We start from the raw sequence: 72089 nt of genomic DNA on the forward strand, positions 1-72089 counted from the left end.
AGCCCCCGCTCACAGCAACCAGAGAAAGCCCATGCACAGCAACGAGGACCCAACGCAGCCAAAAATAAAATAAATAAATTTATAAGAAAAAAGTTCACAATGAATAAAAATTTAAAAAAAAATTTTAATATATATGTAATTAGAGCTACTAGAAATAATAAGGGAAATTTTTCAGTATGCAAGGAAAGTAGGATGTGTGTTTTCAGTAAAAGAAGGTATGAGGAATAGAAATACATTTTGCTAAGGGAAAAAAGTGGTAATTTTGTCCTAGAGCTAATTGTTTCTGGATGGGAAAGAAAATAAGGGACAAATTAATACGGATACAAAAAGTTGTGGAAGGTTTGTAAAAAAGGAACCCTGAGAAAAGTGTTTTGTGCATGGTCAGGGTTGGCTAAGATTAGATTGAATTTAATTAAGTAAATTGATTTTGTTATTAAAAGTAAGCTGGTACAAGACTGGAATTTGGTTTTCCCTCTGTTAAGAAAACAAAGTTTTTTCGACTATTGAGCTGCTTTTGATATCAGATTGTAAATTTTCTTTACCTTTTAAGTAATTTGTTGTTATATTCTGTATTTGCTTTTGAAATCTTTTATTGTCGCTTTGGTTAAGTGAACAAGTATTGTTTCCCAGTGACCTATGTGTTTGACCAAGTGTTTTGAAACTTTTCGATATTTTTGACAAACTTCCCAAAGATCAAATTCTAATTGAAGTCCGTTGACCTCTAGCTAACTTTGAGTTTTCCAAAGAGCCCCTAAGGCATATCAAAGAGAAATATTAAACTAATTAGGCTTGCTTGGTATGTTAAATTACATAGGAAGCATTGTCAAATGAGGGATAAACCTTAAGTTATATCGTATGGGTAAATGTTATTAATATAGATATACTAGAAATTATATGGAATTCCTAAAATTTGAATACATCCTAGTAAAATGGTATCAGTCATAATTCTAGTTATCATCTTAAAATGTTGTATGTCACAGCAGTAATCAAGTTTCTTTGTCAATGGCATTGTAATCATGTGTTTAACCATGCCTTTTAAGTATTTTTTGTCATTCATAGACAGTTATTGTTTTACTCTGATCCTTCTGCAAAAATGTTTCATCTTCAAGATTCATAGAAAGGACTTTTTGACAAGTACAGGTTTCTAATAACTTTCAGACCATACTGCTGAACAAGGTAAGAAATTTAAAGAATCCTAACAGAAAACCTGATGGCTTCCTAAAACTGTTAACAAAAAGGATTCGTTACATTGGACTGAGTGAACTGGTGAATATGATTATAATTTGCATGGTTTTTGTCTGAAATATTACTGGCTTTTAATCTGTGTTTTCCAGATATAAGGAAACCTTTCCCCTCAGGGTAATTATGGCATACAGCAACTTGGTAAATTATACCTTTGTAAGTGGAATCGAAACATTTATATTTTCTCTCTACCAAATCCCTCCAGAAATTGGAAACTCTTAGGTTCCCAGATGCCTTATCAGGTGAATAAGGAAGGTCACCTCCTGACATGTTCAAGAATCTCAAGATGTTTGGTGGACCTCAAGAAGAGAGGAATTCACCCAAATCTATACATATCACAGGCGGAATCTGGCTAGCCCTTGCCATGGATTTCCCAGCCTGGAGAGGCCTTTTAAAAGTTCGACCCGAGATTCCTTAGGAAAAGTTCCAGCACAGCCAATTTAAAAGAGCCTATTTGGTCAATTAGCCAGACTTATTCTGCAAACAAATCAGTCTTAATTTGGCTATATTTGGTAGAAATGAGGGTAATTTTAGAGACAAAAAAGTTGTTTCAGTGAGTATTAAATTCTAGGTTTGTTAATTGAGGTCTGTATTTACTGCTTAAGACTCACTTCCCAGATAGCTCCTTGTTGTTAAGTTATATTATTGGAAAGTTTAATTGAATTATTAAAAGAACACTCAAAGTTTGTTTCTGAAGCTTATCACAGCAATCTACCTTTGGATGAAGATCAGATGCCCCGTGACTTGCAACCAGGAGATTATGCACACTGGAAAAGGCATCATTTAAAGGACTGTCTCCAACCAAGATAAAAGGACCCTTATCAGGTGCTATTAACTAGCTCATACGCAGAGAAACTGAAGGGAATTGACTCTTGAATTCATATTTCCCACTTAAGAAGGGCCTTTGCATTGGACTGATATATAGAAAGGCCTGCTGACCCCCAAATGATACCCATACCAGGACAAGAAGAAGACAACAGCAGTGGTAGGCAGATGACCCAAGAATCTGGATCAGGCTTGTAAGATCCATCCTACTAATTCAACTGAACTGTTTACCAAATGTTGGTCTCCTTATCAACATTGAAAGTTATTGTTTTACTTCTAACCATAACATTACATGTTTATAAAGATCAGGAATTGTGTATGCTCCTTGTTCCTATGAGCACTGTGGTTGAGAACACAGGCTCTAGGTCCATCCACATTGCTGCAAATGGCAGAGTTTTATTTTTCATGGCTGAGTAATATTCCTGTGTGTGTGTGTGTGTGTGCGCGCGCACGCACACCACTTCTTTATCTATTCATCTGTTGATGGACAGTGAAATAAGTCAGACAGAGAAAGACAAATACGGTATGATATCACTTATATGTGGAATCTAAAAAATAATACAAATGAATGTATATAGCAAAACAGAAAAGATTCACAGATATAGAAAACAAACTAGTGGTTACAACTGGGGAGAGGGAAGAGGGAGGGGCAAGTTAGGGGTATGGGATTAAAAGATACAAACTACTACGTATAAAATAGATAAGCAACAAGGATGTAGTGTATAGCACAGGGAATTATAGCCATTACCTTGTAATAACTTTTAATGGAGCATAATCTGTAAAAATACTGAATCGCTATGTTATATACCTGAAACTAATATGATACTGTAAATCAGCTATACTTCAATAAAAAAACAAAAACACAGGCTCTGAAATCAGATGGTCTGTGTTCAAACCCTGGATCTACTGCTTACCATTTGTATGACCTTGGACAAAGTATTTAACCTCTCCGTGCTTCAGTTTCCTCCTCTGTAAAATGATAATAATAGTACCTGCCCCAAGAGGATGGGAGGGTTAAATGAGTTAATATACGTAAATTGAGCACTGCCTGCCCAATAAATATTAGCTGTTAGTTATCATTATTATTATCAGAGTCAGAAATGTAGTGGATACCAGATGTCTGTTGATTAATGACTTACATTAAAATATACTCTAAAAATAAATAAATTAAAAATACAAATAAAATATACTCTATGCTTAACCTAAAGAAATTTCCACACCAAACTGAATTTGAATTTCTCTTAGGATTAGTGCCTGATTTCTTCTAGATTCTAGGTGCACTCATTCATCCATTCAACAAATATTTATTGAGCACCTACTATGTCCCACTGTTCTAGGTCCTGAAAATACAACTGTGAGCAAGATACACAAAGTCCCTGCCCTCCTGTATTCTAGCAGGGAAAAAAAGGACACGGAATCAGTGAACGAATAACTAAATAATATAATTGCAGATAATAGTGTTACAAGAAAACAAAAGTGGGATGAGGGGTGGACATTTACAGTGGTAGGTGAGGAATGCTGATTTAGAATGAGGGTTAGAGAAGACCCAAATGAAACAGAGGGACAAGTTATGTGATTATCTGGTGAAATGGTGCTCCAGGCAGGTAGCACTGCAAATACTAAAGCTGGGAAGCAGGAAAATGCTTGGCTTGGGTGATGAATAGCAAGAAGGCTGGTATATCTGGAGAAGTGTGGGAAGAATGAGATAAAAGTCATATAGGGCCTCAGAGGCTACAGGGAGCAGCAGCTGGGGGTTTAGCGTAAATGTGGTAGAGGCTGTTAGAGGTTTTGAGCAGTGGATTTACAAGACTGCCTTTACTGGCAATTCTCTGGAGTCAAGACTGGGTGCTGGGAGACTGGGTTAGAGGCTATATCCTAATTCAAGAGAAAAATCTGGGTAGCTACCACTCTCTCAGGGTATTAAAAATGAACTCACTTTGTATCATAACAGGATGTGATATAAAATGAATCTGTCCTGGACACAGTTCAGCATTTTGGGGGCTTAGAACCTAAATGAACAGTTTTATAAAACAGGGTTATATGAAAGAGTGTCAAATCAATGCAGAGGGTCATGATCATCATTTTTAAATGAAGTAGAACAGATGGAAGAGAACTGAAATTTTCAGAATACACTGCACAGAGGAAAAATGCATAATACTTCGTGAGATTCTGTTTCAATTATATACAGGTATGTTCATACTGGGTTGAGATCTATACTTTTCACTGTGAATGGTGGGCAGGAAAGTTTGAAAAACACTACAAAAAGCTATCTTATCTTATTTATACTTAAGATATTTATTTATATATAAACTGTTCCTTTATTCTCTCCCTTCCTCGCTGTACCTGGCATTCCCCCCCCCAAATGAGAACATTATAAAAAAAGCTCCAAAGGTAGTTTCTTCCTAGTCTAAATAAAATGAATTGACTTCTGCTACACTATCTTCTTCTCCAGGGAAGAAGGTCAAAATATGACCTCCCAAAGCTGGGAAGACTGACTCACCTCTAAACTGTTAGGCTTTCAATGAAAAAAAAAAAAAATACCAAGCATAACAAGAAATTTTAAAATTAAATTTTAGAACATTTCAAAGCTAAAAGTGGAAAGAAAACCCCCTGAAGGTACTAATAAGGGTAACTGTCAGAACTCCACAGCAAGCAGAATACCTAGTGGTAAGCTATGAGAAGCGTTCCCACCTGAGTCAGATATTACTCCTCAACACTACTCTAACAGGGCAGCCTAGCCACTAAGGAGACCAGACAAACTGAGGAAAAAATATTGGGGGCGGGGAGGGACCCCTATACCATTGCCATTTGCAGCCCGTTTCATTGTTGACCTTGAAAATTCAAGAAAACTGACTGAAAAACTATGAGAACTAATGAAAGTTCAGTAACATGGCTTGAATATGCTAGACCTACAAAAAAATTAGAAAGCCTGTCTATACAATAGTATAGTCACAACAAAATAAAATAGGGGGAGGGGGGCGCTTCCCTGATGGCGCAGTGGTTAAGAATCCGCCTGCCAATGCAGGGGACACGGATTCGAGTCCTGGGCCGGGAAGATTCCACAAGCCGTGGAGCAACCAAGCCCGTGCGCCACAACTACTGAGCCTGTGCTCTAGAGCCTGCGAGCCACAACTACTGAAGCCCGTGCACCTAGAGCCCATGCTCCACAATAAGAGAAGCCACCGCACCGCAATGAGAAGCCCACGCACCACAACAAAGGTAGCCCCTGCTCAACGCAACTAAAGAGAGCCCGCGCAGCAAGGAAGACCCAAAGCAGCCAATAAATAAATAAATAATAAAAATAAAATGAAATGGGCAAAAAAGGATACAATTTCTAAAAGCAATACAAATTACAAACAAAACAGTCTAGGAATGCACCTAACAAGTATGTGTGGGACTTCCCTGACAGTCCAGTGGTTAAGACTCCGAGCTTCCAATGCAGGGGGCGCAGGATCCATCCCTGGTTGGGGAACTAAGATCCCACATGCCACGCAGCGCGGCCAAAAAATAAAAAAAGAAACAAAAAAAATTTTAAAGAAAACAACAACAAAATACCCTCTTATTAAAAAAAAAAAAGAATGTGTAACACCTACACAGTGTGGTATAGGCATAAGGACAGATGTACAGATCGATGGAACAGAAGAGAGTTCAAAATTAAACCCACACATACTCAGTAAATTCATTTTTGACAAAGGGGCCAAGGGGATGCAATGAGGGAAAAGTATAGTCTTTTCAACAAATAGTGTTGCAACAACTGGCAACTATCTATATGGAAAAGAATGAACCTTGACGCATACGAAAATTAACTCAAAATGAAGTCGTGGGACTTCCCTGGTGGCGCAGTGGTTAAGAATCCACCTGCCAATGCAGGGGACAAAGGTTCGAGCCCTGGTCCAGGAAGATCCCACATGCCACAGAGCCACTCAGCCCGTGCACCGCAACTACTGAGCCTGCGCTCTAGAGCCCACGAGACCCAACTACTGAGCCCACATGCCACAACTACTGAAGCCTGTGCACCTGGAGCCTGTGCTCCACAAGAGAGGCCACCGCAATGAAGAGTAGCCCCCGCTCACCACAACTAGAGAAAGCCCGCGTGCAGCAATGAAGACCCAACGCAGCCAAAAATAAATTAATTTTAGAAAAATGAAGTCATAAACCTACATACAAAAGATAAAACTATAAAATGTCTAGATGGTGGCACAAGAGAAAATCTTGGTAAATGTGAGGTAGACACAGATTTATCAGACAGGTTACCAAAAGTGCTATTCATAGAAGAAAAAAAACCTGATAAATTAGACCTTCTCAAAATTTAAAACTTGTGCTCTTCAAAAAAAAAATCATTAATTCCACTTATATGAGGTATGAGTCAAACTCACAGAAACAGAGAGTAGAATGGTGGTTGCCAGGGGCTGGAGGGAGGGGGAAATGGGGAATCGGTGTTCAAAGGGTACAAAGTTTCAGTCATGCAAGATGAAAAAGTTCTAGCTATCTGCTGTACTACACCATGCCTATAGTTCACAATACTGTATTGGACACTTCAAAATTCGTTAAGAGGGTAAACCTCATGTTAGGTATTCCTACCACAATTTTTTTAAAAAATAAAGAAAATGAAAAGGCAAGCCACAGACTAAAAGCAAATGTTTGCAATACATATATCTGACAGAGGACTTGTGTGCAGATGTATGCAGAACTTTTACAATTCAATAATGACACACAATACAATAAAAAAAAAAAAAAGACATTTCATAGAAGATATACAAATGACCAAAAAGCATACAAAAAGATGCTCAACATCATTAGTTATCAGGGAAGCACAAACTAAAATGACAGAGATGCCACCACAAATCTACTGGAATGGCTGGAATAAAATAAGCTGACAATACCAAGGGCTGGCAAGGATGCCAAGCAACAGGACCTCTCATACATCACTGGTGGGAGTGCACGCTGGTGTAGCCACTTCGGAAAAGTTCAGCAGTTTCTTATCGAGTTAAATTTACCACACAATACAGCAATCCTGCTTCTAGGTATTTACTGGAGTGAAATGAAAACTTATGTTCACACAGAAAGCTGTATGTGAACGTTTACACTGGCCCTATTCATAATCACCAAAAGTTGGTAAATGGACAAACTGTGGAATATTACTCAGCAATAAAAAGGAACAAATTACTGATTCACACAACACGGGTGAATCTCAAGTGCATTATGCCAGGTGAAAGAAGCCAGACTCAGAAGGCTACATCGTGTATGAATCCATTCACAGGACATTCTGGAAAAGACCAATTTTATAGGGACAGAAAACAAATCAGTGGTTGCCAGGGGCTGAGAGTGGTGGGAGAGGTTGACTACAAAGCGTCAATAAGGAACTTTTTGGAGTGATGGACTTCTTCTACATCTTGACCATGGGGGTGGTTACATGAGTACATGTATTTGTCAAAGCTTACAGAACTGTACACTAAAAAGGGTGAATGTTATCGTAAATAAACTGTACTTCAATTTTTTTTTAACATCTTTAATGGAGTATAATTGCTTTACAATTGTACTTCAACTTTTAAAACATGGAATCGGCTCAAGAGTTAAGCAGATTTATAAAATGAAACACAGGGGCTTCCCTGGTGGCGCAGTGGTTGAGAGTCCGCCTGACGATGCAGGGGACACGGGTTCGTGCCCCGGTCCGGGAAGATCCCACATGCCGCGGAGCGGCTGGGCCCGTGAGCCATGGCCGCTGAGCCTGCGCGGCCGCAGCCTGTGCTCTGCGACAGGAGAGGCCACAACAGTGAGAGGCCCGCGTACCGCAAAAGAAATAAATAAATAAATAAATAAAATGGAACACAGTGTTCACAGACTTTGATTGAGGGGATTTATTTTATGACAATTTTTCCCAAATGTTTACCCCATTTCTTAACGTCCAACATCTCCCACCTCATACCACAACCCCCAGATAATTTCCATGTGGATTAAAGACCCATGTATTTTTAACACCATGAACATTTTAGCAGAAAAATTGTTTTCTTCTATCTTGAGGTAGCGAAGGCCTTTCTCAGTGAGGCATAAAAGGCAGCTCCCAGGTTTTTACTAAAGGCAGAATCTCTCCTTTCTATCTTCAGAATTATTACCACCACAGAAATGCATTCTTCCCCTCCCCCCGACCCCCAGCTCTCTCTTTCTTTTCAATGTAATGGTGCTCTTCCCAGTTTGTAGTGTGTATTTGAGCTATCTTGGCACTCTCAGGCAACAAAATGGAAAAATGTGTTTGTCAGTTTCATGTACGCTGTGAAAGCACTAGGGACCTCACGGTGATGTCCCCCTCGCTGAGTCCCCAACCAGCCTCAGGCACACCGCAGCCACACTGGAGCACCCAGAATGACCACATTAGCCGTGAAAGTGCAGCTTCCTCAGTGGCTCTCCCTAACACCTGAGCAAACTCACTTTGCCATTTCTGGAAGGCTGTTCATGGTACCAGAAACACAGCAGCTCTCCTTTGCCTGCCAAACCCGCCAATGAAGTGCCATTTCCCAGGCTTTTTCCTCCCTCTGCTGAACAAAATCATATCCATAATTAAAGTTCCATTTTTTTTCTTTTCTGTGTCTCCAACATTTTTTATTTTTTCTCTAGAAAAGTACACACACCTGCAGTCTGTGGGTTTGGGGCAAGAATTATTCACAGAAAACACTAATGCTGGCCCTGCATTTCTTCAGTGTTTTTCAATAGCAAAGTCTGCTCTATCCCCCTTTTAATGAAAGTCACCTTGCAGGGATGTGGGAATGATAAAAGCAGAGGGAATCCGATAGGGGCTGGCGTCGCACTGAGGCCCTGTAAAGCAATACCCCTGAACAGCTTCAAAATTTGGCCACTTTTTATTTTCCAGCTTTGCATTTGAGCTGAAAAAAGCAGCCAATTTAGCAATGTCCAGCTCATTTTAGATCTTAAGTAAGCAAAACTTTGGGACACTAAATAAAAACTCTCCAAATCCTTTGAAAATAGCACACGCCTTTGTCACTCAATTCACAAACTATTACAACATCGAACTTAATTGTATTAATTAAGCTCTTAATAGATTATTGATATTATTTTTAAAATAAATATTGCCATACCATGTAGAACTGAAATTATACTCATAGGCTTATCTCTTAAAATAGCTGAAAAGAAGTTGAGAAAGATGAAAGGAACTGCAACATCTAGCTAGTCTTTGCTTAATAAACCTTCACTCTCCATCACCCACCAGCTCTGAACACTGATCAAAGAAATGGGTCCTTGGGCTTCCCTGGTGGCGCAGTGGTTAAGAATCCACCTGCCAATGCAGGGGACACGGGTTTAATCCCTGGTCCGGGAAGATCCCACATGCCGCAGGGCAACTGGGCCCGTGAGCCACAACTACTGAGCCTGTGCGTCTGGAGCCTGTGCTCCACAACAAGAGAGGCCGCGACAGTGAGAGGCCGGCGCACCGCTATGAAGAGTGGCCCCCGCTCTCCACAACTAGAGAAAGCCCTTGCACAGAAACGAAGACCCAACACAGCCAAAAAAAAAGGAAAGAAATGGGTCCTTTTTCTGCCTACGGATCAGCTACATAATTTGTGGGGCTTAGTGCAAAATAAAAATGCGAAGCCCCTTCAAAAATTATTCAGAATTTCGACAGCAACAGCAGAACATTAAACCAAATACAGGTTGCATGCCCATGAAGCCAGCTCTACTATCAGATAATGTATTTGGCTGGTAACCCGGTAAGAAGAGTAAAGCATTTTGCTACTAAATGAGTAGCAATCGTTTAAATGTGTGTATTTGGGGTGGAGATGGGATTGTAAAGTCTTAGGACCTCCTCTCCCAATGTCCCAGTTTTCCTAAGGTTTTCAGCCTGTTGGACAAAAAGTACTTCTGCAGGGCCTGCCGTGTAAAGTGTGATCCATGGAGCAGCAGCATCTGAGAGCCTGTCAGAAATGCAGACTGTCGGGCCCCACCCCGGCCGGACCTACTGAATCAGAATCTGTATTTTTACAAGATCCCCAGGGAATTCGTGTGGACGGTACATACAAATAAGTGTCACTGTCGAAGCAGCCACGGAAAACCTCTGCTGCCTGCGTCATCTGGCTCTCAGGAGACCGTCAGCGCTCCCTCTCCTCACCTGAAACGTATATACCTCCGGAGCCTTGAAATGGCAAGTCCCTGTCGAAAAGCTTTCACCCGAGACCTCCAGTCTCCTGTCCCCATCCTCAGGCTCCTGGCTGCCGCTCCATCCCGCCGCGCCCTTAGCCACCTGCTCTGCGTCCAGCCTGACGCTGCCGCGCCAAGCCGTCTGGGGCCCGGGTCGCGTCCGCGCTCCGCAGGCTCCGCCGCACCCACCGCGCGGCGCGGCAAACTGAGTCCCCATCAGTCGGGTCTCGAAGACCGCCCGCGCGAACAAAGCTCGTGGCTCTTTTTCGCGGAGGGTTGGGGAGAGCTGGAGCCCGTTTTAAGCTTTTGGATACACACGCCCCTCTCCCTCGGAGAACGCGTCGCCAGAGCCCCCTTTCCCACGGCGCGCCCTCTCCCACTGTCGGGGTGCCAGCTCCCGGAGCTCGGCCCTCAGCCTCCGCCTTTTAGGGCGGCCCAGGGCCCCGGCTCAGAGCCGCAGTCGGGCGGAGGGAGCGTTCGCCCCGCCGCCCCGTCGCACTCCAGGTCCAGGCGCTGCGCCCGAGCCGCCCACGCTGGTCGCCAGCTCCGCGGCTCCCCGGCCGGGTCTCAGGAACCCGAGGAAGACAGACCCATCCCGGCGCCGCGCGCTTACCTGCCGGTCCCCGCCGACGGGCTGGCTGCTGGCGCCCTCCAGCCCTCCTTTTTCCCTTTCGCTCGGGCCACGGCCCTCCTCCTCCCTCCCGCGGGCTGGGCACCGCCCCCGCCGCTCCCGGACGGTTTGCCGGCCTGCTCTTCAGCGGCCCAGCGCGGCATGGCGCGTCCGGCGCGTCCGGCGCTCGGCAGCTGCGAGGCTGGACGCGGAGGTGGGGAGCTGGCGGGGAGCGGGCGGGGCGCGGAGGGGGGAGGGTGTGAGCGAGTAGCTCGGCCGCCCGAAGCCGGGGGGAGTTCCAGGCTGCGGGGCGGGGAGAGAAGTAGGGGCCGCGGGCCGAGCGGCCCACCCCACCCTGCAGAGGCCCGCGTGGCGCTTCTGGACTCCCTGGACCGCGAGCACCTCCGCTGCCCCGCGTCCGGTTCGGCGTGCTCCTTGGGGCCTCTAGTCTCCAGACCCAGCCGCTCACCTTTAGGGGTCGCCCTGTTACCCAAATGCGTGTCCCACCACTTTCAGCACCGTGCACTGTGATGGGTGGGAACCGCGAGGTCGCCCCTCTGCCACAATATTCCTGATGCAGAAGTCAGACCGCTTGGAGGGGGATTTACAGAGGTCGGTAAAAGGAAAGGGTCCTGAGAACGAATTCGGTTCCATGGTTACCTGGCACACCGGAAACCTAGAAACTGGGATCCCCAGCGCTCTGACTGCTGGGGGGTGGGGGGTAGTATATGAAGTGAGTTGTCCCTGGTCCCCTCTACCTTTTCTGTCAGCATCTCCTTCCTCTGCACATTCTAGAATAAAAACTAGATCCGGATAAGATTTACAGATCACCTAACCAGCTTGTCAAAGTACCCAATGTTACAGATGGGAAAACCGAGGCCCAGGGGAACTTAGCTCGGTTCTACAATAAGAATTGATTGTAGAGGCCAGGGGGGAAAGGGCTCTGAATTCCCTCTCTGGCCCCTTTTACACCATCCCCACACTACCCTCTCCAGCCCTCCCTTTGTAGTCAACCAACTCCAATATTTGCAAGATGCTTTATCACTTTCAAAGCACCATTCTCTTTCTTTCGTTAAAATCTACAGAATATTCCATTTTTCTTTAACAGTAAAACAAAATTCTAGATTCGGAATTGCATTCAGAGCTTTGGAGAGGATGGTTATAAAGTGCAGATCTACAGAGCACACCCCTGTCTGGCTCTGCCATATTAAACACAACACCCGTGAGATATATACTACTCCGCTTTGCAGGACGGGGTTGATTTTGTTTTGCCAACACCAGTTTATTAACACTCACAACATTCTAGCTAGATAAATGAATGGAAAGGGTTGGATTAAGGGGGAGTGGACGGCAGGAAGCTCACCCAGGTTACATAACAAGTTGGAGGCAGAATTGTGATGAAGAGTAAAATAGTATATTTTAATAAATAGATTGAATGCTATTCCAAAGGGTTAAATTGTTTCCATTGGCATTAACTTAACACTTGCATATGTTAGAAAAGACTTCATGTTGTGTAGAGCTACCAGAAATCTCATACACTGCTATTTGGCAGAATCGATTAAAACTGAGCACACAACTACCTGATGTCCCAATTCCCCTCCTAGGTATATACTCAACAGAAATGAGTGCCTATGTCTACCAGAGGAAAGGAACGAGAATGTTCATAGCCATATATTTGTAATAGCCCCAGATTGGAAGCTCCCCAAATGTGCATCAGCAGAATGGATTGAAAACATTGCAGTGGTATAGTCTCAAAATGGAATACCAGACAGTGAATGCACAAGCCACCACCACGCTGAGTGTAGATGAACCTCATAAGCAACACTGAGCGAAGGAAGTCAGGCACAAAAGCATACATACCATGTGGTTCCATTTATACAAAGTATAAAACAGGCACAACCAATCTGTGAAGTTAGAAGTCAGAATGGTGGTCATTGGGGAGTTGATGACTGGAAGCAGTTATAAGGATGATAAGGATTTATGGGGTACAGGTAATGTTTCTTGATCTGGGTACTACTTACACGGATCTGTTAAGTTTGTGAAAATTCATTGAGCTGCTCACCTATGATATGTGTACTAAGCTCTATGTATGTTTTACTTCAATAAAAAGTTAGTATATGTAGAGCTCATATTAAAAGTTGCTTGACCTAGAGGGGTGGGATAGGGAGGGTGGGAGGGAGACGCAAGAGGGAGGAGATATGGGGATATATGTATATGTAGAGCTGACTCACTTTGTTATACAGCAGAAACTAACACACCATTGTAAAGCAATTATACTCCAATGAAGATGTTAAAAAAAAAAAGTTGCTTGAAATTCTAAAGAGCAATACCAGAATAAGTATGCTTTTCCTTTAAACAACCTGGCCGTTAAAAAAAACAAAAGAAAAGGCACTTTGGGGAACTATATCTAAAATACACAAATGAGATACTGCCTAAAACTTAAAATTCCTATTTTGATGGACTTCCAGGCAAACTTTCATTCTCCTTGACAAACGCTCAGATCAAGAAAACTCTGCCATCAGGATCAACAGTAGAGGAAAGAGGCTGGGGCTGAAGAGGGGCCCCTCCAGCCATGGGGCTCTCTGCCTTTTCCGAGAGAGGGGGCCCTGGTCACACGCTTCCTACACGGGCACTGTCTGGTGACATGAAGGAAGGCCGTGGGTGCTTAGGATTTGCGGTAAATCATCCACAGCCCGTGGGCTGACGTCCCAGCAATTGGAGAGTGGGCAATTATGGCTCTTGCCCCGCAGGGTCTTTGAACCAGTGATAGAGTTTGATCCCCAGACATCGGTTGGTCAGGAAACATGGCAGAGACTGAGTGGGGAGGGCGTAAGTCCTTGTCTCATTGCCCTCTTCCACTGGTTGGACCCCTTCATGTGGGCAGCAACGGGAGGTGGCAGAGGAGGACAGCTCGCCCGTGCTCAGGGCCCAGCTCTCTCCTTAGAACTGGAAATGCAACTTTACCTGTGGCTAGTCTAAAAATATACTACACAATGGCCTCAGACAGATTCATTATTTCCCAAGGGAAATGAGCACAAAGAGAACATGGGACTTGGGTGCAAGGCAAAAGAGTGGGATGGGGAACTAGAATGATGATGAACATACTCGGTTTTTACATCTTTTTTTTTTTTTTTTTTTGCAGTACGCGGGCCTCTCACTGTCGTGGCCTCTCCCATTGTGGAGCACAGGCTCCGGATGCTCAGGCTCAGCGGCCATGGCTCATGGGCCCAGCCGCTCCGCGGCATGTGGGATCCTCCCAGCAGCCATGGCCGCTGAGCCTGCGCGTCCGGAGCCTGTGCTCTGCAATGGGAGAGGCCACAACAGTGAGAGGCCACGTACCGCCAAAAAAAAAAAAAAAAAATACATAGCGGGTAACAATGTCAATCTAAACTCCAGTGGTGGTGCCAAGAGTTGGCATGGGGTCTTTTAGGCCTCCATAATCTCCATCAACACTCCAAGAGCCCAAATAAAAGGCATCTAACAAAAACAGTGTACTACATACACAAAACAAGAAAACTCCCCTAAGCCAACATGGCCCCCACTTCCCACAAAATTGTAATCAGCTTACCAAGTTTGAATTTCCCTTTTATAGAAATTCTGGAGCTACCACTGCTCAGAAATCCTTCCTGGTTTAAGTCATTCATTCATTCAACAAACATTTGTTTTTAATGCCTACAGTATCAGTGAGGATATCCTAGGTTATGCTGCAGTAACAAACAACTCTCAAAATCTCTATGGCTAATGCAACAAAGGTTTATGTCTTACATTGTGTTGTCATTATAGGTTGGAACAGGGAGCTCTACTTCCTCCAGTCACTCAGGGACCCAGGCTGACTGAGGAGCCACCTTCTCAAACACGGCTGGTTGCTTAGCTAGAAGGAAAAGAGAGTTCTGGACCACAAGCATTTCAGTGCTGCAGCCCAGAAGTGATGTGCAACACTTCTGCTCCCAACTCATCAGCTGGAACTGTTCACATAGTTGCACCCAGGCACAGAGGGCCAAGAAATGCAGCCCTACAAGGACCTAGGAAGTGGAGAGGTAGTTCATCATACTTGATGAACTGCACTGATGACTATCCCATCTACTATGTGCCGGACTCGAAGATGGGCAAGAGGTGATCCCAGCCCTCCAAGGCACTCACACTCAGACCAGAGAAGTGTCCGCTGATGTGATCTTATCCTCTGTGGTGTAGGCTTTGGTGGATTTAGGTGAGAAACCAGTCACTGCCGATGTGAGTGAAGTCACCATGTGATACAACAAAATTTTGCTCCAGAACACTGCGCTAGTTGTGATGGTGGTGAACCTACTGCACAATGGAAGAGATAAGTAAATCACACACTCTCGTGGGAGGCAAAAAGACTCTCTCTTGTTGAAATACTGAATGAAGACGGTTGGACAGATTGTCATTCTGTTCGATGAAAATTACAAACGGCAGTTTAATGAACAATGAAACTTTGGCCTCGACCAAGATGAGAATGGTGGGACCAGCCCTTCCAGAGAATGTGTTCCAGTTTGGGAGGAACTGAGTATGGCCCCCTGCCAACACAAATAACCAACCAGAAAATCCAGAGGAAACTAGATGCATTCCAGTAGATCTGCACACTGGCATTGGCTTGTGCAACTGACCACCACTCTGCCTCCAGAGAGCAGCCTTGACATTGGGGTAGAGATGTGGGGGGGGGGAGGGGCGGTGAGGAAGACGAACCCATTGGGTTCTTCAGTAGAACACAGGGGACAACACTTTGGGCCAGGCCTCATCCAGCTCAGTCCTAACTGAAGGTCTCTGATCCCCTTCTTGTTTCTTGGAGGAACCCATGAAGTTCTGGCCATGTAATTTTAAAACAAATCTCTCAGTTTACCTGTGTCTGAAACCACAGGGCATATTTCAGGGGAAAACCCTGGACATACACAGCCCTGTGACACCCTAGTTTGTCTTCTATGTTCATTTTCTCCCTTGAGGAAGATACTTTGAGACTATACAAATATCCTGTTTCTCTTCAAACCTTCTTGCATTAATTTTAGCATCCATCATTGGATCACACTTGCAACAATGATTACTGTGGTGTTCTGCTTTTCCATTTCTTTCATTCATTCCTTCTACATTAATTCATTGGAACCCTTCTATAGGGAAGAGCTATATCTTCTCTCCCATTTCTTTACTTATTCAATTATTTATTTATATCATTACGGACTCATGGGTAATTACTTTAGTCTGGTTTATTATCCAATGCTATCATTATTTATTTTGTTGTCAAATTGTCTTGGCTTCAGTCATTGGGAGTTCTTTCAGGCTGGTTCCTGCATTCCATTCTTTTTTGAGCACTTTCTTACTTTCTGGAACTAAAATATATTCTGGGCTCATCTTGTGTATTACTCCATTTTTTTCATTTCACTTAAGAAGATTACTTAAGTCCTCCTCTTTTTAAAAAAATATTAGTTGTGTATTTTTAGTCAGTTCACCACCTGGGGACCCAGTGCATGAAGTAATGCTCCATTTTATTTGTCCTAAATTGCTTTTCCCAAGTTATAACAGTTATTCTAGCTGGGTCTAGTGTTTGAGAACTTGGTGAAAAAAAAAAAATCCCTGTTAACTAAATAAGTCCTTCATCATCCTAGAATATTTTTGGTATGCCCATTGGCCCCATACTTCCTTGGTCTCATAACTTCTTTGTAGTTATGACATTTTTGGCTATAAGTACAAGAAACCACAAGTCCAACTGGCTTAAATCATAAGGAAATGTGTTATTTCAGGGAACAGGCACAGTGTAAGCATTCTGGCTCCTTTTCACTGTGATCCTTTCAGCTCTGCCCTCAGCCTAGTTTCCCTCATGGTCGGCAAAGAAGGCAACCTCACTCGTGTCCATCAAAAGGGGTAAGGGAAGGAGCAGGGTCCTGGAAAGCTTAGGAAGGGAAAAAAACCCTCCTTCAACTGTGGCTTCAATAGCCTTCTCTTCAGTCTGACTTGGGCCAACTTAAGTCACATGACTCCCTTTGGACCAGTTCAGCTGCCAGGGGAATGCCAGACACTGACTGGCTTAAACCTGGATTCAGGAACCAATCACTATCAAGGGGAATGTGATTAACATGATTGGTGAGGACAAGTGGTTCTCAAATATAAGCCTGCATCAGAATCAGCAGGAGGGCTTAGTAAAATACAAATTGCACGGCCCCAGCCCCAGAGTTTCTGATTCAGTAGTCTTGAGGGGGTGGGGGCTGAGAATTTACTTTTCTGATTGTACATTTCTAACAAGATCCCAAATAATGCTGATGTCGTTAGCCTAAGAACCACACTTAAAGAGAACCACTGGGTTAGACCCAGCAGACTGGCTTTGCAGCTAAGGATGGGCTCAGTGTACCTTGAGTCACATGGGCTGCATGAGGGAAAGATGAATGCCTGAAAAAAAATGAGGAGACGAGAGGAGTGGGTTGAGGGTAGACAATCAGCCGGGAGCATGTGCCTCCAAGATGGCCAAGGTAGGCAAGGGAAGGGGAAGGAAGCACTTGGGCTTTTAAATGCCTCAGCCCAGAAATGATACTTATCACTTCTTTTTTTTTTTAACAGGATTTTTTTTTTTTAATTTTTATTTATTTTTGGCTGCGTTGAGTCTTCGTTGCTGTGTGCAGGCTTTCTCTAGTTGTGGTGAGCGGGGGCTACTCTTCGTTGTGGTGTGCGGGCTTCTCATTGCGGTGCCTTCTCTTGTTGCCAAACACGGGCTCCAGGCACACGGGCTTCAGTAGTTGTGGCTCGCGGGCTCTAGAGTGCAGGCTCACTAGTTGTGGCGCAAGGGCTTAGTTGCTCTGCGGCATGTGGGATCTTCTCGGGCCAGGGCTCAAACCCATGTCCCCTGCATTGGCGGGCAGATTCTTAACCACTGTGCTACCAGCGAAGCCCCATATCACTTCTGCTCACAAACGATCAGCGACTACTAGTCCTATGGCTCCAACCTAATGCAGGGAAGGCTGGGAAATGTAGGAAAGTACGTGGAATATTTGATGAGCACTCATCTATACCATAGTAGATATCAGTAGTTACCTGATGAAATTATTTCTTGATCGATTGTTTGAGTCTCTTTCTCAGGGTCTTTTCCAGCTTCAAGAGATCTTTCTTGAGGGTTTATGACCAAGGCCACACTGAATTCCATTGAGGCCTTCCCTGGTTGCCCTATTTATTTATTCTTTCAAACTCCCTTCTTCATCACCCCCAGCTCTGTCTCTACTCTTTCCCTGTTTTATTTTTCCTCCATAGCACTAATTGCCTATGTACTTGCTTGTTTTGTTTATTGTCTTTCTCCCCAAAAAGACAGAAAGTTCCATACGTTCCATAAGGGCAAGGTTGTTTTTGTTGTTGTAGTTTTTACTTTTTTTTTTTTTTTTTTTTTTTTTTTGCGGTACGCGGGCCTCTCACTGTTGTGGCCTCTCCCGCTGTGGAGCACAGGCTCCGGACGCGCAGGCTCAGCGGCCATGGCTCACGGGCCCAGCCGCTCCGTGGCATGTGGGATCTTCCCGGACCGGGGCACGAACCCGCGTCCCCTGCATCGGCAGGCAGACTCTCAACCACTGCGCCACCAGGGAAGCCCTAGTATTTACTATTTTTGTTGCTGCTGTTTCCCTAGTGCCTAGACCTGTGCCTGACACGTAGTTGATATTTAATAAGTAATTGATGAATGAATGAATGTGTGAATAATGGATTTTTATGAGAGGAGGTGATGCTTTCGTTTTCCTATCAGGTAACTTCCTGGAGGGCATTGGCCTTGCCTGAGTAGATATACCAAAGCAAAAGTGTATATTGGCTATTAAAAGCTTGTACTCTCCGAAACTGGTAGTGCCAGAAACTTCCCTTGATTCTTTGCTCTGCTCCCTCCTATGCTTATCTGTATACTCAAGAGGAGGAGAAGGACAGAAGAAGAAGGCTTCATACATATGGTGCCAGGGCTTCTCTTTTCTTAGGTTTGCCTCTGGATAGACCACGTCCCCAGGGCAGGGTGGGCAAATCTTCGGAAAGCAGGCTACTAAATAGAGTTTCCAGGGACACTCAGGAACACTGCTGCTCTCTCCCTCCACCTGAAAAAAAAAGTTCAAAAAAGCAAGTTATTCTCCAAGTCACCAGGTGACGTGCCCAGTTTCCCTCCGGGGAACTTCTGCCCTGGCAAGAACAACAATAAAATCCCTTTCTCCCAGCTGCAGAGGTGGGACTCTTAGGAATAACTGAAGTTCCCTGCTTTTTGTTTCATCCTCTTTATTCTTTCACTCCACAAAGTGAAATGTGATAGTAGCGTAATTTCTGTAGCTTTTCTAAGAAATTCCTCTTTGCTGGCACATAGAAAGGACTCTCCTGGATTCCTGCCATTGGCCATGGAGCTTTAACACATTGTTGTTGGCTCAGCTGGGGAGCCAAGATGAGTAAGACATTCTCCAAACTCCTGTGGAAACACACAGCAAGTGTTTCCAACAGTACTGTATTATTTGACCCAAAATATTTTTCCCCCTTCTATTTGCCTATCCATGTGTTTACTTCCCTCAAAGCTCCAAGTGGCCCTCCTTTCTTAAACCCTACAGCCCTTGGATTACGAAGAGGGTCTAAAGCATCCTCTAACTAGTTTTGTGAACTTTAGCAAATTACCTCCCTTTTCTGGGCTTCTAGTTTCACATCTATGAAAAGGGCTGTATTAGAACAGTTTCTCAAACTTTAGTGTGGATTGAAATCATCTGGAGGGCTTGTTAAAAATGATGTCTGGGCCCTTCCTCCACACTAACTGATTCAGTAAGTTTGGGATACGATTCCAGGATTTGCATCGCCCAAGTTCCCAGGTGAGGCCGAGGTTCTGGTTCAGGGGCCACAGTCTGAGAGCCACTGTATTAGAAAAACTCAGAGGTTCATGTTGCTTGTTCATTCAGTGAGCCTGTAAGTCTGAGTCAGAGCTCTTTTGGGTGCAAATGACAGAAATTTGACTCAAACCAGCTTAAGTAAGAAAGGGAATTTATCAGCTCACATATCTGGGAAGGACAGAGGTGGAATAGATTCTGGATACAGGAATTCAAATTATGTCATCGGATTTCTGTCTCTCTCTCTCTCAGCAGCTGGTCCCAATCCCCTCCCTTCTCACAGGGCTTCTTCCATGCTAAGTTGCATGAGACATGGCTGAAGACACCCTTGGCTTCTATTAGCCCAGATGGCAATCCCAGAGAAGAAACAGAACTCCTGCTTCAGGGTTCGGTGTATTGAATATAATAATCTCAGGGACACACTCTCACTGGCCCAGCTTTAACCATCACATGGTGAGGAGGATGGAGTATAATGATTGGCTAAGCCTAAGTCACATGCCTCCTCCCCTTTAAGTCAAGGGCAAGAGCATTAGGATGGGCAGCATCCTTCTCAGACTGTAACCTCTATATCTGTCTTGTCTACTGCCATATTTTCAGGATCTAGTGTCTAGCACATAGCAGGTGCTTCACAAATATTCGTTGAATGAGTGGATGAATCATTTCATAAATAGTGTAAACTTTTCTTAGTGAATCTAGAAATCTTCAAAATTGGTGATCTTATGCACACTGGGGATAGGTGTGAAATTTCTTGAGATAGTCACACAATCTTACTGTGCCCAATCAAAGTACAGTTTGTTGTTCTTTTTTTTTTTTAATTTTCTCCCAGTATAGACTAGAAGAATTGTGGTGGGTTTCCCTGGTGGTGCAGTGGTTAAGAATCCGCCTGCCAATGCAGGGGACACGGGTTTGAGCCCTGGTCCGGGAAGATCCCACATGCCGAGGAGCAACTAAGCCCGTGAGCCACAACTACTGAGCCTGTGCTCTAGAGCCCGTGAGCCACAACTACTGAGCCTGCGCTCTAGAGCCCGCGAGCCACAACTACTGAGCCCACGTGCCACAACTACTGAAGCCCGGGTGCCTAGAGCCTATGCTCCGCAACAAGAGAAGCCACCGCAATGAGAAGCCCACGCACTGCGGCGAAGAGTAGCCCCTTCTCGCCGCTACTAGAGAAGGCCTGCATGCAGCAACAAAGACCCAACACAGCCAAAAATAAAAAATTAAATAAATTAATTAATTAAAAAAAAAAGAATTGTTCTAAGACCCAGCATATCCACCACTCCTTACATTCTTTTGGGTTTCTGAGGCTCATTCTGATCCTGCTTTTTTAACAATCAAGTACCCTTTTTCCTCAAAATAATGTAAATTACTTTAGATCCTCTTTAGTGTCTTTTATTAAAAAATATTTACTTATTTATTTGGCTGTGCCGGGTCTTTAGTTGCAGCATGTGGGATCTAGTTCCCTGAGCACGGATTGAACCTGTGTCCCCTGCAATGGGAGCACAGAGTCTTAACCACTGGACTGCCAGGGAAGTCCTTTTAGTGTCTTATGGTAAGTGCCCTGTAGGCTTTTCTTAGCTGATAGTTTAATAAGGTTTAAATTAAGGGTTTTTTTCAACAGAGATAAACATCTCCCCCTCTCCAACCCCAGCCTGTATTACAGTGGCTTCTTATTCAGATACTGGCTAAATCAGGGGACCTGGGTTCCTGGTCACAAACACTGACTCTTTGTGGTGGGGGCCTCAATTGCCTTATTTGTAAAAGAATGGGGTTGACGCAGACCAGTGGTACTCAGACTTGACTGCCCATTACAATCACTAGGGGAGCTTGAAATAAATACTGATGCTTAGGCCCCATCCTTAGAGAACCTGATTTAAATGGTGGGGCCATCAGTATTTTTGAAAGCTCTTTAGGTGGGTCTAGTGTGCAGCCAGAATTGAGAACCACTGGCTAGATGATTCTAATTTTAAAATGTAGATTTAGAGTCAGAATGCCAGCCCCACTACCTGGGCAAATCACTTAATCTCCCTAGGACTCAGTTTCTCTATTTGCAAAATGGAGACATTAATAGTACATCGAGTTACTGTGAGAATTCAATGAGATGATCCAACTAAAACTTTGCTCTCCAAAGTTTGGTTCACAAACCCACACAGTGGTATCTGCATCGCTTGGGTGCTTCTTAGAAATGCAAAATCTCAGGTTTCTCCCCAGACCCACTAAAACAGAATCTGCAAATCTGCATTTTAAAGATCCCCAAAGGATTGGTTTTTTTTGGCTGTGCCTCCAGCTTGTGGGATCTTAGTTCCCTGACCAAGGATTGAACCTGAGCCCCTGGCAGTGAAAGCACTGAGTCCTAATCATTGGACCACCAGGGAATTCCCCCAAATGATTCTTATATGTTACAATTTGAGAAGCACTGGTGTTGAGGATTTAGTAGACTATCCAGCACACAGTAAACGTTCAATCAATGTTAGTGGTTACTAATATTTGTACTGATAATTCTCAAGATAAATCATTCTATTTCCATCCCTGCCTCTCAGATTTTTTCTAGACGCCCTCATTAATATTTTAGTCTTTGTACCGTTTTCAACTAAAATAAACATTTATTCCCAAAGTTACTCATTAGTAAAGATGTAAAATACAAATATGTTTTAATTATAGGGGGAAAAAAACCCATAACCAAGTTTGGGATTTTTTTTCTTTTTTTTTTTTGGTAAATTAAATCAAACCTGTTTCTCCATTGCCTATCTTCAGTGCACTTGACAGACATACAGTTCTTTTCCAGTTTAGAAAAATAAAAATGTATTTCACAAAATTAGGATTGGTCTTTAAAACTACCATGCTTGGTATATTCTATTTAAAAACAGAGTTTATTCAGAGACCAAGAACATCATTATCAGTTTAATTTTTTTTTCATTTTGTTTCAAATGCTGTACCTACACTTTGAGGCAATTATATGCACGTGAAATTTGACAACCAAAGAACCCACTGACATCGTGATTTTTAAAAAAAGGTTTAGTGTTTTCTGGACGTACGGTTCACCATATTACCAAACAAATTCAGAAATCAACACAACCCTAAACCCCAAGCTCATTGAATGTAGCATCTGCTACCTGAGACTTCACCAAATCAGTCTCATTTTATGATAAGATTATTTTCTGATTCTTCTGACACTTTATTTTTAACTCACTGGTTTTTGCCTAGAAGATTGACAGCTTATCCTCCCTAGCTGAGTGGCCACCGCTCCGAGCCTCAGTTTCTCCATCTGTCACTGGGGGAAAGACAGCAGCCAGCTCTGCAGGGACTCACTGATAATAAGGGCAAAGTGTTGAGTGTGCAGCCCGGCACCGGCGGCCCCTGGCGGGAGAGAGCTGCAACATGGCCGCATCCCCAGAGCCAGCAGCGCACCTGTGCCCCTGAGGCCCGCCTTCCAGCAGCTGGTTCCAGGACAGAGACTGGAGGCGAGAGCCACCAGCAGAGCATGTGCAGGGCCTAGTTTATTCAGACAGCTCTCAGCTCACGTGTTTGCCTGCTCTGTGTTTTCAGAGAGCTGTCCCCAAACTGTCCTTGAGGCGTGTGCCAGGTGGAGCGTGTAGCTGGCCGGGGCCACCTTCTACGCCCCTGTGCTTCCAACACCAGGCCCTTCCCGGGAGCTGGGCTGGGAAATCGGGGCCTGTAAGTTAGATGTGCTGGTTCTTACTCCATGTTTAAGAGAGTATTGACAACTTATCCTGAATATTTTTCCTCTCAAATTCAATTTTAAAAACCCCAAGGAGCTTGCCTGGTGGTACAGTGGTTAAGAATCCACCTGCCAATGCAGGGGACACCGGTTCAATCCCTGGTCTGGGAAGGTCCCACATGCTGCGGAGCAACTAGGCCCGTGCGCCACAACTACTGAGCCTGCGCTCTAGAGCCCGCTAGACACAACTACTTAGCCCGTGAGCCACAACTTCTGAAGCCCACGTGCCTAGAGCCTGTGCTCCGCAACAAGAGAAGCCACCGCAGTGAGAAGCCCACATACCACAACAAAGAACAGCCCCCGTTCTCCACAACTAGAGAAAGCCCGCGTGCAGCAACGAAGACCCAACGCAGCCAAAAATTTTTAAATTAATTAATTAATTAAAAAATAAAATAAAATGGTCGTTTAAATAAATACCCCAAAACATTTTCCCTCATTTTGAGGGAATACTTTTCCCCATATTATCCCCTCGATTTTCTCATTTTTAGTCATACATTTTATTCATCATTCCAGAAAGTGATTCCGTGAAATAAGAGGATGAAAGACTGTTCCTCACAGCCCCCCAGGGACTATGTGTAAAACCATCGGTCACACCCCTCATGAGGCAACTAACTTCTTACTGTCAACGTGAAGTTCTTTTTTGTCCTCAAGGATGGCTTTCGCACACAGAAAATATTATTCAGAGGTTAATTTGGTTCTTGGAAATAATATTTGATTTAAATTAGCAAATTTTAAAACTTAAAAACCTAGATCTTTCTTAAGCTTTTAAGATCAACTTACAAATCTTGTTGTTTTCCTTATAAACATAATTGCATTTTATCAATAACTTTACAGGGACTTTGACAGTTAAGCTCTTTTAAATAATTTTAAGCCAAATTTTTTTTTTAAATAAATTTATTTATTTTTGGCTGCGTTGGGTCTTCGTTGCTGCGCCCGGGCTTTCTCTAGCTGTGGCAAGAGGGGGCTACTCTTTGTTGCGGTGCACGGGCTTCTTACTGTGGTAGCTTGTCTTGCTGTGGAGCACGGGCTCTAGGCGTGCAGGCTTCAGTAGCTGTGGCTCAAGGGCTCAGTAGTTGTGGCTCGCAGGCTCTAGAGCAGAGGCTCAGTAATTGTGGCACACCGGCTTAGTTGCTCTGCGGCATGTGGGATCTTCCCGGACCAGGGCTCGAACCTGTGTCCCCAGCATTGGCAGGCAGGTTCTTAACCACCGCACCACCAGGGAAGTCCTTAAGCCAAATTTACACATTTAATATATTTTATTTTCTGTTTAAATATATCAGTTGTTTCCTAACAAAGAACTTCCTCAAGAATGTCACTGATTCTAATATATTTAATAAATTAAACTTCTAAATAAGTTCTCTCAAATGTTCTAATATTGTTTACAAACTTGGTAAACTAGTTGTCACAAGCCTAAATCAATTAGTCATGTACACATTTTAAATTAGAAACATAAGGCCAATTTGTTAGACAGTCAAATACTCAAAATTATGTTAAACATTGCAAATAGATATACACAGAGAATTTCCACATCTAAGACAAAAATATTAATACTGTGGGTTTGATTTATTTATCTAGCTCTACACTGAACTGTAAATCTTCATAGGGTTAAAGCAGTGGTTCTCAATAGAGGGTGATTTTGCCTCTCAGGGCATATTTGCCTATGTCCAGAGACGTTTTTGCTGTCACAATCTGAGTGGGGGAGAAATTCCGCTGGCATCTAGCAGGTAGAGATCAGGGATGCTGCTACATATGGTACAATGCAAAAGGACAGTCCCCTACAACAGAGTTATCCAGTGCAAAATACGAATGGTGCCAAGGTGGAGAAACCTTAGGTTAAAGGTGCCATTTAAGGAGACAATGATGTCATTGCAAGCAATTTGGGGTCACACCCCATTTGAATTTTGGGGTTATCTTCTCAGTTGGCTGAGATTTGGTCAGAATGTGCAATCTGGAACTACAGACATTCATAGTGATCTTTCTTACGACCAAACGGCCTTATGGTCCCACCCTCCACCCCAACATTTTGTCATAGTGGCCATCCCAACAGAAAACTCCAAGTTCAGATCCCATAAATGAGGTTAGTTTTGCTCTCAGAATCCCCGGAGTAAGTTCGAGTCAAGGCTTATTTACTTTTGTAACTTCTTTCCCCTTTTTCATCTGATAAGAGTCAATAAAAATCTCTTCAATCCAGAGTGCTTCACTGTCTGCTTGGATTTACCTAATCTATCTACGGCTTCACTCTATTATGAAATTTTATCCTATCTCAGAGGGCTGAAATACTTGAATGCCTCTTATTGGATTCTGCCTATTCATCAAGTTTACTCTGGCTAGATGGTCAAGTTCTCAAGTCATTCTAATGCCAATTATATATATTTAAATAAATTAATTAGTAAAATTATGCTTTATTAAAGTATATAATAATAGTATACATGATATCTAATACATGATGTATATACTATATATACATTATAGGTATATAAATAATATATATTATTGCATGCCTACTATGTGTCAGGCACTGATACTGTACATTAATATTGCTCTAGACATAAGAACCACAGTTTAAACTGCTTCTAGGTTCTTGTAAGTCTCTCTCTCCATGCCCTCAAACTAATCAAGCTTTCCTATCCGTTCATTTAGCAAGTATTTATTGAGTGCCTATTATGTGCCAGATACTTCGGGAGGTGCTGGGAATGAGGAAGGGGCCAAGATATGCATATTCTCCACTCTCATTGACATTACATTCATTTAGGATTAAATGAGATAATATATGACAGCCCTTTATACCTCCTAAATCACCATGCAAATTCTAAAGATTCAGGCACACAGAGGCTACAGCAGATTCAAGTGGGAAAACTTTGTATCTACAGGGTTTAGAGTCATCTCAGGGTTGAATTCTGGAAAGTCTCAATTCTTTCTTCTTTATAACAAAAATCACAATGGAACTTGGTTACACTACTCTTGAGTGTGGATGAACAGGGTAGACACAGCCAGTAAGAGAGGCTCTACCATCTGCAGTCTATGGCTTTCAAGATTGCCCTGAGGGCCAACATCCAGCCAGCAGGTTGGGGGGAAGGGAGGGAGGACTGTGAATGGGTAGTGTTACGAGCCAGGTCTGGATGGTGCACTTCACTTTTGCTTGCATTTTATTGGTCAGGCTAGAGCTCAGCCATATGGCTATACCTAACTGCAGGGAGGCTGGGAAATGCGGTTCACCTAGGTGCCCAGGAGGAAGAGGATCTAGTTTTAGTAATCAGCTAGCCACTCTCTAACACATTCATTCACGCAAGATTGATTAATTATGGTGGACAGGGTTATATGAAAACCCTGTACTGTGCATCTTGAATCTTGATACTTGATTCATTTTATACTTCCAAAGCTTAAGACTTACATTTGAAAGAAAGGATAAAAGGTATGTGTGTTAATTTCTTAGGGCAACTCTCTCTGCCTCTTAAAGCCATAGTTCTTTTCATTTATGAAAGAAAACATTGGGACTTCTCTGGTGGTCCAGTGGTAAAGAAGCCGCCTTCCTATGCAGGGGACACAGGTTTGATCCCTGGTCGGGGAACTAAGATCCCACGTGCCGTGGGGAAACTAAGCCCATGCACCACAATTGCTGAGCTTGTGTGCCACAACTACTGAGCTTGCGCGCCACAACTAGAGAGCTTGCGTGCTGCAACTACAGAGCCCATGTGCTCTGGAGCCCATGCGCCACAACTAGGGAAGAGAAAACCCGCAGGCCACAACAAAAGATCCCACATGCTGCAGCTAAGACCCAATGCAGCCATAAAGATAAATTAAATTAAATTAAATTAAATATTAAAAAAACATTGAAATAATAAAGATTAGACCATAAATTAATAAGATAGAAGAACAATAGAATCAATGAAACAAAAGTTGGTTCTTTGATAAGATCAACAAAATTAACAAATCTTTAGCTACACTGACCAGGAAAAAAAGAGAGAAGACTCAAATTACTAAAATCAGAAATGAAAGAGGGGCCATTACTACCAACCTTACAGAAATAAAGAGGATTATAAGGAATACTATCAACAACTGTATGACAACAAATTAGATACCCTGGATGACAAACGTCTAGAAAGACACAAACTACTTAAACTGACTCAAGAAAAAACAGAAAAGGTGAGTAGACCTATAACAAGTAAAGAGACTGGATAAGTAACCATACAAACTCCCACAAAGAAAGGCCCTGGCCCAGATGGCTTCACAGGCGAATTCTACCAAATATTTATAGAACTAATACCGGGTTTCACAAACTGTTGCAAAAAATAAAAGAGGAAGATATGCTTCCCAACTCATTCTATGAGGTCAGTATTACCCTGATAACAAAACCAGACTATGACATCATAAGGAAAGAAAACTACAGACCAATATCTGTCATAAATACAGATGTAAAAATCCACAGCATCTTATAAAAAGGATTATACACTGTGACCAAGTGTAATTTATCCCAGGAATGCAGGTTGGTTTAACATGCAAAAATCAATTATTGTTATATACTATATTAATAAAATAAAGGAAAAAAACCACATGATCCTCTCTATAGATGCAGAAAAAGCATTTGAAGATATTTAATACCTCTTCATGATAAAAACATTCAACAAACTAGAAATATAAGGGAATATTCTCAACCTGATAAAGAGCATCTGCCAAAAACCAAACAACAACAACAACAAAAACCACAGCTAGCATCATACTTAATGGCTTTCCCCAAAATCAGGAAGAAGAGAAGGATGTCTGCTCTCAATATTTCAACTTAACATTGTACTACAGGTTCTAGGCAGGGAAATTAAGCAAGAAAAAGAAATAAAAGGCAGCCATAGCAGGAAGGAAGAAGTAAAACTATCTTCTTTCACAGATAACATGACCCAAATAATTAGTAGAAAATCCCAAATAATTCTCTAAAATCTACTAGAACTAATAAACAAGTTCAGAAAGGTTGCAGGATATAAAATCAATATACAAAAATCAATTGTATTTCTCTATACTTACAATGAACAATCAGAAAATGAAATTTTTAAAAATTTCATTTACGGTAGCATCAAAAAGAATAAAACACTCAGGAATAAAATTAAAGAAAGAAATTCAAAACCTATATTCTGAAAACTATAAAACATTGTTAAAAGAAATTAAAGACCTAAGAAAATGGACAGATATCCATGTTCATGGATCAGGAGAATTAAATTAAGATAGCAGTAGTCTTCAAGTTGACCTACAGATTAAATGCAAAATCTAGGCTAGGTGTTTTACAGAAATTGACAAGCTGTTCCTAAAATTCGTATGGACATGGAAAAGACCCAAAATAGCCAAAACAATTTTTGAAAAGAATAACAAATTTGGACTTAAACTTACTGATTTCGGGCTTCCCTCGTGGCGCAGTGGTTGAGAGTCCACCTGCCGATGCAGGGGACATGGGTTCGTGCCCCGGTCTGGGAAGATCCCACATGCCGCAGAGCGGCTGGGCCCATGAGCCATGGCTGCTGACCCTGCGCATCCAGAGCCTGTGCTCCGCAAAGGGAGAGGCCACAGCAGTGAGAGGCCCGCGTGCCACACACAAAAAAAAAAACTTACTGATTTCAAAACCTAATACAAAACCACATTAATTATGGATGTTTTTCTATTTATTTAGATCTTTAATTTCTTTCAGCAACAATTTATAGTTTTCAGTGTATGTCTGTGTCTCCTTGGTAAAAAAAAAAAAAAAAGAAATTAATAGGGTCTACACAAGACTTACTGAATTATTCAATTACTTCCATGATCAACATCTTGAGGGATATGGGTTGATAATTATGTTTTAACACTCAAGCCGTTTTTCTCTTAACATTTGTTTCTAAACTTCTGTCATTATTTTTGAGATAGAAAGTTTTCCCAATTTTTGCTCATCTTTGGCATCTTATAGCAGTTTTGTAGAAAGTAAAACAAAAAAGGCAAAAACATTTTGAACTAAAAGCTTAGAAATGTTTGATAAAGCCAACCTGAGAATGCCTGAAAAAAATAAATAAATAAAAAATTCAAATACATATAAAAAAAAAGCCCACATTAGTTAAGACACTATGGTACTGGCATCAGGACGGACATATATATAGATCAGTGGAATAGAATTAAGAGTCCAGAAATAAACTTCCACATTTACAGCCAATTGATTTTCAACAAGGGTGCCAAAACAATTCAATAAGGCAAGAATAGTCTTTTCAACAAATGGTTCTGGGATAACTGGATACCCACACACAAAAGAATTAAGTTGGAGACCTACACTGTGTAAAGCATAAAAACATACTTTACACAATGTACAAAAGTTAACTCAAAAAATGGATCAAAGACCGAAATGAGAGTAAAAACTGTAAGACTCCTAGAAAGAAACATAGACCTATATCTTCCTGGCCTTGGATTAAGCAATGATTTCTTAGAATGATACCAAAAGCACAAACAACAAAAAATAAATTGTACTTTATCAAAATTAAGAACTGTTGTGCTTCAAAGAACAGCATCAAGAAAATAAAAAGAAGACTCACAGATTGGAAGAAAATATTTGTGTAGGGGAGGAAAAATAATTTTTCTTCTACCCTTCTAGGTTCTTGGCTGAGACCCCTGCCCATAATAAAAAGACAGATTAACAGGAGAAAAACAAATAGAAGTTTAAGAACATGCACACCTGCTGTATACAAGGGAGAGACCCAGGGGAACTGAGTAACTCCCTGAAATGGCCCAAGCCACCACCTTCAGTAACAGCTCCAGCTAAAGAAAAAAGATGTTGGGGGTAGAAGTGGGAAAGGCCAGTTAATAGGAGGTTACCAGGAAACAACAAACAAGGGTAAGGTTGTTATGCAGATATAAGTTCACGCCTTCTCCATTGGTAAGAGTTACTAGAGATTTAGTCATTTTCTCTTCCTGTTACAGGGATGGAGACACCCTTACAAATGGAGATTTTCCTTATAAAAATGTAAAACATCTCTAACAAAAGGGCGACTTCCACTCAGATTTCAGAGATTTTTCCTGTGTCTGCAGCCTCTCGAAAAGAATCAGCTCAAAATAAAATGCCAAAGAGGCATATCTGGGGGTAGCAAATTCTGCTCCCTCTCATTTGCAAATCATATAACTGCTAAGGGACTTGTTCCTAGAAAATATAAATAATTCTTACAACTCAATAATAAAAAGACAACCCAATTTAAAAACAGGCAAAGGATCTGAACAGACATCTCTCTAAAGAAGATATAGAAATGGCCGATAAGCACATGAAAATTTACTCACCATTAGTCACCAAGGAAATGCAAATCAAAACCCCAATGAGATACAATTTCATACCCATGAGGATCGCTATAATTAAAAGAAGAGAAAATAACAAGTATTGGTAAGAATATGGAGAATCGGAACCCTCATACACTACTGGTGGGAATGTAAAATGGTGCAGTGGTTTTGGAAAACAGTCTGACAGTTCCTCAAAAGCTTTCACATAGAGTTACCATATGATCCAGCAATTCTACTCTTTGGTATATACTCAAGAAAAATGAAAACATATGTCTACACAAAAATTTGCACATGAATGTTCATAGCAGCATCATTCATAACAGCCCCAAATTAGAAACAGCCAAATGTCCATCAACTGGATAAACAAAACATGGCATATCCATACCATAAAGTATTATTTGGCCATGAAAAGGAATGAGCTACTTTTGTGTATTAGTTTGATATGATTTCACAACCACTTGTTTTGATCTAAGAATGAAGTTGTTTAGTTCTAAGAGTAAAGTTGTTTACATGGAGGAGGCCACGTCAGGATGTTGTCATCAACATCTGTGGTTGTTTATAAGCCCTCAGTAGCTCAGCTACTGAGCTACTGAACACGTGGAAGAGCCACTGTGGCTGGGGGATATTTAAGCTTTAGATACCGAGAGGTTTGACCGGCAACTAGAGAGTGTCCAGTCTGGACGAGTCTACTCTGCTGAACTGAAGAGCTCTCCAAAGACCTTGGGGCATTAGCTCCTGCCCAGGCAAAGTAACTCTCTCCTGGCAGTGGTGAAAACTGTGAAGCTCCCCGTGAAGGAGATCATCTTGCCCACCAACACCAGTGCTTGTATTCCTTGGCAATATGCTCTAAAAATAAGGGACTTGAACTTTTGCAGCCCGCAGCTGGATGTCAGCGCTTGGTTGGCGAAGCCGACCCTCCCGAGAACCAAGTCGTACACGTCATCTAAATGTGGACTTTCCTTTCATCTCCTCCTTGTCTGGAATAGTAGTGTGATTAACCTCTCACTGGTTTTGTGTATCTCTTTATTGGCTTATTAAGAGACATTATCCTGTATGCTACTGGCTTGTGAAATTATTATAATTCCTGCACTGAACTTGTGTTAAATAAATTATTGGCAAAGACAATCTCAGTCTCTAAGCATAATTTGCTGCCAAACAAAACAAGTACTGATACACGTTACAACATGGATGACCATCGAAGACATGACGCCGGGTAAAAGAGGTCAGTCATAAAAGGCCACAAACTGTATATTGCATAATTCCATTTATAGGAAATGTCCAGGATAGGCAAATATATAGAAACAGAAAGTACATTAGTGGTTGCCTAGGGCTGGAGCGGGGCAAGGGGGAGGTTTGAGGGAAAATGGGAAGTGATTGCTAATGAGTATGAGGGTTTCTTTTTAGGGTGATGAAATGGTCTAAAATTTATTGTGGTGACAGTTACACAACTGTAAATATAAAAAAATTGAATTGTACACTTTAAATGGGTGAGCTGTATGTTATGTGAATAAGACTGTTATTTAAAAAAAAAAATTTAGAAAGCATTGGTGCTTAAGTCCCTGTCAGCTGGAATGATCTAGAACTGACCTACCAAAATGAATACATCAGGGATCCTCAGGGTGATCAAAATTGTAAAGCCCCACACAAAGAGTTTCCTTTTAGGTTATTTCTATAGGGTAACAAAACATGTGTCATGTATGTGTGTGTGTGTGTGTGTGTGTGTGTGTGTGTGTGCGCACACATGTGTGTGTGTGTATGTGTGCATGTGCACATGTGCAGGCATTTATACAATCTGCATCTAGTCCATATGTTCAAACAACTACACATCGAAACTCCAAAATGCTTGGGAGCCATTGCTTTAAATAATATTGTATTCATTGTGAGAAACACTTTCAGATCTCCTCCAGTGTTCCAAAAGATGAATTATTTTTGAAGTTTCAATGCCTTCCTGCTGGTTTACTCAGAACTAACTTTTAAAAACTTTTGTAAAAGGAGAAAATATTAAAATAGGAGGGAGAGAGAAATGAAGGGATAGATGGGAACAGAAAACTGTCCACATTCCCCACTCTGGCCTTTTCTTTCCTATTCTTCTGGTACTTTTAGAAACAATACTTTTTTTTTTCTTTTTTTAACTCTTTTTCTCCTACTTAAATTCTGCCTTCATCTTTATTCTCTCTTTCATCAACTATGTTTGCATCGACCTTTGCATCGAGGTTCATACATCCTGGGGTGGGCAGATAGAGTTTATTTGTTGTCTGGCATAGTTGGTAGGGCAGGGGTTAGAGGTGGTCCCAAACTGTGATATTAATAAAATATTTCTTTGTATCTTTGGACTCTCCTCTATCAAGCTGTCCCTCTGGACATTTATTTATTGATTCAACAGACATTCATTTACCTTCTGATACCAGGTACCATGCTAGGTTCTGGGAACACAGAATAAACGAGATTTCTTTCCAATCTCAAGGAACTCAGAGTTTAGCACAGTGTTTCTCAACCTTCTTTTCATTATCTCCCCACTTAAAGAGCCTTTGTAGGCCTCTTTTTCCCCCTAAGAGACCGTCCTTCACGAAATTTTAAATGCACAGGTACACTGTTTATCTCTTTATGTATTTGTGGCCCTTTGAAGAGCCATAAATCATTGTCATATCTAAGATTTTTGGTCCCTTGGGACCATGTTTCTCCCATTGAGAATGCATGGTTTAGTGGGAGAGAGTGATATATAACGAGATGACAAAATGATATGACATTTTCAAGGGAGAACAAAATATATCATATCTTAAAGAAAGGAGTGACTTTACATCCAAACTGCTTAAATGGCAAGAGACTGTGCTGGGGGCTTTTAGGGGTAGAAAAACCAACAAAACAGGTCTATATCTCCAAAGCATTTACAAAAAAGCAATCTTTTCTCCCTTGCTTCCTTCCTTCCTTCCTTCCTTCTTTTTTCCTTCCTTCCTCCATTTCTTCCCCCTTCCTTCCACAAATCCTTCTTGATTAACTAGTTAAGTGCCAAGCACTGAATATTTTCTTTAGCTTTCTTTCCCTGATTCAGTTTTGCTCTCTCCCTTCTTCTCATCTCAGATCTCAGTGATTTTCTATACTCTGTTTAAATAATTTATTCAGGTCCCTTATCTCCACTAATGATTTTTTTAAAAATAAATAAATATTTATTTATTTATTTGGGCTGTGCCGGGTCTTAGTTGGAGCACACGGGATGTTCGTTGAGGCATGCTGATTTCTTAGTTGTGGCATGTATCAGGATCCAGTCATCCGAACAGGGATCAAACCCGGGTCCCCTGCATTGGGAGTGCAGAGTCTTACCAACTGGACCACCAGGGAAGTCCCCCCACTAATGCTTAAATGACTGATAAAAGATTGAAAACATTATCCTTCTGTGGTCAAGACCATTCATTATCTTTCTTCCTCAGGTACAGCATCTTAGGTTTTTTATTTTTTTGCGGTACGCGGGCTTCTCACTATCGTTGTCTCTCCCGTTGCGGAGCACAGACTCCGGACGCGCAGGCTCAGCGGCCATGGCTCACGGGCCCAGCCGCTCCGCGGCATGTGGTACCTTCCCGGACCGGGGCACGAACCCGCGTGCCCTGAATCGGCAGGCGGACTCTCAACCACTGCGCCACCAGGGAAGCCCAGCATCTTAGTTTTACACTAGATCTTAATGAGACAAGTGACAAAACTACATTACCCAACCTATCTTTCAGGTAGGATTGAACAATGCGATATAAAAAGAAGTTGTTGGATGGCATGTTTAGGAAGCCTCTTTAGAAATGGATAGAAACTGGTACCAATGGGTCTTTTGCCTTTCTTTCTTTTTTCCTGCTGACTGGAATACATATATGATGGTTTTGGCTTCAGCAACAATCTTGGACTCTGAGTGCAATTTGGAGATGGAATGCATGCACTTAGGATGATAAAGTAAAAGACCAAAAGGAGCTGTTTTCTTGATGATCATGGAACTTCCTTCCCAACATTGGACTGCCTACTTTAGGATTTACTATACATGAGGGGAAAATAAACTCCTACGTGTTTAACCACTGCTATGTGGGGTTTTTGGTTACATGAAGCTAAATCTAATACAAACTCCTACCTTCCAGTGGTGGTATTTGCATTTTAACAGGCATTAAGAATTTAACCTAGGGCCTTCCCTGGTGGCGCAGTGGTTGGGAGTCTGCCTGCCAATGCAGGGGACACGGGTTCGAGCCCTGTTCCAGGAGGATCCCACGTGCCTCAGAGCAACCGGGCCCGTGCACCACAACTACTGAGCCTGCACTCTAGAGCTCGCGAGCCACAACTGCTGAAGCCCTCGCGCCTGGAGCTTGTGCTCTGCAACAAGAGAAGCCACCGCAATAAGAAGCCCGCGCACTGCAGTGAAGAGTGGCCCCCTCTCACCGCAGCTAGAGAAAGCCTGTGCACAGCAACGAAGACCCAACGCAGCCATAAATAAATAAATAAATAAATAAATAAGAATTTAAACTAAAAGAATGAAACTCTACCCTAAAGTTTCAGGCGGAAGTCAGCAGATAGGATATTGAGGTCTTAGATCTTCTTTGGGATTTTGAGATCTCTTCTGGAACACAGCCTTAATATCTATAAAATTAGGAGCTGTGTTTTGTGATAATTTTCTACCTTAGCAACTCTTTAATGTTATTCAATCTATAAGGCAACATTTAAAGTGTTATTTTCTTATGCAATAATTCATCTAAATGGTTAAGTGCAAAAAGGAACACTTTATAATAGGTAAATAAATGTTTAATTACCAAGTTTGATTGGCTTGGATAAAAATCCCGTTCTTTTCTAAAACTGGAATTCAGACTTGTGCACTATTATAATGTGTTTTCTGTTTGTTTCCTGGGCTTGTGCTGAGGAAATTAAAATCCAGAATTGGACTTTGATAAGTCACAATTATCTTAGCACATGCATGCCCATGGCAGAACATACCCAGGTGGTGAACTGGTGCCTGGAGCACCGTAGCTCGAACAGGAAGCTATCCCTGCTTAGTCACACCACCATTAAAAAATAAAGTCAATCCTATCAACTTGGAAACTATATGTAAGAATGCCAGTGGCTAAGAAAATATGAATCATGAGGGTTGTGAAAAGGAAAATTGGATTACGCTTATGTGTTATTTAAAATCTATTATATGTGTGGTTGTCTTACACATTATTTAATACTGAGTTACATCTAGGCATATAGATCCCAGGACAAGGTTTTAAATATATTTTCTTACTTCACTGCTAAGAAATTGGGAGCCAGTGTGAAGCTGCTACTCAAGCCTCTATTTCCAATCTCTGCTCTGATTTTAAAAGCATATTAATTTGCCCAGACACAAGAACATTTATCCATTTATAAAATTATATTGTAAATATTCAAGTTTTCCAAAGAGTGCAATTGAGCTGCTGAACTCCTTGAGCTGCCAATAAAGAAAATCCTTCTCCACAAAACCTGGCTAAAGCCATGAACAGCATCTTACTGAAATTTGCCTAATCACATTTTCCAGAAATGCCCCCAAATGTTTATTTTGGTTTAAAGGGATAAAAACTGCTTGCCAGTTACTAAAATGTGTGCTTGTGTCAAGCTGAATGCCAGCCCTTGAGACTTTCTAACCACACACTGGCGAATAAGAAGTAGTAATACCACGGAGAGGACTGATACCCATGAATATGTAAATATAGCTACAGAAGATGGTTCCTACAGTGAAGGGTCGAAATAATCGATGCCCACCTGAAAAATGGGTAACTTTATAGGTAAGATCAGCTCCCTTCAAATAAAGCCAAACAGACATTTCCAAACAAACAAACAAACAAAAATATAGCATTTAGAAGAAGGCAGTAAGTGAAGAAGTTAAGTGGACAGGATCTTTGGCAGGGAGTTCAGAGATCAAATATTAACTTGTCAGAGTTCCAGCAGGAAATAGAAGGCACACTCAGCTGGGATCTATGAAGACAATTTAATGAAGAGACTATTTCTGGAAGTGTGTGCAGGGCTCAGGGAACCAACAGATGTCAGGGTGCTCAGAGACCAGCAACAGCGGGAAGCTTATTACCCTTGGGTTGGAAAGGAGAAAGGGAAAAACTGGTGTTTCCAGCTCCCACCCTCCAGTCTCCGGTGGTGACTCCCAATGGCCGAACCCAAACAGAATTCAGAGGATAAGGGAGGCCTGGGGCACAGAGTAGGACCCGGATGGGCCAAAAATGGATTAGGAAGAGGGATTCAAGCAGAGAATAGTCAGCATGTTGTAAAATGTGTAAATGGGGATAAAAATAGTACCTATCTCCTAAATTTGTTTTGAGGATTAAATGAGATTGCATATATAATTCTTAACACAATACCTGGCATAGAGGAGCAGCCAGTTAACACTAGCGATTATTTTTATTGTATGGACTATTGAAGGTAAAGACATACTTATTTGTTTGAAGTTATGGCCAGTTTATCAATCAATGTCAAGATTTAAGACCTCCTGAACATGATTCTAAAAGCCGGCTTACACAGATGTCTTTTCAAGCTGTCTTTTTCCATTAAACCTCATGACTTTATACTCCATGACATAACAAGTGATGTATCAGTCAGCAACTTCACCTCATTTAGGCCTGTACACTCATAAGATCCATCCAAATGATAAATCAGAAACCAGAGGATGTAGAGGAGCTTCTTCTTTCCCGCTCTGGAAAAATAATATGTTAAAAGTCCAAGTTTTTTCTCGTTTGACTTACAGGTGGACTCATAAAACATTAGGATTCTAGATTCTTCAGCTCCCAAAATTCTTCCCCACTTGCCTTTGATGCCTGAAATTCTTCTATAGAGGAATAGAGTTTTTCCTTCTGCGAGATATGAAATAAAAATGGCCCCTGGGAAAAGAGCATTTTGACCAAGAGTTCAGATGCTTCCCAGACTGTAAGCTTTGATATAGGCAGAAAGGGAGTAAGCGGGCTTCCTTCAACTACTCAGGCCCTGTTGAGACTGACCGAGGCCTGCACTGAATTAAAACGGGTGTGACTCAAGGCAGTCTGAGGCTGTGCAGCCAGTTGCAGGGGAGAACCAGAATAGTTCTTGACTGGAGCCACGGTCAGAGCTGCCAAGTCAATTTCATGTGTGCCATTCGAAAGGTGAGGCCAGGACAGAAAACTAGTATGGAATGTGTGTGGTGCCTAGGGGCCATGGTCAAAATATTTCCCAACAGGTAAAGTAACACAGAGCTGCAGATATAGAAATGTAATACATGTAGGTAAAGACATTATTTGGTATATTGATATATAGTATATAACATTAATAAGAATGAAATGCTTATAAATCCTTTTATTCTCTAAAATCTATATGTTTATATAGTATAAAGCTGCTTATTAAATCATTCATCAAAAAATTTAATTTCTAAATTATTTGGTGATTTTCAGAAAATCTTAGTGTGGTCTTTTGTTCGACATGGGCTGTTACTGCTAAAGGTCTTCATTTAAACACTTTTTGTTCTACTTCGAAGAGATTCATAAACATCATTTGGTCAAATTTCAGGTTTTAATATTAGGAAGTTTTCCCTCATATTTGTCATTAAACAACACAACCATTTTAAAATAACTTTTAAGGCAAGTGAATGGTAGCTCTTCTTGGAATTGATATTTACTTAGTTTCAAAGGGACGTCCTAATTCTCTATCTCTAATAATATCATCCACCTCTCTTTACACTTTGAGTTATTTTATTTTATATACTCAATAACTTTTCCCTTTCATCAAATTAATCTGCCAGCTTTAATATCAAAACTTTTCTTGCTTGGAGAGCTGAAGAAAGTTATTGACATCTCAGAATATTTAATTAATTCCATTTAATAATTTCAATTAACGTGACGGTACAAGGCTAGCTTTTGCAGCTCCAAACTGCTTTTGCAGCTTCTAGCCCTACAGACTGCCCCAGGAGATCAGAATATTCTCATTTTCATTACTTTCAATTTCCAGATTTTCACACATTTTATTTAATTATTTCCAATTATTATTTTTGTTTGGCAGCATATTATAAAATTTATGGAGAAAGGATTTTCAGTGTTTTACTTTGGCAGTTGTTAAACTTTTCCTGTCACTATTTTAGGCTTTGCAGGACACAGGGTGCCTGTAGTAACTATTCAACTCTGCTGTTGTATCATGAAAGCAGTCACAAATTTGTAAATGAATGGGCGGGGCTGGGTTCCAATTAAACTGTATTTATGGACAGTGGGATTTGAAAATTTTTTTAATTAATTAACTTATTTGTTTATTTCTTTTTGGCTGAGTTAGGTATTTGTTGCTGCACACGGGCTTTCTTTAGTTGCGGCGAGCGGGGTCTACTCTTCGTTGCGGTGCACGGGCTTCTCATTGCGGTGGCTTTTCTTGTTGTGGAGCACTGGCTCTAGGTGCGTGGGCTTCAGTAGTTGTGGCACGTGGGCTCAGTAGTTGTGGCGCACGGGCTTAGCTGCTCTGAGGCATGTGGGATCTTCCCGGGACAGGGCTCGAACCCGTGTCCCCTGCATTGGCAGGCGGATTCTTAACCACTGCACCACCAGGGAAGGCCCTGGGATTTGAATTTTATATAATTTTCACATGTCACAAAATATTTTTCTTCTTTTGTTCACAGGCCATACAAAATCAGGCAGCAGGCCAGATTTGGCACATGGGCCCAGAGAACAATCTCTATTCTATCTAATTTACCTTTTCATTGCATCATCCAAAATAATCGAATGCAGTGGCTTATTTCCAAACTAAAATATACAGAAAGTTTCCTAAAATTTTGACCGAAGTTCCATTCTTTTTATCAAGCAATAAGATTTTCCTGTAAATATTTGTCATTTAAATATTTTTTCCCAAGCACCAACAGTAGAGTTTAATATATTACTCCTTTTGGTTTTTGGATATCAACAAAACTCATTAAACTATATTTAGTCTTGAATTTCATAATTTAAGTATGTCATTAAAATTCTTTTATGTGACTAGCTAGAGCGCCTTTGATAATTATTAAAATTTGTATCTTCTTGTTTCATGTTTTCCTGAAAATTATTTTCTCATTTTACTAAATAAGTTTTATAATAAGAAGGACTTTAAGTCTAGATTGCATTATACGCTTATATCAGTATTATTCTTTCTTTGAAGTTCTCATAAAATTTTCCTTTCTGAAGAAGCTTGATTATTTTTAACTACACAGTAGACAACGTTTAAAATTCTGTTTTCTAAACGTTTTTTACTTGCTTTTTTGACTTTTTGATTAAATATTTTTGGAATGTTTTTACTATTTCAAAAGCTTTATGGAATTGATTCTTGATGTTATTTCAAATTTTTTGTGATTGATGACTGTGCATTTTTTTTTTGGAACCATGAGTTTTAACAGAACATAATTGCCGTTTTGATAAAAATGCATGTTTGGCACTTCCATATTTTAGTGATACAACTTTTGAGTCCGTTTGCCCCTAACATTATGTAAGTAGGAATAATAAGCTACTTGTATTTTTTGTTGAAATAATCAAGCGGTTTTTAACTGTGGAATTACAAATTATTTTACTTTGAACTGATTCTTACCCGAAATCAAAGGATGTTTCAAGCTGTTTGTGATTTTTGCCACTACCAGAACATGTAACAGGCTGCAGTTCATTATTGAAATTATTTCTTTGTTGTTTTCTTTCAGATTCAAAAGATTCATGTTGAAGATATTTTAAAGGAATGTTAGGAAGCTTATTCAATTTTATTGTCTCTCCTTTCTCTAAAAACCTTTGAATTTATGAATATCAACATACTGCACACTTACCACACGCACATTGCAATGAACTAGTAACAAACCATTGCATGAATGGAATTATTTAAAAGTCATTGCAACTAAGTGATTTGAGATTAATAATAAAATGATGGTTTTCCTAAAGTACAGAATGCTTCATAAAGAAAGTGCAGTGTAGCCTTACCAAAATAAAATCAGTATCATTCATGCTTCCTTAAAAAACTAAAAATGGAGTTACCATATGATCCAGTTATCCCACTCTTGGGCATATATCCGGAGAAAACTATAATTTGAAAAGATGCATGCACCCCAATGTTCATTGCAGCACTATTTACAATAGCTGAGACATGGAATCAACCTAAGTGTCCATTGACAAATGAATGGATAAAGATGTGGTACATATACACAATGGAATATTACTCAGCCATATAAAAAAAGAATGAAATAATGCCATTTGCAGCAACATGGATGGACCTAGAGATTATGATACTAAGTGAAGTAAGTGAGACAGAGAAAGACAAATATCAAGTGGTATTGCTTATATGTGGAATCTGAAAAAAATGATACAAATGAACCTATTTACAAAACAGAAATAGACTCACAGAGATAGAAAACAAACTTATGGTTACCAAAGGGGAAAGGGGGAGAGGGATAAATTAGGAGTTTGGGATTAAAATATGCACACTACTATATATAAAATAGATAACCAACAAGGACCTACTGTAAAGCACAGGGAGCTATACTCAATATCTTGTAATAACCTATAATGGGAAAGAATATATATATTCTAAAAAGAATATCTGTAGCTGAATCACTTTGCTGCACCTGAAACGAACACAACTTTGTAAAACTATATTTCAATAAAAATTTAAAAAAAAGAAAGTTTAGTGCAGCCTTACCAAAATAAAATCAGTGTCATTCACGCTTCACACATTTTTCATCTATCTATGCATACACAAAAACACAAAATTAAGACTAATGAATTGTTCAATATTGTGAACTGTTTGCCAGCCACCATGTGCAACCACAGTGAACACCATGCTAACTCACAAATATTTTTGAATCGAGAAGGGAAGGAAACAACTGGATGCCTGGGACTGCCGGAAGCAATATTTCATTATGCAAGGATCCATTACATCCATTATATTTGGCAAGGAACGTTAATTAATTAACTTGGGTTTTCTCTTATCTAGGCATTTCCACAACTGAAATCTTCCGTGTACTCCAAAGCTATAGATGTTTTTTTAGGCCAATTGCTGTGTAACCATGAACTCTTACAGCAGTTGGACACAGCTGCCTGTTGTTTTAAGGCCACAGGATGAGAAACGTGCAGAAGCATTTCCCTTGAGCCTGAACAGTGTTAGTCATGAGAGTATAAATGTTTTAAGTTACAGGTTGCGCTGTGCCAGGCTGAGCAATGAATTCCTCATGACAGAGGAGCCCCAGTATTCAATACTTCTTTTCTGGGGTGGGGGGGCGGTGTTTGGGATATCTGTGGCCCTCTCAAGCATGGTGTCCAGGATTTTTCTTGCACGGATCTAACAACATTACTGAGTGTGTGTCAAGTGTTGTGCTCGATGCTAGAGTACACAGGTTAACAAGGTCGGGTTACACATAGACCAATAACGGAAAACAAAGACACTCAGCAGTGTGTGAGGATTACACTAGAAACGGGCAGGGGGCGGTGGGCAGAAGGGGGGCAGCTAGTCCAGCCTGGAGGTGGGGAGGGAGAGAAAGGCTGGAGAAGACTTTCCAGAGGAGAGGAGATCAACTTCGAAGAAGGGGAAGTAAGGAAAAAGAAGGAGAGGGTTTCAGGTAGAAACAATGGCCCGGGAGCAAGGAGGGAGCCAGGTGAGGAGGGAGCCAGGCAAGTATGGCATGTTGGGCTGGGCAGAGACCAGAGCCCTCAGAGGTCTGGATCATTTGGAACCACATGAGGATAGAAAGCAAGGAAATGATCTAACAGATGTTCATTTCCAAAGGTGTACTTGACAGAGGATGGGTTGGACCAGTGCTGGGATCCAGGTGAGAAAAAAGAGCTATGGAAAGTGGGGGATTGAAATGACAGAGGGGACAGGAAGACCCTCTAAATATTGGCAGCTCCATGTATGAAGGGGGAAAGAAGAGGAAGTAGTGAAGAGAGACCTCCAGGTCTCTGGGCTTTCTGACTTGGGTAACAGACTGGACACTAGCACTGCTCCTCAAGATCGGAGATCACGGAGGAGAGAGAATTTTGTGGAAGGTGAGTTCAGTTTCAGACATGCTGAGTGTGGGTGTATCCAAGTGGAACTGTCCAGATGGGTTGACCCCATGGGTCTGGAGTTCAGGAGAGTATTCCTGGCAGGAGAATATAAATGGCAGAGGCGAGGGCCATCTACACATGGGTGCAGTTGAAATCTTGGGAATGGACTTATCTATGGAGAAAGAACCGGGTGGAGAGAGGAATAAAGAGAGAAAAGTGGGAATGAGAAGTGAGGCAGTGAAAGAAGAGGTGTGAAGAGGGAGGAGAAGTGAGGGGAGGAGAGGTGACCGAGAGACCGAGGACAGGAGCTTGGAAAACAGCAATATTTAAGGAGAGAGGTGGCAACCATGGGAAGCCCATGAAGAAGACGAAGGAAGAGCAATCAAAGGGCAGGAGGGACAGGAGGAGAACATGGCATCACGTAAGCCAAGAGAGGCGAGTTCTGAAAAGGAGGCAATGACCAGCACCATGGTGTGAACCGGATTTGGCAATGAGCTCCTTAACTGCCTTAGTGTGAGCGGTTGCTGGGACCGCCTAGGGGCTGAAGACAAACTGAAGTGGTTTGAATAATGAATGGGAGCAGGAAGTGAAGATCATAATAAAGAAGCTGGATCAAAAGGGAAGGAAAAAAAAATTGGCTGTGGCGAGATGGGAGAGAAAGTAAAGAGAGAGTTTGATTTGAAAGTGTTTATATCCTAGATGAATAAAAGGCAGAGGAGATATGGGGGTTGAAGATGCAGGAGAATCGAGTAACCAAAGAAGTAGGAAGGAAGGGGCGACCTTGCCCAGGTGGATGCAAGATGAGACCACATTCTCTGTGTTGTGTGAGAATGTCACATGCTGAAAGTAGAGGACTTCAAGTGTGCTGTGAAACTTTGAAACAGTTGCTGTGGACACTGGGAGAGGGAGGATGCCATCAGAGAGTGGGGCCGTGAGGGTGAAGAATTTCAGGTTCTGAGTAAGTACCTCCAGTTCTGTCTAACCACTCTGCCTGGGCTTTACTGATATTGCCAAGCTGAGATGTCATTAAACAGGAGGTTAAAACTACGGAGCCTATATTTTGTGTCTGGGATTGTCCGATTGCATTCCCTGCTGCTTCCTACACACAGCCAGCCACTTAACACTGAGAGTCACCTCTCCACAGTAGTTCACACAATCCAAATTTGCGATTGGGAGGGTAAACAACCAAGCGGAGCCCCAAGAGTCTCCCATCAACCTTACAGCATTATGAGTCCCTAAGCAATTCTGTTTGGGTTCTTTGTCAATGCAGCTTACACAATCCAGGGATCAGCCCCTGGAGTTAGCCTTGGACCATGACTGGATTCTCCACAGGCCCCCTGTGAATGGTTCCCTTCATCACAAAGATATTAAGCGCCCTTGAGGTCTGATTTACCAAAGTTACCAATCCAAGTAAGGTCGCTCAAGAGCTCACCCAGTCCCAACAGATGGGACATCTCTCAGAGCCACGTGATTCCTGCTCAGGCCTGGACTCTGTCTGGGCTTTTCTCAATCTGCCAATATCCTTTTTTGCTGCTACGCACCCCACCATCAGCACCACCAGGTGGGCTCCACTGGGCATGGCATCCCCTGGCCCGTTGCACCCGTGATTCACTTTGATGGGTCCTTCCCGGCAGCAGCAGTCCCTGCGTACACATTCCATGAACTAGCAATGCCTCTGTCCAGAGTCCTGGGGCTCCAGGGTGGGACCCAGCACAGCACAGCCAGGTGGTGCTGCCTCTCACTCCCTGGCCTCCCACACGCTCAGTCCTCCATTTGTGGGATATCTGTCCCCTCGCTCTGTCTCCAGCAGTCCCCCAGCCTCTGGAGGCAGATGGGTCCATGGCTCTAGGCACTTGGCAGTGGAATGTCCATTCCTTCTGGGGAGCAGGCCTGCTACGTCACAGGCTATAGGCCCTCCAACCAGCCAGCAACCTCCCAAGTGACCAAAGGTCTGCATCTGCAGTACAGAATTGAAAAACGTTCCTCCAGCTCCATGGATCCTATCCACCCATCACAGCAGAGACCGAAAGCCACTTCTTCCATGCAGCCTTCCCTCATGCCTATGAATAAATGTCATTTTTTCCTTCTCTGAACAGCCACAGAGCCTCACCCATGCTTCAGGTTCAACCATTCATTCATTCAGTATTTACTGCGAAGCTTCTGGGACCAGGCTCTGTGGGAAGTGCTCGAACACAAGAATGAAAACACAAGTCTCCTACCTCATACAACTTTCCAGGGTAACTGGGAAACAGCTGTGTACACGAACAACTTAATATTAAAAACATTATTGTGTGGTAGGAAGTATAGTTGTTAAGAGTGTGGGCTCTGCAACCAGACTGCTTGGATTTGGATCTCACTTCCAACACTAACCGGCTGTGTGAACTTGGGCAGGTGCCTTAGTTTCCACATCTGTACAATAAGAGAGCAATAACTCTTACCTCACAGAGTCTAGACTACTGAAAGTGTTCTATAAATGGGTTCCTATTATTATTAATATTGTTATGATTGTTTTAATGGTTACAAGTACAAAGGGAAGTTGGAACAGAGGAGGAGCATTTATTCCTCTTGACTTTTTAGAGTTCTTTATCTGTGAGCCTTATCTCCCCTTCCAAAGTCTAAGGTCCTCCAGGACAGACATTTATAAACCATGTAACATTTGACTCAGTTCCTTGCACTTAGTAGGTGCTCAATAAATATTTACTAGTTTCATGAAAACGGCTTCACCCAGCTTTGGGTCAGCACCCAGGCCACTCTAGCTGGGTGTAAAAGTAACAGAAGCCGCCTCCAATCTTCCAAACCAAACCCTGAGAGGCTGCATGGGTCTGCCGTCAAAGGAAAGGGGCAAATAACAATGAAGGAAAAGCTGCCTCTCCCAGAGACGCCATGCTTTCTTTCATCCTGGACTTTACATTTATTCCCTCTCATGAAGGCCATCTGGTGTTTGGCGTTTCTACTCATGATGTAAACGTATTTTCAAGGGTTGGTTACTTGGCTCCGGAGTTCACTGGGTGGACCTCAGCACTCAAAAATCCATCCTGGGAGCCGTTAGCACTTTCCCACTCCCTACCCCCTTACAAACTAACAGAAGGAGACAGAAAGGTCCGTTTTAAGGTCCATAAATGCAAGCAACTTATTGTTTCCCTAAGAAAGTCACTTCCGTCTTCTTGAAGTAAACGTCATTGACTTACTGTGGAATTTTCCAGAAATTCCTCAAATTTCTTAAATTTTGAGTTGTGTGGTTCTAAAAAGAAAATATGTCATACTGGTTTTAATGTTGAATGGTTTCCAATTTGAAGTCCTGGCCAATTTCTATTCGGGATTGAACCCTAGCCAGACTTTGAATTAATTCTGGTAAATGATGGCGACAGATAGCTTGCCTGTTGCCAGCTTCACTGAAGCAAGTTAAGGCAGGTTGAGTTAATATGTTCTTCTTTCCTACTTTGGGTATCACGTGCCTGACTAATACCTTCATTACTATAATTTCCAGTCTTTTGTAATCTCATTAGAGAAGTGTTTTAAAAATACAATTCCATAAAAGATATGGAAAACACTAATCACAGGACTTCCCTGGTGGTCCAGTGGTTAAGACTACGTGCTTCCAACGTAGAAGGCATGGGTTCGATCCCTGGTCGGGGAACTAGGATCCCACATGCTTTGCGGCACCACCAAAAAAACCCAACAAAACACTAATCACATGTTCTTCAAGGAAATTTGTATTATGGAGTAGAATTTTTAAAGGGGCATGGATTAAAACCTGGGATTAGATACAGGCAAGAATGTAGTGGGTGCTCATAGGCAGGGTGGCCTGTTTTTGAAGACAAAGGAATCACAGAACTTAGAAAAGGTCAAGTTTGAGGTCTTCCCACCCAACTATGTACAGAGTGCTAAGTCCTGTCTACAATATCCAGGACTGCTTGAGTATCTCCAAGGAGAAACAGGTGTCTGTATATCAGACTGTTGGTGTTCCCTTGACATTCACCTCTCCACTCCTGGATCCTGAGAGCATTTTTTGTTGGAGCACATTTGGCCCATAAGCAGGGCAAGCCCAGAGTGTTGGAGAGTTAGTGCTTCTGGAAGCAGTTCGAAACCAATGATGGATGGGGAATGGGTGAATGAATCCTCCACCTTCCTGGTCCCTTGTGGGGACAACCCTGAGGCATGCTCTCCTCTGTATCCCAGAGCTCCCCAGCGGGATTGACCTTCAGTTGCCCACTCCACTAACTGGCTTGCTAAAAGACTTGTCACTGTCTTCCTTTCTTTCCCTGTCTCACTCCCCCTCTCCCCAACCAGGGTTTCCTAGGATCACCTCTCAAAGAAGCTATTTGCAATTGAATCCTTGTCTCGGAGTCTGCTTCTGGAAGGATCCCAAATGGAGATAATTCCTGGTTCTGCAACTCTAGGCAGGTCTTCCCCACTTCTCTCCTTGATGATTTTATACATTCCCCACCTGGCCTCTGGCCTGCAATCTCTTTTTCGTCTTTGCTTACCACCCATTGCTCCCAGGTCATCCCTCCTCCTAAAGCATTGCTTGGATCTGTTGTTCCCCCTGCTCTGAATGCTTAACTATTACCCCACCTTATAAGTGGGAACAAAAGTCCAAACCCCTCTCCCTTTTTTTTTTGGCCGTGCCTCGCGGCTTGCGGGATCTTAATCTGCCCATACCCTCCCCAGCATTTGACCCACAATTTTCTATGACTAGATTAGAAACAGCTTTTTCATCCCCAGTTCTTTCATTCCAGAGCTAGGGCTCTTATCAGCCCAACTGGAACAAATTCCGCAGGTGAAAGTCCTCCTGTAGTTTCATGTACTGGAATTTAGCTTAAATTCTCTGGAGGAATTAAACCACTGATTTTCCAATTGCTTTCTAGTTTGCTTAAACCACAATAGGTACTGTAATGATAAACATTTCACAAATGCAGACAGAGGGAGTGAGACGGTGTGCTATGCGGAACTAAGCAACGTAAGAGACCTCAGCTATAGCCTGGCTCTGCCCTTAATAGCTCAGGTGATATTGAACAAGTCACGTAACTTCTCTGAACTTCAGTTTCCTCATCTGGAAAACAAGAAGGTTGTCTCTCAGATCCACTTTAGAGCTAACATGCTACTAACAAGGTTCTGTGATTTGAAGCTGTGGTTGCTGGGAACAAATAGGTGGGTAGATTCAAAGGCTCAGAGACTAAATTTATTCATGCTTCCCATAATTTTAGTTTAGTCAGTCCAAAAATCCACTTCACTGTTGTAGTCCATAAAAATGATCATGAGTGTTACCCATCAGGACATGAACTAAAGTCAGCCACAGTCTTTGTTTCCCCCAGAAACCCTTGCCTCTCCCCCTCCACCAGTGTCTTCCTGACCTTCATGTTGGATGACTATAACCTGCCTAACTTGGTCCTGGCTTTCTCTTGAGAAAGATAAATATTAAATGTGAAAGGAAAACCACACATGTGATAATGTTCGGATTAATGAGGTGCTGAATTGTATTCTTACTTTGCTATTGTTGGCAAGTGTGGTATTCAGCCGAATTCAAAACAGTGAAACCATTTCTAAACCAGAAATGTTAGTCCAAAGTTTTGCATCTACCATGTGGCTTATTACTCTACCAAAGTGGGATGGAAGGGCCCTCCACTAGGAGGCAGGGCAGGCAGTACTGGTGTGATGTGGTCTAGGGGTTCTGGGGAAGCCCCACCTCCAGCCTCCGTGCTCGGCCAGTCACAAAGAAGAGAAGGGAAGGGAATGGAAGAGAAGAGATTGTTCCCATGTAGTCTGCTCTGGTGAAGATTGTTGGGAAGGGTTATCCACTAGACCATCATTGGTCATTAAAATGTAAACTCTCATTCATTTCCAAGATTAACTAGTCTCCAAGCAGCACTGAAAGTGGGTGTGAAGTAAGCCTCGCATGTGCAATTTCTCAGGTATTCATTCCAATAGCTCTTTGGGAAGGTGTCACTAGTCCCATTAGACACTGAAGAAACCAAGTCTTCTAAAAGTAAGTGACCCACATGGTCACATAGTTGGCAAGTCAGGGTTTAAACCAGGGCTTTCTGGTTGTAACTCCAGCAGTCAGTGCAGCCACCAGCCACCTACCCTTAGAAACGCAGGAATGTGCCCTTTCTACTCTTCTACACGGCAGCTCAAAGTGAAAGTTGGAACCATCTTTGGTAAGAAGAATTTGCGTTATATATCAAGACGCTCTAAAATGTTTATACCTTTTGACTGTGTGATTCCACTTTTAGGAATCTTCCTGAAAGAAATTACCTGAGGGACTTCCCTGGTGGCACAGTGGTTAAGAATCCACCTGCCAATGCAGGGGTGACGGGTTCGACCCCTGGTCCGGGAAGATCCCACATTCCGCGGAGCAACTAAGCCCATGCGCCACAATTACTGAGACTGCACTCTAGAGCCCGCGAGCCACAACTACTGAGCCCACGTGCCACAACTACTGAAGCCCGTGAGCCTAGAGCCTGTGCTCTGCAACAAGAGAAGCCACCGCAATGAGAAGCCCACACACCGCAACAAAGAGTAGCCTCTGCTCGCCGCAACTAGAGAAAGCCCACGGGCAGCAACGAAGACCGAATGCAGTCAAAAATAAATTAAATAAATAAATAAATTTATTTGAAAATAATAAATAAAATTCTAAGGAAAAAAAAGAAGAGGAAGAGACACCAGAGGAGCAATCATGTGAAGAGGCAGCAAGAGAGTGGCTATCCACAAGCTCAGGAGCAACCAACTCTGCCAGCACTTGATCTCGGACTTCCAGACTCCAGAAGTGTGAGAAAATAAATTTCTATTGTTAAAGCCACCCACTCTGCTGCACCTTGTTATGGCAACCCTAGCAAAATAATACAGCCTCCATCTCTGTTGTCTGAAGCCCAGAACCCCAAGTCACCTCTCTTTCCTCCAATTCCCAAACCCACATGGCTCCTAACCCAGTGTTTTCAAACCACATATTGGAACCCAGTAGTGGGCTGTAAAGTCAATCTAGAGAATCTTGACCAACATATTAAAAATTAAATAGAATAAAAGAGAAGAGAATAAAATGCAACAGAAGAGGAGAAAATAAAATAGGAAATAGAATGTGATGCATGTAGTAAAGATTAAGTATTGCTCATATGAAATCTTTATTTCCATTATATATGTCTATGTGTGTATACTGGGTCATGCTGTAAACCGTATTTCATACTGTGGGTCATGGTAAAAATAAATTTCGGAGCAACTGACCTAATTTCACCCCATATTCTGTCTTTCTTCAACTCCCAAAGCACTTTCATTATGGTCCGTCATCAGCAAAATCCCCCATGCACTTAGCCTCTTCCAAATGTTTTGTTCATCTTGCTCAAACCAAAACTAAAGAGTACAAGTCTCACAAATATAACCACGGCAAGGGGAGATATTATTAGGTGTGCTCCGAGCAAGAAACCTTCTACTTCATCTTGACTCTTGACTCACAGTGGATCTGAGACAGGAGGGAAGGGCGCAGGGCACAACCTTTAAAAGAATGACTAAGCCCTTGAGGATACAAAAACTGGTTAGAATCAATTAGGCCCCAGATGATGGAAGATTTGACTTCCACTAGACCTTGAGCCTTGTTATATTAAGACACTCATTGTAATTCATTAGCATATGCTAAAGGACACAGCCACAGGCGCCATGAGAGTTCTGAGGCCGACCATAAAAGGCCAAAAAGTAGGCATTGGCCCAATTCCTGGAACCCGCCCCCCCAACCCCTTCCCCAAAATAGTTGGAATAATCCTCCCGCTTGTTAGCCTATGAAACTACCCAGCCCATAAAAACTCACCACCCCATATTTCAGGGCCACCCTTGCCTTTTGAGATGGACCGCCACCGCATTCTGTCTATGGAACGAGCATCTCCCAGGGCTTTTAGGCTTCTGAGACGGACTGCATTCTGTCTATGGAGTGTGTATCTCTCTCAATAAATCTACTTCTTACCTATTACTTTGCCTCTCGCTGGATTCCTTCTGCACTGAGACATAAAGAAGCTGAGCTTCATTAAGTCCTGAGACCAGGTGTGTGATTTCAATTAAAAGACAGTGGGTTTGAGTCCCAGTCCGTGGGTTCAAGTCCCAGTCTGAGTTTTGGCTGGGTTCTAATCCCATCTGAGGTGGGGTTGGGTTTGAGTCCCAATCTGAGTTGTGTGGTTTCAGATTTCTATAGAACTGTGTATTCATTTTTGAAGAACAAAATTGAAAACTGTGTATGAAAGGCTGGAAATATATCGTAGAAAATTATGTCTAAAATTAAAGTGCAAATTTCATAATCATAATTTTTCACTGAATGTCTTTTCTAAAATGCCATTAATTGTAAGATGGACCATTAATTGAGTAATGGCTTTTCAGGCAAAAAACCCTTTTGAGTCAAATAGGGTAACCGCTAGCCATATGTGGCTACTTAAATTTAAATTAATTACAATAAAAAAATCCAGTTCTTTAGTCGCACTAGCTACGTGTCAAGTGCTTGCTAGCTACATGTTCTATATTATAGAACATTTCCATCATCACACAAAGTTCTACTGGACAGCACTGCTATAGAGTTTGGATGAATGTGGGGTAAGAAGCAAGAAGGTCTGAGGGCAGCTGTGGCTTGTGAAAGCACCGGAGACCAAGTTGCTTTGGAGGAAATGGATTTTAACGAGTGGTGTATAATGGTGAAACCGAGCAAGAACCTGTAGCGCCCTCCTGGGTACAAAAGCCTTTCAGTGTTTTCCTTTCTTATTTGCAGGAAAAGGTTTCAGCCTCGGAGACCTTCCCTGAGTACCAAAGGGCAGATTCAAACAGTTGCTGATCAGGGAAGTGAGGGAATGCAGAAACAAAGGAAGAGCAGTCAGGAAATAGTACCTGATAAAGCAGAATCCTAGCTCCTCCTCAAGGAATATACATAACAATACATCTTTGAGTTCTTCTTCAGGAACTAAGGACCCCACCCAGGTGGAGGATGGTAACTCCAGGCTGTGCACAAGATTGCTGGAGCACCGCCCTGTTACCTCAACACCAACCAATCAGAAGAAACTTACACACCCTGCAGCCCTCACCACAAATTTTGCCTGTAAAAATTTCTCCCCGAAAACCATTAGGGAGTTTGGGGATTTTTTGTGCACAAACCATCCGTTCTCCTTCCTTGGCCCTGCAATAAACCTTCCTCTGCTCCAAACTCCGATGCTTCAGTTTGTTTGGCCTCACTGCGTGTCAGACACACGAAATTGCATTCCACAACAGGGATTATAGTTGGATCTTCAAGAGAAGGAAGTAAAAGTTGGAATTACATAAAAATGGAGCCCTAGGGCTTCCCTGGTGGCGCAGTGGTTGAGAGTCCGCCTGCCGATGCAGGGGACACGGGTTCGTGCCCCAGTCCGGGAGGATCCCACGTGCCGCGGAGCGGCTGGGCCCGTGGGCCATGGCCGCTGAGCCTGCGCGTCTGGAGCCTGTGCTCCGCGGCGGGAGGGGCCACAGCAGTGAAAGGCCCGCGTACCGCAAAAAAAAAAAAAAAAAAAAAAAAAAATGGAGCCCTACAACAATAGACATTAATACAAAACAGCAATTATAAGAATTTTTACTAAGAGCTTGCTGATGTCAAGCACCATGCTAAGCGCTTATAAAATAATCTATAAGATTATCTGTGACTACAATCCTGGAAAGTAAGAATAAACCATTTTTACAGATGAGAAAATTGAGGGTCAAGCATTAAGTAACTTGTTCTAAAATAGAGCAAAAAGTGGCAGGACAAGGATTTGAAACCAGTTTCCAAACCTTATTCTTCTGTTAATCCCGTTCTCAACTGGAGATTGGAGATAAGGGTGGCAAGGGCAGCAGTCTAGAGAAGCTTTCAGCATCACCCGGAACTACTGGAAAACCAGGAACTCCTCCTATTCTCAGGAAGCCCTTTCCTAAAGCCCTCCCTTTCCCTCCTCCCCCACCCTTTCTCCCACAATTCCCCCTGCAGCCATTCAGGCTACAACTCTCTTGGTACAATAAGGCTGAATCCAGAGGGGGAGTCATGCAAAGGCTGTCCTAGACACATAAAATTAGAATTCCTACGTGGGATAGGGCTTTCCTGGTGGCACAGTGGGTGAGAGTCTGCCTGCCGATGCAAGGGATGCGGGCTCGAGCCCCGGTCCGGGAGGATCCCTACGTACCGCGAAGCGGTTGGGCCCGTGAGCCATGGCCACTGGGTCTGCGCGTCCGGAGCCTGTGCTCCGCAGAGGGAGAGGCCACAGCAGTGAGGGGCCCGCGTACCGCAAAAAAAAAATATATAGGCAGGAACTTGAAAATCAATTAAATATTTAGTTAAATGAAAATAATTGTTGTAAATATGGTTACTAAATTGAATGCAAAAATCCAAAGCCAAATCTTGAAAAAGAACGTTTATATAATAAATATAGCATAATAATTGAGTTTTATGACCCCAGATTACATTAGTAAAGACAGAAATTTGTGAGATGTAAAAGCGAAAACAAAACAAACAAAAATAAAACCCATTAATTGTTAAATGGGTGATGTAAAAAATTACTTTTTTGCCTTCATTTAGACAACCAAAGAAGCATGGGTTCAGGGCTACATCTAATAAACTTAGCGGCAATCACTATTAGAATTAAGAACCACCTTCCAAATTACCACCAAAGAAAAGAAAACAAAAGCACTGCAAGTGAGAAGAAAATGTGGAAAATAGCAAATAAGCCTAAAAGAGAGTATGAAAAAGATTCCAGAAATAGGAGCAAATGCACCAGTTATTATGCTAATTGTAAATGTTTTACGCTCTGTAATAAAAAGAAGAGTTGCTCACACTGGGCTAAAAGCAAACAAAATATGATTATGTGCAGCTTATAAAAGACAACCTAAAACATAATTACACAAAAAAGGTTAAACCTAGGGACTGCCCTGGCGGTCCAGTGGTTAAGCTTCCGCGTTTCCGCTTCCACTGCAGGGGGTGCGGGTTTGATCCCTGGTCAGGGAAATAAGATCCCGTATGCCGTGTGGCGTGGCCAGAAAAAAACGAAAACAAAAGACAAAGTTAAAATTAAAAGGGTGAATAAAGACATATCAGTCAAAGGTGGGAAAAAGAAAACATCAATGGAAAATATTACTAAACAGAGGATTCAAGACAAAAGCACTATTCAAAATGAATGTAGATTTACAAGCGTAAAACAATGAAAAACTCAAAGATCTTTTCTTAAGGAATAAGTTTACTGGACTTAACTGTATAAAAATGTAAATGGTTGAATAGCTAAAACAACATAATCGGCTGAAAAGGTAAATAGTAAAAGAGAAAAATATTTTCAAAAATGAAACACAAGGTTAGTAATGTAGCTTTACTATATAGAGTTCGTGCAAATCCCTGAGAAAAATATTAGTGCAAAGATAGACAATTCAGAAAGAAGGAAACTGAATCAATCTAAATCAAAGAAATTAGAAATGAAATAACTGGCTTCTCTCATATTAACCATTAAAAAAAATCCCAGCAAGAACACCGGTGGAAATATAAATTGGTATCCAATTACCTGGACATGATTCTGACACAAGCTCTCTGAAGCTTTTAAAAGGTTCATTCCTGGGCTTTGCTGGTGCCGCAGTGGTTACGAGTCTGTCTGCCAATGCAGGGGACAAGGGTTTGAACTCTGGTCAGGGAGGATCCCACATAACTAGACCCGTGAGCCACAACTACTGAGCCAGCAGTCTATAAATTAATTAATTATTAATTAATTAATTATGGCTGCGTTGGGCCTTTGCTGCTGGGTGTGGGCTTTCTCTAGTTGTGGCGAGTGGGGGCTACTCTTTGCAGGGCGCGGGTTTCTCACTGCGGTGGCTTCTCTTGTTGCGAAGCACGCTGAGCCAGCACTCTAGAGCCCGCGGGCCACACCGGCTGAGCCCGCGGGCCACAACTGCCAAAGCCCGCGCGCCTACAGCCCGTGCTCCACAACAAGAGAAGCCCGCGCACCACAATGAAGAGTAGCCTCTGCTAGCCACAACTAGAGAAAGCCTGCGTGCAGCAACGAAGACCCAATGCAGCCAAATATAAATAAATTTATTTAAAAAATATATATATATTAAAATGTTCATTCCTTTTGAAACAATAACTCCACTTCTGGGAATCAAATCAAGCCTGTGGACAGAATCAGAACTGCCAGACCAAGATTTATGTAAGAAGATGTTCAGGAAATTATTATTTTTTTTTGCGGTATGCAGGCCTCTCACTGTTGTGGCCTCTCCCATGGCGGTGCACAGTCTCCGGACATGCAGGCTCAGCGGCCATGGCTCACGGGCCCAGCTGCTCTGCAGCATGTGGGATCTTCCCGGTCCAGGGCACGAACCCGCGTCCCCTGCATTGGCAGGCGGACTCTCAACCACTGCACCACCAGGGAAGCCCCTATTTTTTATGATAGAGAGAATTTTGAGAGAGCCAGAATATTAAATGATGGTGGAAATTTTTAGAAAAGTATGGTCTATCCATAAGACTAAATATTCTGACTCATCAAAATTGTATTTGAGAAGTTGTTATTGAAATAAAGAAATGATGTATGGTATAATGTTAATATTTTAAAAAGAAGTATGCCATATTCTATAAACTGTATAGTAAATTGCATACATAGTATCATCTCAAATAAATTAATAGTGCTTACCTTTGAGCAATGGGATTATAAGGGTTTTTTTGTTTTTTTTCTTTAGAATACTTTTCTGTATTTTCTCAACTTTCTACATTGAGAACAGGTTACTTTTATAACCAGAAAAAATCTGAGTAGTTTCTTCAATAAATGGTGCTGGGAAGACTGGACATTCACATGCCAAAGAATGAAATTGTACCCACATCTTATACCTCTTACAAAAATTAACTTGAAATGGACTCAAGACTTAAATGTAAGACCTGAAACTATAAAACTCCTAGAAGAAAACAGGGGAAGATCTCCTTGACATGGGTCTTGGCAATGACTTTTTGGTTATGACACTAAAAGCATAAGCAACAAAAGTGAAAATAAACAAGTGGGAATACATCAAACTACAAAGCTTCTCTACAGCAAAGGAAACAATCAACAAAATGAAAAGGCAACCTATGGAAGAGAGAAAATATTTGCAAACCATATATCTGATAAGGGGTTACTATCCAAAATATATAAGGAACTCATACAACTCAGTAGCATAAAACACAAATAATCCAATTTAAAAATGGGCAAAAGTCCTGAATAGACATTTTTCCAAAGAAGATATACACATGGCCGTTAAGTACATGAAAAGTGCTCAACATCACTAATCATCCTGGAAATGCAAATCAAAACCACAATGAGATATCATCTCATACCGTTAGTATGCTTATTATCAAAAAGACAAGAGAAAACAGTGTTGGGAAGGATATGGAGAAAAGGGAACCTTTGGGCACAGTTGGTTAGAGATGTAAATTGGTAAAGCCACTGTGGAAAACAATATGGAGGTTCCTCAAAAAAATTAAAAATAGAACTACCCTATGATCCAGCAATCTCACTTATGGGTATATACATCCACAGGAAACTGAATCACTATCTCAAAGAGATATATGCACCCCCATGTTCACTGCAGCATTGTTTACAATAAACAAGACATGGAAACACCCTAAGCATCCATCAATAGGTAAGTGGAGAAACAAGATGTGGTATACACGATGGAATACTACTCAGCCATAAAAGAGAAGGAAATCCTGCCATTCGTGACCACCTTGAGAGCATTATGCTAAGTGAAATAAGTCAGATAAAGACAAGTACTGTATGATCTTACATGTAGAATCTTAAAAAAAAGCTGAACTCAAAGAAATAGAGAGTAGAATGGTGATTGACAGGAGCGTCTGTGGGGGGATGGGGAGGCGGCGGGAGGAGAAATAGGGAGATGTTGGTCAAAAGGTACAAACTTCCAGTTATAAGATGAATAAGTTCTGGGCATCTAATGTACAGCACGATGACTGTAGTTAACGATACTATATTATATACTTGAAAGTCACTAAGAGAGTAAATCTTAAATGTTCTCACCACACACACACACAAAAGGTAATTATTTGAGTTGATAGATGTGTTAACTAACCTTATTATGGTATTCATTTTACAATATCTACATTATGAAATCATCATGTTGTACACCTTAAATGTATACAATGCTATGTCAGTTATAGTTTAATAAAGCTGGGAAAAAAAGAGAAAAACGCAAAAAGTACAATAAAACAAGCTTTAGATTATAAAATAATTTTTTAAAAAAAGAAAAACTTCTGAGTAGAAACAAATCATTCCACTCTGTGAAATCCTTAGTTATAGCCCCGTTTTATTAATCAGGATTCTTTGCACAGAAACTGCCGCTGGCCAGCTTGAGCAAAAGTTAATTTGTTGCAAGGATTCAGGAGACAAAAAGGTTTGGAAAAGCCTGTTTAGCACTGGAGTGATGTGATAAATAACCTTTAACTAGCCTTCATATTCTTATATCACTCAGGCTTCAAAGACATGGGAGAGGGTGTCCCATGGTCTAGCCTAGGTCACCTGCCCGCATCAGGGTGAGGGAGCTGGCCCATTAACTTCCACCGAAGGAGGCACATATCACCTCTCTCCAAGACAGGACAGAGTGGGAGAAAGGTGAGCACCCAAAACTAGTTAGGGTGCTATTAGGGAGATTAAACCCTGTTGACCTGAAATGTGACATCACCACTCTCTCTCCTGTCGATAACTTTGCTTCTGAAGTATCTTCTCCATCATTCCTCTCCTATTCAGTTCTCATCTCCCTGAAATGAGGCCACTCTCCCCCCATTCCCAACTTTCTCACTCAAGTCACCGATAGAACTGACTGTTAGATCCAATGGATGTTTCTCAGGCCTTATCTTTCTAGATATCTTAGTTTGGGTTCCCCTAAAAGTAGAACCCGAGGCAAGAATTCCAGTGTAAGTGGTTTATTTGGGAGGGGATCCCCGGAAATACAGGTAAAGGAGTGAAGAAATGGGAAGGAAAGGGAAGAAAGTCAACACAGTGTGTGTTATCAAACAAGTTACGGCTATGGGCAACCAGACCTTAATCCTGTTCCAGGGAACTCTGGGAAATAGCGTAGAACACGCATCTCAGAGTTACATCACTCAAGGGGCAAGGGAGCTGGAGTAGTGGTACACCAGCTTCTGTCAATCATCAGCTGAAGGCTGTTTGAAGGGGAGTGGTATGCCTTAATTCCCTGGCATTTCCAGCCCCCCATATCCATGGACAGAGCAGGTTCTGGAAACCAGAGAACGTCCAGAATCAAAGAGATGCAGGTTTTGGCAGTTGGAAATCTGGCTGCATACACTGGTAAGAGCTGAGGAAACACAGGCTCGGCACCAACACCATTTGCTTTATTAGACATTTCTGTGTGTTGTTTCACATTGCTCAAGAGGCTTCTTGAAATTCTTCCTTCCCTTGGATACTGGAACATACGACCCCACTGGTTTTCTGCCCTCTTCTCTTGCCACTTCCTTCCATTCTTCTTCAAAGGCTCCTTGTCTTTTTTCCTATACTTAGATATTGGTAATAAGCCAACTGTTGTCTTCTCATCTCACACAATCTCCTCATCGACCTCAACATATCCTTGCCATGGAGCCCATCTACAGACTGACTGATCCAGATGACTATTTCTAGCCCTCCTCTCTTTTGCGGAGTCTACACTCAACAGCTTAAAAATCTCTCCACTTGGATCTCCCGTGAGCACCTTAACCCCAACAGGTCCAAAACATACCTCTCCAAATCTTCTCTTCTCTCTAAATCTCTCTCCCCTGAGTGCCCTCTCTCAGGATGGCAGCACCATCCATCCAGTTTCCCACGCCAGAGACCTGGGATCATCCTTCTTTTGTTCTTTCCTCTCCTCACCTCTGATGCCTAATTGATCACAAAGTCTTAGCCATCCTAACTTCTAATCTCTTTCCTGCACTCTCTACCTTTAAGGCAGACTACCTTTATGCACCACAGTCCATAAAGGCTAGGTATAGAAGGGACTCCTAGCTTTCTCCCCAACATTCTGTTGGCTCCGTTTGGGCTCATTTCCAGTCCCTGAGTCTTTGTTGACTTCAGTCGTGCCCCTTTGGCTTGGAAAGACCTCAGCTTCCCTGGCTCACCTCAAAGTGTTTGCTGTAGCCTCAGAGTTGGACTGATCCCCAGGAAATTCCCATTCTTGGTAGGATTCTGAATCAGCTGGGATTAAGTTTGGTTGTGAATTATCAAAATCCAAAACAACTGGGACTTAAATAGGCTAGAAGTGTGTTCATTTCTTATACATTAAAAAAAAAATTCTGCGAAGGAAATCAGTCCAGGGCTGGTGTGACTCCCTCCCCGACCCCCCATAGTGTCTCAGTTTCTGCTTCTGAGGGAACCCAAATTAAGACAAAAGAATAAAAAGTCACTTGGAGCATTTGATTGAAAATAACAATTCCCCTGAGCACAGTTCTTTAACAACTTGGTTAAATTTCAGGTGTACATAAATCTGTGGAGGGTAGAAGCCCTAGGAAGGTTTTCAATGAGTTACTTCTTCTCCATGTGGAACTATTAACATGACACTGCTATGCAGCTTACGAGAAGCTCTGTTCTGAGAGAATCAGGGGATGTGACTTCTTCTTTCTGGGGTTCCCGGGGACACCCCTGCCCACAATTCCTGCCAACACCGCCACCACCAGGCTCTAACTTCTCAGCATCTTTCCTCCCCCACTTCCCCTCAGGCCTACTTCATTCGGAGCCCAGCAAGCAGCTCACTGGTTTCCCCAGGGTCTTATCCCACCCAATCTAAAACTCACCCATTATCCGAGGTAGGTGTCTCTGAGCTGTCAGGGTCGTGAGAGCTGATAGCTGAAGCACTTGAGGAGGTAAGGGTTGATAATAGCTTGCTGAGTTCACCCCACCCAAGGAATATTTACTTCTTAATGGGAACAATCTTGAGCCAGTGTTTTTTCACCACGTGGCTCAAAGACAGTGGTAATTATCAGAACAGCACCCTGGGGTAAAAGGATGAGGCTACGTATGGCCCCAGGCTACCAGGGCAGGGATTCTGGCCAAGAGCCCCACCCTCTGCCTTAGGCCCTGCTGGCTGCTCCAAGGGCTGAGGGGCTCTCGATCTCAGCTACCTCTGCGATCCACACCCTCACACTGGTAGAGAAACAACTTTACATGACTGAGGAAGGATGGTGCCAGCCTGTTGCCCAGGTGAAGGTGCAAGATTGAGAAACAGTGCCTGAAAACAGAAAAATGTGTTTTTTTGTTGGGAACATTTCCAAAACTACATAAAAGCAGAGACGACAAGTCACCACTTCGGACTTATCACCCAGATGCAACAACCGATACTTTGCTGTTCTTGTTTTATCAAGTCCCCACTTTTTTTTGCGGGGGAGGGCAAGTTTTCTCTAAAGCAAATCTCAGTTATCATGTCCTTTTCACTTCAATATGCTTCTCAAAAGGAAGGAAGGAAGGACAAAATGAAGGAAGGAAGGAAAAGGTTTTTCTTGTATGACCACAGTGCTGTTAACACAGAATTATTAACGATTCACAAATACCAGCTATCACGTAGTCCATATTTAAATTTTGAGACAACTGGGAAAACAGAGGAGTACTTTTTAAATGGTGGGACTTTTTTTTCTTTTACAACATCAGAGCAGACAGAGTTATAGGAATAAATTAGGGGAGCAGAGATTGTACCCTCTTAGACCCTCTCCAAACATCCATTTGACCCAAACTAAGGTGGTGGAGTCTTGTTAAGCTGAAAAGGCAAATTTTCTCCTTATACTTCTTCAGTTCACAAAAAAGTAAAGGTGCTCTTCCCAGTTTTCGCCCTGTGCTCCTATTCACAGGATTTTGTAAGGTACTGGAAGGTTACTTCTACCCACCTCCAAGGGCTCATATCAGTCTCCCGCTAAAACAATGTGAATAAAAGACTCCGTTTACATTCTAAGGGGGAACATTATGGTGCCCACTTGTCGTTCTTTATATCAAAGACTCAGGGAAAAAATGATGCGGATTTGTACATTAGCCAGGAATTGTCCATTAACTTTCTAAATGATCCAGTCATAGTCTACTGAATTTGGAAGAACTGCCAAAGATGAAACGGCTTTTCCTGCTCAACTGGAACTAAGGGAAAGTGGTTTGGGACAGAGAGTGACGAGTCAGGGAAAGATAAAAATCACGACAACTCCTACCAGCTTGCCTAGAAACAAGTTGGCTTTAATTTTATCTGATAGCACTTCTCCTTGCTCGAAATGAGTGTTTTCTAGTTAGAGCTAACATTTAAAAATTTTCCTTAAGTCCCAGGCTCTATTCTCAGGACTCACTATATGAGCTCATGTCATCCTCACAACCCTCTGAAGTAGACCTAATTATTCTTCTCACTTTTACAAATGAGAAAACAGAAGTGCAGAGAAGTTAAGAATAACCTGCACAAGATTACATAGCCAGTTATGATTGGAAGAGGTAGGGCTTGAACACAAGGCATCTATCTCCGGCCTGCGTTCATAACCACTATGTCGTATATACCACCTCGGGATGAAAAGCTGTGTTTTTTTGTACACATGGACTCATCTGATATCATTGCTTACTTCCATCCCAACACTTCTCACATTGTCCTATGTAATCTCTGCTTACTCTCCTGTTTTTCCCAATAAAGTTGTGAGCTCCTTGAAAGCAAGGGCTGCTATGTCCCTACAGTGCTTAGTAAATGGCAGGCATCCATTAAATGTATGTAACAGGACCAGGACTCACCCCCAGTGCAAAATCTAACAGAGCTCCAAAAAACTCAGCAATAACACGAGGAACGGTTTAATGAAACGTTTTTTGAAAAATCAGGGACTTCCCAGGCCGTCCAGTGGTTAGGACTCTGCATTTCCACTGCAGGGGGCACGGGTTCAATCCCTGGTTGGGGAACTAAGATCACACATGCCGCGCAGCTCGGCCAAAAAAAAAAAGGTGGGGGGAAAGGAAAATCAAAATCAGGATCAGTCACAGTGCCATGCTAAGCCATAACAGAACCTGAGGCCAAAGGAAAAATCAGCAACAGTGATCCCATCTTTTTTTTTTTAATTAATTAATTTATTTATTTATTTTTGGCTGAGTTGGGTCTTCATCGCTGCCCTAGGGCTTTCTCTAGTTACAGCGAGCCGGGGCTACTCTTCGTTGTGGTGCGTGGGCTTCTCATTGCGGTAGCTTCTCTTGTTGCAGAGCACGGGCTCTAGGCGCGCAGGCTTCAGTAGTTGTGGCATGCGGGCTCAGTAGTTGTGGCGCAGGGGCTTAGTTGTTCCATGGCATGTGGGATCTTCCCAGACCAGGGCTTGAACCCGTGTCCCCTGCATTGGCAGGCGGATTCTTAACCACTGCGCCACCAGGGAAGTCCCTCCCGTCTTTAAAATATTGATGTTTTCGTCATAATAGGTTTTTTGCATTAATTTTGATTTCTTTAAAATATTGCATTAAAATATTACTTTTCTTGATTATTGAGGTTTTTTTGTGTCCCCACCCAACCCTCCTTAAATTTTGCTCCCAAGGTGAGCGGCTCACTTGCTTCATCCTAGTTTAGGTCCTGGGTATAACTGAATAAATGGCTGAGTTCACACACCAGTGTCTACATTTTACAGATAGGAAAACTGAAACCAAGGTGCAGTGAAGTGGAACACTTTATTCAAGGCCACACAAGTAATTGGTATCAATTCTTTTGGAATTGGAACACAGACTTTGTAACCTCTGGTATCTCAAACTTAGTATCTTAAAAATGGAATTTATGCTTTAGCTAAGAATGATGAATAGCAAAAATAAACGAAGTTCACAGGTAGGACAAAAATGTGAGCCAATGGTTTTAAAGGTTGCGCTAAACTGCATTATCAGCTACTCACATATGATAATATTGAAAAAACATGACTATTGCCATCATTTTAAAAGAATTTATAATCATGAATTCATTCCACAAACATTTATTTAGTACCTACCGTGGAGATTTCTCCTTTTTTATTATTTATTATTTTTGTTTATTTATGGGCTGCGCTGGGTCTTTGCTGCTGCGCGCGGGCTTTCCCTAGTTGCAGCGAGCAGGGGCTACTCTTCTTTGCTGTGCGTGGGCTTCTCATTGCGGTGGCTTCTCTTGTTGCAGAGCACGGGCTCTAGGCGCACGGGCTTCAGCAGTTGCAGCACGGGCTCTAGAGAGCAGGCTCAGTAGTTGTGGTGCACAGGCTTAGTTGTTCCACGGCATGCGGGATCTTCATGGACAAGGGATTGAACCCGTGTCCCCTGCATTGGCAGGCAGATTCTTAACCACTGTGCCACCAAGGAAGTCCTCCTTTTTTATTTTTTTAAATTTTACTTATTTTTTTTAAGATTTTTTTTTTTAATGTGGACCATTTTTAAAGTCTTTATTGAATTTGTTACAATATTGCTCCTGTTTTATGTTTTGGTTTTTTGGCCGCAAGGCGTGTGGGATCTTAGCTCCCCGACCAGGGAATCGAAACTGCACCCCCTGCATTTGAAGGTGAAGTCTTAACAACTGGACCACCAGGGAAGTCCCCCTTAATTTTCTTTTTAATTTTTTAAATTGAAGTATAGTTGATTTACAATGCTGTGCCAATCTCTGCTGTACAGCAAAGTGACTCAGTTATACACATACATTCTTTTTTTAATATTCTTTTCCATTATGGTTTATTACAGGATATCAAATATCGTTCCCTACGCTATATGGTAGGACCTTGTTGTTTCTTTTGCTTTTTTTTTTTTTTTTTTTTGGTTTTTTGGGCCTCTCACTGTTGTGGTCTCTCCCGTTGTGGAGCACAGGCTCCGGACACGCAGGCTCAACGGCCATGGCTCACGGGCCCAGCCGCTCCGCGGCACGTGGGATCATCTCGGACAGGGGCACGAACCCGTGTCCCCTGCATCGGCAGGCGGACTCTCAACCACTGCGCCACCAGGGAAGCCCTGCATTTTTTAATAGAATCCCTACTAGGCCATAAGATGACTCCAAAACACAGGTAATCAATTAATTTGTTAGATAAGCCCCTGGATAAACCAGCATTAATTGAAATGAATATATATATATGTACATACATATAGTTGCTACTTTCAATGAATAATGGAAAAGACAAATATAGCAACATATGTTAAATCAATAAAGCTTAAAGTCATAAGAGACATTATTTCTAGGAAATTCTTTGAGCTTGCCTGAGTCATCTGAGGTTGGTTATCTCAATTATTTCAAGCAGGTTGTTAATGAGGTCACGGCCATTGACCAACAGTCCTAAAAAGCCCCTCAAAGAGCATGTCCTGCTAACAATGACTCATTCATTAAACAAACATTCACTGAGCACCTACCATGTACCAGGTTGTGTGTTAGATGCTGGGGATGCAGCGATGTGGAGTCAAAGCCTGTTTGGAAGTGGGGTGTAAGTGGGAGAAGGTCAACAGGCAAGAGTTCAGAGGTCTATCAAGAGGGTTCTCGGAAGACTTCTCAGAAGGGCAAGCAGCATGCCAGTTTGGAGTTGGGGTGTTTGAAAGGGCCCAAGAGATAACTCTCCCCGACCTGAAATCTGAATTACTTATAAAATAAAACAAAGAAGTTGGCAGGTAGAGACAAAAATAGTAACTTTATCCCTGATACGGCAGATATTGGAGAACGTAGCTTATATCTGCTAACAAGAGAGCTTCCCAATCAGAATTAGACTGACCCACCCACCCAGCATTCCTGGACCAGGGCAGACCTTGCCCACTGCATGGACAGAGCCTGCCTCTAGAGCACTGGAAGAGAATGGTGGCTCACTGGGGCAGCTTGTACCCGAAAAGTTGGGATCAGACAATGCTTGCTCATATATTGTGTGTATGGTATAAACTGTGACGTAAATGTGTAAACGTGTATAAATGAACTTTAATCTAATCCTTAGAGGTGGTTAGTTAGCGTTTGAATCCATAATCCAGAGTGATTTAAGCACTACAAATGTCATTATTTATATCTATACCCAGAGGATTTGTTAATAAATGTTAGAAATAATTTTTCATTGGTGAAATGACTGGTATTTGATACATATATGGCAGGCTAGAAAGATTATACTGGCCCAACTGTCCTTGCATGACAGAAGAAGTGAGGGAGCTCTCTGAGGTCACTTTTATAAGGGCACTAATCCCATTCATGAGGGCTCTACCATCATGACCTAATCACCTCCCAAAGGCCCCACCTCCTAATACCATCACCTTGGGAGTTAGGTTTCAATACATGAATTTTGAGGGGGACACAAACATTCAGTCCACAGCAGGGACACAAGTTTGTAGCATCATCTCCAATTTCAAAGTACACAGGTAGGCACAATTCACAGAGAAGTGTTCAATCTATAAATATTTATTGAGCCATTAATATATAAATAGCAAATTTATAGTAGTAACTCTAGGTGGGAGATTGTATTTCCAAAGATACCCACCACAAACACAAATTTCCAAGGGTAAAATCCTTTTCTGTATGCTATGTATATAGTGCCCAGAAATGAGGGGTTTCTTAACATACGTTTCTTATGTTTGGTAGATGATTAACCTCTGCTTAGGTATGTGGTAGTGTCTCAGTAAATACCCGTTGAATAAACGAGGGGATAAACCTAGAAGCATAATACCCCCTGCGTGTTAGTGAGCCATTGCTGTGTAGCAAATTACGCCAAACGTTAGCATCTTAAAACAATAAACATTTCTTATTTCACAGTTTCTGCGAGTGAAGAATCAGGAAACAGCTTGGCTGGTTGGATCTGTCTCACAAGGTTGCAATCGAGGTGTCAGCTGGGATTACAGCCATTCAAAGCCTGATGGGGCTAGAGCATCCTCTTCCAAAAATACTCACAATGTTGTCGGCCAGCGGCTTCAGTTCCTTATCATGCGGGCCTCTTCATAGGGCTGCTCACACGTGGCAGCTGGCTTGCCCCAGAACAGATGATGACGATGCGAGAGGCCACACTGCCTTATGACTGAGTCTCCAATCACTGTCACCCGGGCCTTATTCTATTCATTAGGAGCAAGTCACTACTAAGTCCAGACCCCATTCCAGGGAAAAGGATTACACAATATCAGGGGATCACTGAGGACCATCCTGGTGGCTACCTACCACACCTTGTGAATTGTTAACTGATTGCGCAAATAGCAGCCTCCAAATGCTCAAATGTGTTCTTTGCTGTGAAAGTGGTTATAAATCCTTTATCAACCTTTCTCTCATAGTTCTGCAAACATGGTAACACTATGACCTCTTTGTTCTTCCAATGCAAAGGGCACTCCAGCAGGTACATGGATAGTGATACCAACTACATTTGCACTGCAAAGATTCCAGGTAGGTTCAGATGAGTTGCTTTGAGGCAGTTTTTGGTTCGTGTCTTTGATGCACAAGATTGTTCCTTGACTAGAATAAAAGTTTAGTTTGTATTTCTCAAGCCCATCTTCACCAACCCAGCAAAGCTAGATACCAGTTTGAGCATTAAAGCAAAAGAACTATTGACTCTGATAATCCATTTTATTTAAACTCTTGGTCTAAGATGACCTGTAAAAACAAGCAAAGTATCGCTATAATCAGGAATTTCTGAGTGAAAGTGATCGGTGTTTGCCAAAGAATGAAATGTGGATTTGCTTCAGGGAAGGAAAAAAAATTTTTTTCTTGGTTCTAAAACACACACACTTTCTCATGAAAAAAATCAAAGTGAGAAAAACTAAATGCTTTTTGCTTGTTAGTGAGTTTGCTAAACAGAGATTTTGGCTGAGTTAGCTAGAGGCAAAAGTGGTCTCACGTGAATACTTTCTAGTTGGTAAGCCTATATGGCCATTTGATGGGTTAGAGATATGGGCCTTTTGTCTATTTTTAGCCCATTACTTCTGCACCCTCAGCCAGTGCCTGAGCAACTTCACTCTGTGTGATGAGTCTCTTCATGCCAATTCCAGATAAAGCTTCAGGAGAAGCAATTAAATGTTCGTGGTCAGTATACATGGTAAAGCGGAAAAAACAATTTTCCTCTTACGGATCATTTGAATAAGACTTGATATCAAACAAACAAAGATGATTGAAAGGAAATTTTCCCAATTATGCTGTGGGTATGAACATTTTCACAGACTTTCCCTAAAAACAGTTTTGCATGGTGGCTGCCAAACCTGGCCCAGATGTTTCACATCAGATGGTATCTTCACCGAGGCCAGGAGAAACTCTAGCTGAATTTCCCTAAACTCTACACCTCCAAGAGCAAATCGATCTTAGTCCTTAGAGTTTTGTACTACCTTGGCCAGTTCTGTGTGGCTGGTAACCTTAGCCACAAACAAAATGCTTTTAAATCATTTCTGTGTAATAATTAGATTAAGATTTGTCCTTTGAAGTCTGCTTCTAGTTGGCATTTTGGATATCACTTAACAAATTTAGACTCTGCTTTTGTGCTCATATGTTGGGCCATGTGGCCATAGGACCTATTAAATTTTTACTTCATTAGTGGATAGGAGCAAGTTTATTAACACCAGTACATCTATGGAGAAAGGTGCTTTTATCGGGTAGTATTTTCTCCTTCTCATAGCCAGCTCTCTTTTCTATCAAATGTTTAAATAACCATTCATGTTGGCCTAGACTAGTACTTCTCAAACATTAATGTTCATATGAATCATGAAACATCTTGTTAAAAACCAGATTCTGATTCAGTTAGGACTGTAGTGGGGCTGAAGAGTCTACATTTCTAATGTATGCCCAGATTATACTGATATTGCTAATTCCAAAACTACTCTGAGTCTCAAGGGCTTAGAGCTTAACCAGTTAAGGGCAAAACTGCTTTGCTTTCATAGAAACCCAGTTATTCTTCTTAGGTGAGCAGCCCTAGGATTGAAAATCAACAGCTTTTTACGTAAAGAATCCCTCTCTCTCTCTCTTTCTCTCTCTGGCACAAGGCAAACTCTTGAATTTCCTTCCAGCTAAATCGGTTTGAACAAAGAAAATACTGTTTGAACCACTTTAGATCGATAAACACATTCCTTGTTTCTAATGACTGTAGTAAGTAATGGAAATTGGATGGACATTTTTAGCAATTGCCTTTTCTTCTTTAAAACGTCAGCACATTAGCTGTGGTTTATTTACTTCATTTGAAGTGACCTCCAATTCTGCTCAGGAAACACTCTTCAAGCCACTTTAAGGTATTAATCATATTGAATTTGTGACTGGTTTTTAAAAGGCTTTCTAAAGTCAGTACATTCTCAAGGACTTTCAGTGTCATTTCACCTCTCTCTCCATGTCTCTCTCTCCGTGTTTCTCCCCCGCCCCACCCCCCACCCCCGGCCGGTCTCTCTCTCTCTGTCTCTCTCTGTCTCTCTCTCCTAATTGGCCCACGACCTACAGACTCCACAAAGCTTCCCATACTACCAATAATTTAATAATACACAGACAGAGGACGCCCCTTTCTTTAAGGATGCTCCGCCTAGCTTCAAGAAGCAAACTAGCTAAGAGAGTAAGAGAGACAGGGGATGGCACATCAGCTGTCAGAGGACCAGCAGGCTAGAGTAAAATTCCCTTTGCTTCTCACTGGAGAGTTTCAGGCAATTCCAGAGGACTGGCCACACTCTGCTTGAGACACACTATTTAATTTCACAGAATATGTTCCCTTTTAGGTCTTCCCTGAAGAATGTAGGGTCTGCAGAGAGGGAAAAGCAAATGATTCCCAGTGAATCTCTCCCTTGAATGGGATTTATTTGCCAGGATCTTGCTGAGCAAATACCCAGGACAGAAATAATACAATTTCATAATTTCTCTCTAAGTTACTCCAACGTCTTGGCAGGTCTAGAACATTTAGTTTTTTCATTACTCTATTATTCTTTGAGTTGTAATTTCATGGTTGACTACTTCCCTTACTTAAAAAAAAAAAAAAAGGTAGTAGCTACCTTTCTGCTACATTACCCTAGACAGAGAAGCCTCAGGAACCACATTGCCAGGGATCAAACCCTAGCTCCTTCATCACTAATTATCTGACATTAACTTCAGATGACTTAAGTTGCTTTACCACAGTTTCCTCATCTGAAAAATGGGGATAATAAAAGTTCCTTCGCGGGCTTCCCTGGTGGCACAGTGGTTAAGAATCCACCTGCCAATGCTAATTCCAAAGCCCTGGTCTGGGAAGATCCCACATGCCACGGAGCAACTAAGCCTGTGCGCCACAAGTACTGAGCCTGCGCTCTAGAGCTCGCGAGCCACAACTACTGAGCCTGCGTGCCACAACTACTGAATCCAGCACGCCTAGAGCCTGTGCTCTGCAACAAGAGAAGCCACCACAATGAGAAGCCCACGCAACAAAACAAAGAGTAGCCCCTGCTCGCCGCAAATAGAGAAAGCCTGCACGCAGCAACAAAGAACCAACACAGCCAAAAATAAATAATAAATTTTAAAAAAAAGAAATAAAGATGATACACTCTCTTTAAAAAAATAAATAAATAAAAAATAAAAGTTCCTTCTCTATGAGGAGCTTGAAGGAATACAACTGGCTCAGTAAAAATGCTCAATAAAAGTTACCTATTGGGCTTCCCTGGTGGTGCAGTGGTTGAGAATCTGCCTGCTAGTGCAGGGGACACGGGTTCGAGCCCTGGTCTGGGAAGATCTCACATGCCACGGAGCAACTAGGTCCGTGAGCCACAACTACTGAGCCTGCGTGTCTGGAGCCTGTGCTCCGCAACAAGAGAGGCCGCAATAGTGAGAGGCCCGCGCACCGCAATGAAGAGTGGCTCCCGCTTGCCACAAGTAGAGTAAGCCCTCGCACAGAAACGAAGACCCAACACAGCCAAAAATAAATAAATAAATAAAAAGCCAAGCATTTGAAGCCCTTTAAAGAAAAAAAAAATTTACCTATTATTTTAATTCCATTCAACACAATTAACTGCAAAATGTCCAACATGGATCACTGCAACATAACTACCTACCAGGTTCTGTCCAGGTAACTCTAAAAACAACTTGTCAATTGTCTGCATTAAGTCAATCCAATAGTTTGGTGGTATGACAAGGCAATCACATGTGCCCATAACATCAGATGATAGCAAATGGAGTGGTCTCTACCCACCCTCCCACCCATGAGAACATAAGTGATAAAAATGCTTTGAAAAGTTGAATTCCCCGCACTGAAAAAACACATACACAATAAAAATTGCTATAAACTACTAATATATTACAACCCTGGATTTTATTTTTAGTTTCTGGTTTTCTAAAACCCTGTGTGGTACAGGTCAACCAATATGCAATTATGTATTAGGTCCACTGCCCTGAATTAGGTAAAACAAGAACTTCAAAGATGATATAAGACAAGGTTTCTGCCCTCAAAGGTTTGGCAATCTACACTGGAGAGATCAAGTTGTCTGCAGTTCACTGCAAGGACGGAGAGAGATGGTCCAGTACAGATTCAGAGAGCCATGGGGGGTTTCATAATAATCAAATGTCAACTGAGGCATCCCTATTTAGAACTAAGCTTTACATCTTAAAAAATTCTCTCGTTCACCCCCACAATGGCCATAAAAGTGTGTGTGTGTGTGCGTGTGCACAAATTTGCTGCCATAGTCCAGTCTAAAGCCACTATTTTTCTTTTTTATATTCAGTCAACAAATATTGATTGAGAGCATATCACATGAGCTAAGAATTGTGCCCTATTTATTCTAGTCATAATTATACACACAAGTCCTGAGTCCTTCAGGCAGCGGCCTTTACAAAAATGAATAAATTGGGGTAAAAATCTTTCACTCTTCAATTACACAAAATATCCACGTAGGCCAGTTTGAAGGTAGAGGATTTGTTTTAGAAACAGGCATCAAGACTCTGGCGGAGGGCTTACCTGGTGGCGCAGTGGTTGAGAGTCCGCCTGCCGATGCAGGCGACACGTGTTCGTGCCCCGGTCCGGGAGGATCCCACATGCCGCGGAGCGGCTAGGCCCGTGAGCCATGGCTGCTGAGCCTGTGCGTCCGGAGCCTGTGCTCCGCAACGGGAGAGGCCACAACAGTGAGAGGCCCGCGTACCGCAAAATAGTAAATAAATAAATAAAGACTGGCGGAGAAATCCAAAGTTTCGTTATGAATAGATGTGAACCAAAACCAAGAAATGGGGACTTCCCTGGTGGCGCAGTGGATAAGAATCTGCCTGCCAATGCAGGAGACACGGGTTTGAGCCCTGGTCCAGGAAGATCCCACATGCCGTGGAGCAACTAAGCCCGTGCGCCACAACTACTGAGCCTGCGCTCTAGAGCCCGTGAGCCACAACTACTGAAGCCCACATGCCTAGAGCCTGTGCTCTGCAACGAGAGAAGCCACCGCAATGAGAAGGCCGCGTACCGCAAGGAAAAGTAGCACCCGCTCACGGCCGCGTACCGCAAGGAAAAGTAGCACCCGCTCACCGCAACTAGAGAAAGCCCGCACGCAGCAACAAAGACCCAACGCAGCCAAAATAAAAACAAACAAACAAACAAAAAAACCAAGAAATGATTCTCAATACGTTTTACAGCAAAAGCAGAGTTGGTTGCCTATCTGAATGTTCCAATGTCGTTCCATTGTTATTCATTTTATTTTTTGAATATTAATAGCTACTAAAAGAAAATAAAATCAGGTTACAATGAGACCCTTACTGCAGGAGCACTGTAATAATATCCCAACTTGCTGGATACTGTGAGTAAAATCACCAGGCAGCTGAAGAGATGGGGCCATTTTATGTTCAGCTATAGCACACTCAACCTTTGACATGAGATCTGTTTTTGAACCAAGAAATGTTAGCTTACACCCCAGGGCCTCTTAAACCCTTGACCTCTCTCAAAAATGCTGCAGGATATATTGAGGCAAATAGTTAGGTAAGTTCAAAATAGAAATAAATGCTCCATGAATGCATTTGAACCCTTGACATTGCAGCCCTGTTGGTCAGGGAAGCTCTTGCTATTTTCACAGGGAAATCCTTTCCCCCTTGAAATCACTTTGGAGGTAACGTTATTTTTTCCTTGTCACTCAAAAATTTTTTTACCTGTCATAAAATAAAGTGAAAAAACTCTGAGCCCAAGTACATAAAAGCCTTAAATGCATGAGCTTTATCTTTATCTTTCCTACCATAGTTGTTAGTCCTTAAATTTCATGGTGCTGAAAATATCCTTTTTGCATTTCTTTTCTGGATTGTTCCCCCTCTGAGCAATGGTTACCAGAATCTTTTAGAATGACATGTGTTTGCTAATTGGATTAAAGGGGAGATAATGGAAGAGATTTTTTTCAAACATAGCTGTGACATTCTTAATCTGGGACACAGATGTTTCCACATCTTTTTGCATCTTTGTGTTCAGTGATTACACTAAGAAAAGGTCTCAGAATCTTCCAAATTGTTCACATTCATCTTCCACACAGTTGGAAGCAGGAAGCCATTAAGATGAAGGCCTTGAAACTTACATGTAATAAACAGGAGGTAAAGGAAGGTAGAAAAGGGAGGGAGGAGTCCAACTTGTTCTTAGTTGATGTTTTCTATATTCTCAGCTCTCAAAATTGTCCTTTTGTTTA

Source organism: Monodon monoceros, unplaced genomic scaffold (assembly GCF_005190385.1).
Source record: "Monodon monoceros isolate NGI ecotype Baffin Bay Population unplaced genomic scaffold, NGI_Narwhal_1 Super_Scaffold_22, whole genome shotgun sequence".
NCBI classification, from domain to species: domain Eukaryota; kingdom Metazoa; phylum Chordata; class Mammalia; order Artiodactyla; family Monodontidae; genus Monodon; species Monodon monoceros.